The following is a 72,089-nucleotide window of genomic DNA, read 5'->3' as shown; positions in this document are numbered from 1 at the left end:
TTTTAATTGCAAAATGATCTTATATAGTTAGTTTCTAGCATTACATTTTAATATATTAATAAACAAATTACATGAACACTGTAATATTATTTATAATCCTACACTATAATTAATTAATACAACTCCAATATATAATAATTAAATACAGTTACTGAACACTAACATATTTTCATATACTATTCCAACACCAATATACATTAATTTGAGCAAATACAGCACAGTGAACATACTTAATTTACTATAACCACTCCAATCCACATTAAATAAATCAGGTGTTGGACACTAACATTAAATATTCTAGATTCCCACTCCAATCTAAATTAATTAGGGTAGGTGCTGGACTCTAACATAAATGATTTACTATTCCCACTCCAGTCTGTAATAAATTGGGGTTGATGCTGGACACTAAACATAAATAATTTACTATTCCCACTCCAGTCTATTTTAAATTGGGGTAGGTGCTGGACAGTAACATAAATAATTTACTATTCCCACTCCAGTCTATATTAAATAGGGGTAGGTGCTGGACACTAACATAAATAATGTACTATTCCCACTCCAGTCTATAATAAATTGGGGTAGGTGCTGGACAGTAACATAAATAATTTACTATTTCCACTCCAGTCTATATTAAATTGGAGTCCAGCTCGAACCGCACCCCGGTACGCGACATACACGCCATGAACCCCATCGTCTGTGTCATCCCAGTCCTGTACGTCTACGACCTGGTGCACAGAAACCGACGATGGCGCAGACGGTGAGTACAACGTACCTCAAGAACGGAAGTGTACATGTACGGTGCGTCACACGCTCACGTATATCACCATTGCAATATTGGTACGAGCCGAACGCACGCCATGAATGTTTTGGTACGGTGCGTCATACGCTCGCGTATATCACCATTGCAATAGTGATACGAGCCGCACACACGGCAGGAATGTTGGGGTAAGGTGCGTCACACGCACGCGTATATCACCATTGCAATAGTGATATGGACCGAACGCACGCCATAAATGTTGTGGTACGGTGCGTCATAAGCTCGCATATATCACCATTGCAATACTGATACGAGCCACACACACGGCAGGAATGTTGGGGTACGGTGCGTCACATATGAGTAGTGGTTGGATATGACTCCCAGCAGTGCCCAGACATATGAGGGGTGGGTGCATATGACTCCCAGCAGTGGACAGACATAATAGGGGTGGGTGCAGAGGACTCCCAGCAGTGCCCAACAGCATAGGGATGGGTGCAGAGGACTCCCAGCAGTGCCCAGACATAGGAGGGGTGGGTGCATATGACTACCAGCAGTGGCCAGACATATGAGGGGTGGGTGCAGAGGACTCCCAGCAGTGCCCAACAGTATAGGGGAGGGAGCAGAGGACTCCCAGCAGTGCCCAACAGCATAGGGGTGGTTGCATATGACTCCCAGCAGTGCCCAGACATATGAGGGGTGGGTGCCGAGGACTCCCAGCCAATGTTCCCTCTAATTTTTTTCCTCTGTGTGCCGCACTGGAGGGTCTCTGTGCGCAGCAACCATGGCTATGTGCGCCAGGAACCAAACCGCGCATGTCTGCGGCACCAAATGGCACTCAAAACGTTTACTTTAAAAAGTGAAAAGATGATGCATTTTCACACATACAGAGCCACAATAAGGGTCTTAAGGGCAGTTTGCAGATGTATTGTATTGCCTGTATTTTCATTGTTGTGTCCCTGACTGCTGTTGTCTGTCTTCCCCGCTGCCTGTACGTGGTCCATGCCCCGTTTTCTTCCCTGTGTTCCCCTCGCTATCCCCGTGCTCTCTCTGCACGGTCTTTCCTTCTGTACTCCTCGCTGCCCGTGTCTCTGCCCAGTTTTCCCTTCTGTTTCCCTCGCTGCACCCGGGCCTCTCTGCCCGTTTGGCCTTCTGTTCTTAGCTGCCCCTATATTTCTGTATTCTGCCTCTATGCCATTAGTTTTTTGTGCCCGTCTGCCCTCTGTGCCACTAGTTTTTGTGCCCTTCTGCCCTCTTTGCCACTCATTTTTTGTGCCTTTTAGCCCTCTTTTTCACTTCGTTTTCCCTTCGTTTTTTGTGCCCTTCTGCCCTCTGTTCCACTCGTTTTTTGTGCCTTTTTAGCCCTCTGTTCCAGTTCGTTTTCCCCTCGTTTTCTGTGCCCTTCTGCCATCTGTCCCACTCGGTTTTTTGTGCCTTTCTGCCCTCTGTCCCACTCGTTTTTGTGCCCTTCTGCCCTCTGTTTCACTCGTTTTTGTGCCCTTCTGCCCTCTGTGCCACTCATTTTTTGTGCCTTTTAGCCCTCTATCCCAGACTTTCAGCCCTCTGTCCCAATCATTTTTTGTGCCTTTTAGCCCTCTTTTTCACTTCGTTTTCCCTTCGTTTTTTGTGCCCTTCTGCCCTCTGTTCCACTCGTTTTTTGTGCCTTTTTAGCCCTCTGTTCCAGTTCGTTTTCCCCTCGTTTTCTGTGCCCTTCTGCCATCTGTCCCACTCGGTTTTTTGTGCCTTTCTGCCCTCTGTCCCACTCGTTTTTTGTGCCTTTATGTCCTCTGTCCCACTCGTTTTTGTGCCTTTCTGCCCTCTGTCCCACTCGTTTTTTTGTGCCTTTCTGTCCTCTGTCTGTGGCCCACTTGTTTTTTGTGCTTTTATGCTCTCTGTCCCACTCGTTTTTTGTGCCTTTCTGCCCTCTGTCCCAGTCTTTCTGCCCTCTGTCCCAATCGTTTTTTGTGCCTTTATGCTCTCTGTCCCACTAGTTTTTTGTGCCTTTCTGTCCTCTGTCTATGTCCCACTCGTTTTTTTGTGCCTTTCTGTCCTCTGTCTGTGTCCCACTCATTTTTTTGTGCCTTTATGTCCTCTGTCTGTGTCCCACTCGTTTTTTGTGCCATTATGTCCTCTGTCTGTGTCCCACTCGTTTTTTTGTGCCTTTATGTCCTCTGTCTGTGTCCCACTCGTTTTGGCCACGATGCCTTCATCTTTTGCAACACAGAGAAGGGTGATATACTTCATATGACTTGCCTCTGCCAAGAGCTACGGCCAGCACGCCAACAGCTCTTAAAGGACCAGCTCAAGCAGATAGGATCTCGCACTAGAAGGCAAGCGGTGCTGGCTTGCCTAAACCCTGCAAATACGAAACTGAACTCCAGGTATGTAAAGTTCCTTGCGATAATTGAGCAAAAACTGTCAAAAAAAACTCCGATCACTGACATAGGAAACATATAGACGTTAACTAGAACTCAATGATATATGTTTTCTGCCTCAAAAGTAACACACCTGGACATTAGATCGGACTTTTATTGTATGCTCTTTCTAATGATGTTTTAATGAATCAATTTTCTTATGATATTTTAATCTTCTTTGTAAAATGTTTGCACTGGTTTTAATTAACTATGCATAATAAAATGACCTTACCTTACCACTCGTGTTTTTGTGCCTTTCTGTCCTCTGTCTGTGTCCCACTCATTTTTTTGTGCCTTTCTGTCCTCTGTCTGTGTCCCACTCATGCCTTCATGCCCTCTTGCCTTCTGTTCCGCTCGTTCCCCAGTGGCTGTGGCCTTTTGTTTAAATATTGCTGTGAATCGGAGCCCCTTCATGGGCTCCGATTAACAGCAATATTTAAACAAAATGCCACAGTCTGCCCCGCGCTTTACTAACAAAAGGTAGACACTTACCAAAACACAGCGTGTGCTCGCGCTGTGTTTGGAAAGTGTCTACGCTTTTGTTAGTAAAGCGCGGGGCAGACTGTGGCATTTTGTTTAAGTATTGCTGTTAATCGGAGCCCGTGAAGGGGCTCCGATTCACAGCAATATTTAAACAAAAGGCCACAGTCTGCCCCGCTCGCACAGCCGCAAGCGCCATAATCCCCACCAGCCCCCCCCCCTCCTTACCTGCATTCCTCACGCCCGCTCCACTGCCACCACTGGAAAAGTGCTCATGTTCGCGCCGCTCACGTTTTAAAAGCGGCGAGTGATGCGACTCTGTAGCAACGTACTGTGTGCATGCTCCACGCTAGGTGGTGCGCGCTGACTTGGGGGGAGGTGCGCGCGCACGCGCGGCCTAGAGGGAACGGTGCTCCCAGCAGTGCCCAGACATAAGAGGGGTGGGTGCATATGACTCCCAGCAGTGGCCAGACATAAGAGGGGTGGGTGCATATGACTCCCAGCAGTGCCCAGACATATGAGGGGTGGGTGCATATGACTCCCAGCAGTGGCCAGACATAAGAGGGGTGGGTGCATATGACTCCCAGCAGTGGCCAGACATAAGAGGGGTGGGTGCAGAGGACTACCAGCAGTGCCCAACAGCATAGTGGTGGGTGCAGAGGACTCCCAGCAGTGCCCAGACATAGGAGGGGTGGGTGAATATGACTCCCAGCAGTGGCCAGACATATGAGGGGTGGGTGCAGAGGACTCCCAGCAGTGCCCAGACATAAGAGGGGTGGGTGCAGAGGACTCCCAGCAGTGCCCAGACATATGAGGGGTGGGTGCATATGACTCCCAGCAGTGGCCAGACATAAGAGGGGTGGGTGCAGAGGACTCCCAGCAGTGCCCAACAGCATAGGGGTGGGTGCAGAGGACTCCCAGCAGTGCCCAGACATAGGAGGGGTGGGTGCATATGACTCCCAGCAGTGGCCAGATATGAGGGGTGGGTGCAGAGGACTCCCAGCAGTGCCCATCAGTATAGGGGTGGGTGCTGAGGACTCCCAGCAGTGCCCAGCAGCGTAGGGGTAGGTGCAGAGGACTCCCAGCAGTGCCCAGACATAGGAGGGGTGGGTGCATATGACTCCCAGCAGTGCCCAGACATATGAGGGGTGGGTGCAGAGGACTCCCAGCAGTGCCCAGACATAAGAGGGGTGGGTACAGACGACTCCCAGCAGTGCCCAGACATATGAGGGGTGGGTGCATATGACTCCCAGCAGTGCCCAGACATGAGGGGGTGGGTGCAGAGGACTCCCAGCAGTGCCCAACATTATAGGGGTGGGTGCATATGACTCCCAGCAGTGCTCAGTTATAGGGTGGGGGCATTATCACCATCAATCCACAAATACATGGTGGTATGTTAACATCCCTAACTTGGGGTAGGTGCAGAGGACTCTTAGCAGTGCCCAGAAATAGGAGAGGTGGGTGCATATGATGCCCACCAGTGCCCAGACATATGAGGGGCGGGTGCAGAGGACTCCCAGCAGTGCCCAGACATAAGAGGGGTGGGTACAGAGGACTCCCAGCAGTGCCCAGACATATGAGGGGTGGGTGCAAATGACTCCCAGCAGTGCCCAGACATAAGAGGGTGGGTGCAGAGGACTACCAGCAGTGCCCAACAGCATAGGGGTGGGTGCCTATGACTCCCAGCAGTGCCCAAACATAAGAGGGGTGGGTGCATATGACTCCAAACAGTGCCCAGACATAAGAGGGGTGGGTGCAGAGGACTCCCAGCAGTGCCCAACAGCATTGGGGTGGGTGCATATGACTCCCAGCAGTGCCCAGACATAGGAGGGGTGGGTGCAGAGGACTCCCAGCAGTGCCCAGACATAAGAGGGGTGGGTGCAGAGGACTCCCAGCAGTGCCCAGTCATATGAGAGGTGGGTGCATATGACTCCCAGCAGTGCCCAGACATAAGAGGGGTGGGGCAGAGGACTCCAAGCAGTGCCTAACAGCATAGGGGTGGGTGAATATGACTCCCAGCAGTGGCCAGACATAAGAGGGGTGGGTGCATATGACTCCCAGCAGTGGCCAGACATAAGAGGGGTGGATGCAGAGGACTCCCAGCAGTGCCAACAGCATAGGGGTGGTGCAGATGACTTCTAGCAGTGCCCAGACATAGGAGGGGTGGGTGCATATGACTCCCAGCAGTGGCCAGACATATGAGGGGTGGGTTCAGAGGACTCCCAGCAGTGCCCAACAATATAGGGGTGGGTGCAGAGGACTCCCAGCAGGACCCAACAGCATAGTGGTGGGTGCAGAGGACTCCCAGCAGTGCCCAGACATAGGAGGGGTGGGTGCATATGGCTCCAAGCAGTTGCCAGACATATGACGGGTGGGAGCAGAGGACTACCAGCAGTGCCCAGACATAAGAGGGGTGGGTGAAGAGGACTCCCAGCAGTGCCCAGGCATATGAGGGGTGGGTGCATATGACTCCCAGCAGTGGCCAGACATAAGAGGGGTGGGTGCAGAGGACTCCCAGCAGTGCCCAACAGCATAGGGGTGGGTGCAGATGACTCCCAGCAGTGCCCAGACATAGGAGGGGTGGGTGCATATGATTCCCAGCAGTGGCCAGACATATGAGGGGTGGGTGCAGAGAACTCCCAGCAGTGCCCATCAGTATAGGGGTGGATGCTGAGGACTCCCAGCAGTGCCCAGCAGCTTAGGGATAGGTGCAGAGGACTCCCAGCAGTGCCCAGACATAGGAGGGGTGGGTGCATATGACTCCCAGCAGTGCCCAGACATGTGAGGGGCGGGTGCAGAGGACTCCCAGCAGTGCCCAGACATAAGAGGGGTGGGTACAGAGGACTCCCAGCAGTGCCCAGACATAAGAGGGGTAGGTACAGAGGACTCCCAGCAGTGCCCAGACATAAGAGGGGTGGGTACAGAGGACTCCCAGCAGTGCCCAGACAAAGAGGGGTGGGTGAAGAGGACTCCCAGCAGTGCCCAACATTATAGGGGTGGGTGCATATGTCTCCCAGCAGTGCTCAGTTATAGGGTGGGGGCATTATCACCATCAATCCACAAATACATGGTGGTATGTTAACATCCCTAACCTGGGGTAGGTGCAGAGGACTCTTAGCAGTGCCCAGAAATAGGAGAGGTGGGTGCATATGACTCCCAGCAGTGCCCAGACATATGAGGGGCGGGTGCAGAGGACTCCCAGCAGTGCCCAGACATAAGAGGGGTGGGTACAGAGGACTCCCAGCAATGACCAGACATATGAGGGGTGGGTGCAAATGACTCCCATCAGTGCCCAGACATAGGAGGGGTGGGTGCAGAGGACTCCCAGCAGTGCCCAACAGCATAGGGGTGGGTGCCTATGACTCCCAGTAGTGCCCAAACATAGGAGGGGTGGGTGCAGAGGACTCCCAGCAGTGCCCAGTCATATAAGAGGTGGGTGCATATGGCTCCCAGCAGTGCCCAGACATAAGAGGGGTGGGGGCAGAGGACTCCAAGCAGTGCCTAACAGCATAGGGGTGGGTGCAGAGGACTCCCAGCAGTGCCCAGACATAAGAGGAGTGGGTGCAGAGGACTCGCAGCAGTGCCCAGTCATATGAGGGGTGGGTGCATATGACTCCCAACAGTGCCCAGACATAAGATGGGTGGGTGCAGAGGACTCCCAGCAGTGCCCAACAGCATTGGGGTGGGTGCATATGACTCCCAGCAGTGCCCAGACATAGGAGGGGTGGGTGCAGAGGACTCCCAGCAGTGCCCAGACATAAGAGGGGTGGGTGCAGAGGACTCCCAGCAGTGCCCAGTCATATGAGGGGTGGGTGCATATGGCTCCCAGCAGTGCCCAGACATAAGAGGGGTGGGGGCAGAGGACTCCAAGCAGTGCCTAACAGCATAGGGGTGGGTGCATATGACTCCCAGCAGTGGCCAGACATAAGAGGGGTGGGTGCATATGACTCCCAGCAGTGGACAGACATAAGAGGGGTGGATGCAGAGGACTCCCAGCAGTGCCAACAGCATAGGGGTGGGGGCAGATGACTCCTAGTAGTGCCCAGACATAGGAGGGGTGGGTGCATATGACTCCCAGCAGTGGCCAGACATATGAGGGGTGGGTTCAGAGGACTCCCAGCAGTGCCCAACAATATAGGGGTGGGTGCAGAGGACTCCCAGCAGGACACAACAGCATAGTGGTGGGTGCAGAGGACTCCCAGCCGTGCCCAGACATAGGAGGGCTGGGTGCAGAGGACTCCCAGCAGTGCCCAGGCATAAGAGGGGTGGGTGCAGAGGACTCCCAGCAGTGCCCAGACATAAGAGGGGTGGGTGCAGAGGACTCCCAGCAGTGCCCAGGCATATGAGGGGTGGGTGCATATGACTCCCAGCAGTGGCCAGACATAAGAGGGGTGGGTGCAGAGGACTCCCAGCAGTGCCCAACAGCATAGGGGTGGGTGCAGAGGACTCCCAGCAGTGCCCAGACATAGGAGGGGTGGGTGCATATGACTCCCAGCAATGGCCAGACATATGAGGGGTGGGTGCAGAGAACTCCCAGCAGTGTCCATCAGTATAGGGATAGGTGCAGAGGACTCCCAGCAGTGCCCAGACATAGGAGGGGTGGGTGCATATGACTCCCAGCAGTGCCCAGACATATGAGGGGCGGGTGCAGAGGACTCCCAGCAGTGCCCAGACATAAGAGGGGTGGGTACAGAGGACTCCCAGAAGTGCCCAGACATATGAGGGGTGGGTGCATATGACTCCCAGCAGTGCCCAGACATAAGAGGGGTGGGTGCAGAGGACTCCCAGCAGTGCCCAACATTATAGGGGTGGGTGCATATGTCTCCCAGCAGTGCTCAGTTATAGGGTGGGGGCATTATCACCATCAATCCACAAATACATGGTGGTATGTTAACATCCCTAACCTGGGGTAGGTGCAGAGGACTCTTAGCAGTGCCCAGAAATAGGAGATGTGGGTGCATATGACTCCCAGCAGTGCCCAGACATATGAGGGGCGGGTGCAGAGGACTCCCAGCAGTGCCCAGACATAAGAGGGGTGGGTACAGAGGACTCCCAGCAGTGACCAGACATATGAGGGGTGGGTGCAAATGACTCCCAGCAGTGCCCAGACATAAGAGGGGTGGGTGCAGAGGACTCCCAGCAGTGCCCAACAGCATAGGGGTGGGTGCCTATGACTCCCAGCAGTGCCCAAACATAGGAGGGGTGGGTGCAGAGGACTCCCAGCAGTGCCCAGACATAAGAGGAGTGGGTGCAGAGGACTCGCAGCAGTGCCCAGTCATATGAGGGGTGGGTGCATATGACTCTCAGCAGTGCCCAGACATAAGAGGGGTGGGGGCAGAGGACTCCAAGCAGTGCCTAACAGCATAGGGGTGGGTGCATATGACTCCCAGCAGTGGCCAGACATAAGAGGGGTGGGTGCAGAGGACTCCCAGCAGTGCCCAACAGCATTGGGTTGGGTGCATATGACTCCCAGCAGTGCCCAGACATAGGAGGGGTGGGTGCAGAGGACTCCCAGCAGTGCCCGGACATAAGAGGGGTGGGTGCAGAGGACTCCCAGCAGTGCCCAGTCATATGAGTGGTGGGTGCATATGACTCCCAGCAGTGCCCAGACATAAGAGGGGTAGGGGCAGAGGACTCCAAGCAGTGCCTAACAGCATAGGGGTGGGTGCATATGACTCCCAGCAGTGCCCAGACATAAGAGGGGTGGGTGCATTTGACTCCCAGCAGTGCCAAGACATAGGAGGGGTGGGTGCAGAGGACTCCCAGCAGTGCCCAACAGCATAGGGATGGGTGCATATGACTCCCAGCAGTGCCCAGACATATGAGGGGTGGGTGCATATGACTCCCAGCAGTGCCCAGACATAAGAGGGGTGGGTGCAGAGGACTCCCAGCAGTGGCCAGACATATGAGGGGTGGGTGCAGAGGACTCCCAGCAGTGCTCAGACATAAGAGTGTTGGGTGCAGAGGACTCCCAGCAGTGTCCAACAGTATAGGGGTGGGTGCATATGACTCCCAGCAGTGGCCAGACATGATAGGGGTGGGTGCAGAGGACTCCCAGCAGTGCCCACCAGCTTATGGGTGGGTGCAGAGGCCTCCCAGCAGTGCCCAGACATATGAGGGGTGGGTGCATATGACTCCCAGCAGTGGCCAGGCATATGAGGGGTGGGTGCAGAGGACTCCCAGCAGTGCCCAGACATATGAGGGGTGAGTGCATATGACTCCCAACAGTGGCCAGACATAAGAGGGGTGGGGGCAGGGGACTCTCAGCAGTTCCCAACAGTATAGGGTGGGTGCATATGACTCCCAGCAGTGCTCAGTTATAGGGTGGGGGCATTATCACCATCAATCCACAAAAACATGGTGGTACGTTAACATCCCTAACTTGTGAGTTACTGATAGTGCCATAGCAACACATCACTAACAGCAGTGTCCCACTTCTCGGTGGATGGATTTCTGTCACACATTGCGTGACACACCACATCTGGGTGTGATTTCACATCCCACATGCATATCCACCCATGGAGCTTGCAGGCAACCTACACACCCTACCATCATGACACAATAGTGTATAGTCATGTAACAGCCCAACAAACTAAGAGAGCAAAAGGGAACACACACCGTCATGTACATCCTTGGGCTGCAGTGAATGTCCAGCTGGTGGTCACACCACCAACCTGTATTCTCTCATGGAAGGAATAGGCTAGAAACCCCTTAGATACAACGTACAACATTGTGAGTCATGTGCACAAATACCCTGCAGAACAATTTCCTACATAGGGATAGGCTGGGATTACACACCTGTATAGTGGGAAAAACAGTGAATGTGCCCATGAAGGCATTAGTACACACTCAAAACACAAGTACAGTGAGTTGCATGGATGGCACCGACGAATGAGCAGTAGTCATCTGTGAGCAGGCATGGCCATTGCTGAAGGGAACCATCAAGTAAATATGAAATCTGCACACATGTATGCACAACAATTGTGCAGATGTCTGTACTGAAGATCTCAGGTGTCATAGAGGAAGGAGCACTCACTCCGTGGAACAATGTCTGTAGCCAAACTGGAAACACACAGTCAATGATAACTTGCTGAGACATTGTGATGGCACAGACATACCATGGTCCACCTCCATAACATCATAAAATAGACATCTGTCTGAACCCCATAACATTAACATGACACCAACTCCTAGGCCCTCAGCACCTAAAGCAAGTACCTGAAATGCAATAGTTCAGCCACAAAGTAAACTTTTTTGAAAAATGAGTCCAGGCTCCAAGAAGGCCAATGGCCAGTCCACATAAAAGTTTGTGTTGGGGACGTTGAGGAGGTTGTCGCCCCCAAACTTGCCTGCACAGAATGGAGCTAAAGGGTTCTGGGCCCGTATGGGGCATCATCTTGCTTAGGGACCGGCAATGCAGGGACAAGAGAGGGAAGGGTAGGTGTTGTGGGTGCAGGGGGGGAGGAATCCACTTCAGTGGCTTGTGCAACACCAAAGCTGGAAAGAAATTCAGCGCTGGACACTTCTGCCAGTTCCACCAGACCACCACCTGCACCCGGGGACACAATGGGAGTGGAGGTAGAGGGCTCTGAGTCTTGTGGCTGGTGTCTGTGGCTGCGTGCCTGCCAACTGTCCCCAGTCCCTGTGGGTGTGCCGGTCTCCCCCTGAGATTGTGTGCCTGCAGATCTGCGCCAAGACATTTGTGGTGGTGTGGTGGTTGTGTCTGTTTGATGTTTGAGATCTTGTGCGTCTGCGTGTGCTCTGAACAGGCATGGGAGAGGGGGGTGTGGATGGGTCTGAAGGAGGGGCAGGCCAGACAGCTGCAGGGCAACTGCTGCCGTCAGTGATGAGTCCATGGACGCTAAAATCCGATGTTGGTCAGACATCAGAGCTGACATGCCCTCCATGAATGACAACAACTGTGTCAGGATACTAGTGTGGCCATAGAGGACAGTCAGCATTAATGTCTGACCAACATGAATCTGCCGGAGTAGGTCCACAGACTCGGCACAGAGGGCAGCAGGGGAGACAGGGGCTGCGGTGCCGGGGACGAAGGAGACATGGGGGGCAGCACGGACACTAGCAACTGGGAGGGTGGAGATGGGTCTGGAGGAGGCGGGGACTGACACAAAGATGGAAGTTGGTGTCGCCGCGTATTCCCCCTCCTCCTGGGAGTCAGAAGCCAATCCGTCCACATGGTAGGTGGTGGTGCCTTCCAAAGGTCCGGCCGGCTGACTCCCGTCACCCTCCGTGCCACTATCTTTCTCCAACTCCTCAGCTGTGGTGGCACTGCTGCTGGGTCCCTCCTCTTGGTCCATGCTCATGGCTCCTCCTGTGTCTGTTGATGATGCTGTGTGCAAGGAGAAAAAACAAAAATGCATCAGTCACCTGTACACATCTGACACATGAGCACAAAATCAGTAGGTTACACTGCAAATCATGGCAGGCATCTTGAGTAACAGCCAGATAGCTCTGCACGTATTTGAGAATAGTACTGACCAGTTGGTATAGACACAATGATACTTGGACAGAAGGATCCAAAGAATACACCATGCCACAACTTGAATGAGACTTACACGGAGAAGCTCCTGTTTTGTCACAGGAGAGCAGATCTATACCAAGAACTAATGCCACCTCAAGTCGAAAAAGAAATGAACAGTACTGTTGCTCCTCAAGGCAAAGTAACACACCATACTCCCCAAGAAGACACCACACTCAGAGCCCTGTCACTACTTCTGGGGGAAAATTAATGTCAAGAATAGTTGACTTCTTGGGACTCACCATACTTCACACGTTCAACTTGTATTTAATGGGTTCATTCTCCATCTTGTGAAGCAAACACGTATGTGCCTGCATGGAATCTGACTCACAAGGAAATGATCACAAAAACACATATACACATCCATTGAAACAGCTGGCCCACTTTAACATGAAATACTGTTACAATAAAATTGTGTAGCACATTGGCCATACACATGGTCTAACGGATGACTTGTTGGCTTGGCACACATTAGTTTGCACAATTGACAACAAAGGAGTCTCAAGATCTCAAGACCACAGTGGGGACATGTATATGGAGATCAAGGCACAACATTGATCACTAACACTGGCCTACTACAAAAGATGCCTGCTTCGTCAAAAAAATTGGAAATGTATTTTTGTCTGCACTTCCTTGTGAGACAACTATCATGCAGGCACATAAGTATTACCCACACAACTCGTCATATCAACACTTTCTAAACAGAAACACCATTTAACAAGTATTGTGAGTGCCAAGGTACTTCCATAAATGTAAGACAACTTGAAATATGTGAGTCCTCACAGGGACATCTAGTAGCTGAACCTGCAGTTGGTAGCACTTAAGACCCACTGGCTGTCATGTGAAGTGGCCCACATGTCCCAAATCAGGACAGTGCTCAAGCTAATGGGCCTGCAACTATGAAGAACAAAATCATTGCTGCATCGTGGACACACCCTTATCCCCAGGCAAAATGTCAACACAGTAGTGTGCACAATAAAACAAAACAGCCTTGCGCGAGATTTACATACATGTGGCAAAAATGAATTAGGCACAATGATGTCTTGAAACAAATGACATAGGCAGTCAAGCCCCAAATGAAAGCACTGGCCACCATCACAGGGGAAGGGCATGGTGAAACATCGACAAGCCAATTCTCACACACAGGTCACAACTGCCAGGGCCAAATCAGGTAGGCCCATTAGACCTCTCCTGCATCACACCCCCATCCCTCAGTCAATGTGATAGATACAGCTCAAGAAGTGAGAACTCAGAATCGTGGTAACAAAAACTGTTCAGCAACATTTGTAAAGGTAACCCAAGCTCACCTTGTGGGGCTGCCAATACATATTAGTCACAAACAACGAACAACAGATTGTTGAGAATAGGCACACAGGCACAGCCCAGTGTGAGTATGCACAAGCCACATTTGGTATCCATGTCCAGTGGGAACATGTAGCAGACACAGGATAAATGCAAACTATGGCAGGGACCAATGCCACTGAGGCAGATCCATGCTGAACCCACATAGAATGGGCACAGTGTTGGATAACACACATGAATAAGAGGCCAGGGTGTCGCAGGGGACTGTGGTGGGCACACTGATCCGTGGCTCTGGAATGAGCTGACTGTTACATTAATAACCTTCATGGCACAATGCATATCTCCCAAATAATGTACATCATGCCTGACTACACAACATGGGTCATGCATGCTGCAAGGGTGTTCAGTTGAAAGCTCACACTCTTATGTTGAGACTTGTCATCAGTGCTAACAAATGTGAAGGCCTAACACAGTGCACAGGTCATGGCACAGGCAAGGTCCCAAAAACATGTCACAGACCACCCTCCCACATGAAGCGCTAATCAATGTGCAGTCTAAATAACTTGCAGCCTCGGTGAGCTTGTGCAAATTTGAATACACACAAACCAGGGGACACGTGTGAAGGAGGAGAAGGGATGAAAAAAAGCACCCTCAGAATATGGGGACTAGAAAATACACTGCACATTGATCCTGTCTGACCAGACACCCCAACTGTGGGTGTGTTTGCATGCTTCAGAGCACCTTAAGTAGCAGCTGACACACAACACTACAAACAACCATGTACCTACCCCCTCCTTGCTGCTGTCTCTCCTGCAACTGCCTATGGAGGTCTGGAAAGACCACTTCGAGGACCCGGAGCATGTGGGGGGGTGAGGTGACGGTTTCCACCATGCCGGCGGGAAGGTGACAGCTGCAGCTGGACCCAGGCGTTACACCGTGTCCAGCACTGGATGTCCTGCTGCCTCTTCAGCATGTTGCGCAGCCACCGGCGATGGCCCCCCACTGACCTGACAGCCTGGACAACGTCCAGCCAGATGTCCCCTTTCTCGTAGGCAGTTACCTGTCAGGAAGACAAAGTGAAAGTACATCACTACACCGGCTACATGTCCCAGAGGCACACACTGGCACAAACATTGATGATGTGAACAGGGCATAGGATGGAGACAGGACTTGCACTACATGCCTTTGAAAGGCAACAGATGGCATAAGGGGTGCAACAAGTTTAGATAAAGAGAATATATAGCAAACCAGTTATAATTGTACCGCCCTTATAACACACATATTTCTGGTATTGTACGACATCAAATGATTGTTCGCTGAGACAAAATGATGTATCCAAATTTCAAAACCATTTTATTTCTATTGTTGCCTTTTCTTTTTGTATTATTTATCCTTTTTATCTCATTTTTTAGGTAAAAGACATATATTATTCACATAAGTTAACATTCAATTACATATATTACACATATTCAAAATAACAGTGCAAAAGGAAAAACATTAAACATGACAATACCTTAAAGTGCTATAGGATATAATCAGTCGATGGAAGATTGGAGGAAGGCAATGCGGTGGAATGGAACTACGCGCGTTTCGGCCCAAAGGCCTTCGTCAGGTGACCGTCATTCGTAAATTACAAACATAGTGATGTGCAACAAAGACATCCAAGGTGTCTGGTAGTACGTTTAGTTGATGTGTTCCCCGAAGAAAACTGATTCTTTCTTATGGCAACGACTCTTATAGACTGGTAGCATTCTTTTAAGGCTCCCTGTAGTTGGTGAATATCCGCGTTTTAAGGAGAATAGATTGTTCATCTAGGTAAATTCACTGAGGATTCTTCCTAGTTTAACCACTGTGTATTGGCCTTATATGTATTTCGTACAGCAATTTTCTATATCGGCGATCTGGTCAGGCGAATAATCTTCATTTTGATGTGGCTCTTTTTAATATGGGGGTTCTGGTGTCTGCTTGTCTTCACCTCCAAGTGTTCCGGACAAACAGTGTTCTTGTGAGCCCGGTATTTATAGGTCACCGTAATCCCACATATTGACGCTGATGTTTTTCAGCTGATCAATTATTGCCTAACGCATTAAGATGACGTTTAAAGGGTGCAACACCCTCACTGATCATGGCACACACTGTACAACACATGCAACTGCAGGGTGTGGGACAGCACGTGACAAGCAATCACATAACCCACTCCACGAAAGAACCCTCAGCAGACCACACATACACACCCTGGCATAGATCACTCGCCTGTCAGTGTCCACTGTGTATACAACCCTCACTTTGCACATGTGCCACTTCACAAAGAGGTGCCACAGGTGTTGGGCTAACTGTGCAAGTCAGGCACACAACACTGCATACTTGTCACATCAGATGGATGGAGCTGCTGCAAACGCCATGCTGCTGATGTGCAAAATATCACATACACATTCGCCCAGGTGACAAGGAACATGCACAGACTTCAATGTCCATCACTTTTATACACAGCATTTGTACAATATCAACACAGGTCCCCAAAAGTCATAAACATCAGTGAGTACATTTAGCTGTCACTTCGGGGGGAACACTGTTACACCTCAGTGAAATGGGGAAATAAAACAAGCAAGGTATGTCATTGTGTCATTGACTATGCATGTAATGCCACAGTTAGCATAATGCAAGTGAGGAGTGATCACACTTGAACTACATCATGCTCTGCTTGAGAGACACCACCATGTACACCACCTGGGACTCTCTCAAAACCACATTGCATGTCTGTCCCACAATACACAATGCCTGTTGTGAGACTCACACAAGTTCTGCACAGTCAAAGCTAAGTATGGGGGAAATTTGCGAATAAGCGTACCGCGAATTCATGCGAAAGCGAATTCGCGGTCCACGAAATCCGCGAATTTGTGCGAACTTGCGAATTTTTTTATTTTGGCATGTTCGCTGGGTTTTTTTTCAGCGTGGCTACCGCAAACTTACCCATGCGGTTGTTTTTGGACGCGACCATCTTGTTCGCGGGAGGAAAACAACTCGGCAAACTCAGAATCAAGGTAAGTCAAGGCAGCACGCGCGAGATTGTATTTTTGAAGCGCGAACAAGCAAAAAAAATTTGCGATTGTTTGGCAATTTCGCGTGATTTGTGGAATGCGAAATTGCCAAAAATCCGCAAATTTCACGAGCGGAATGAATTTTCAGCCCATGCTTAGTCAAAGCTACTGCAGTCGGCACTCACCTTCTCCCCTGGTCTCCCATACTGCTTGCTGTACTGTGGTAGTAGGGCATCCAGCAGGGCCTTGTTTTCCTCATCACTGAAGGATGGTGCCCTCTCTATGGTACGCGACATGAGAGTCCAGGGAATACAGAGACAGCAGCAGTGTGTTCCACCCCAATGTTGTGCAGGCAAGTGCTCTCTCACAGCCACATGCAGCCTTAAATCAGTGCTGCTGAGGGGCTTTCAGTCTCAGGAGTACAGTGTAATAGGCCAGATTCCTTCGCATCATACGTTTCCTCCAATCCCTTTAAACATAAGGCCCTGACACACATTGGCATGGTTCAAAATTTGAGCTTCAGCTCCACTCAAAGTTTGCAACATTGTGTATTTTTGGCCAACTGACTTTTGCAGGACACCGGTAGCACACACTCAAATCTCAGTATCCATGACAACCAGCCTGCATTCAGGGCCTACAAGTCGTCCCCTTTGTGTCCCATAAGTATTTTTTGAGCTCCACACAGTGTACGTAGCGTTTTACATCACGTATTGCACCATTTTAATAGTGATACGATGCATACACACGCGCGTAATGTCGGGGTACGCTTCGCTCGCGTATGGCACGATTACATTGGTGAAACAATGCACACACACGCATCTATTGTCGGGGTACGCTTCGCTCACATATGGCATGATTACTTTGGTGAAACGATGCGCACACACGCACCTATTGTCGGTGTACGCTTCACTCGCGTATGGCACGATTACATTGGTGAAACAATGCGCACACACGCATCTATTGTTGTGGTACGCTTTGCTCGCGTATGGCATGATTACATTGGTGAAACGATGCACACGCGCGCGCTGTAATGTCGGGGTACGCTTCGCTTGCGTATGGCACGATTACATTGGTGAAACGATGTGCACACATGCATCTATTGTCGTGGTACGCTGCGTTTCACAGGCTTGGTTTCTCAAGCATTTGTGAATGCAGGGTTATGGTGCATTTCACACGCTCACGTATGCCACCATTACAATAGTGATACGAGGCGCACACATGGCAGGGATGTAGGGGTACTGTTCTAACAAGGATGGGTAACACGTTATTATCATTCATACATGTACAGTCCCTAGGTGTGGCAGGCAGTGAAATAGCACAGGGCGTCCAATCCTGTTGCCCAATTGATGTGTGCAGATCTGTCTACACTTGTCATGTGTGATGGTGCACTATGTGCTAAACATGACCTTAACACTTGTCACAGGAGTAGCATCATGCAGATGTGCAGATGTAGCCAAGCATGTCAACACTGGGATGGCACAGTCATTACTACAGGCACCTGTCTCATGATGCCAGGAACAGGGGCAATTAGTCACTTGACATTTCACGCTCAGCATTACCCTATGTGACAATGTTTGGTGTGTGTCATGTCAAACATTGAGCCTGTTGTTTGTGTTACGTAAACTGCATGTGCTGTTAGTGCATCTAACCTGGGTCTGTGTTGAGATGGGCTATGGTTTCACATGTATGCTCACCATGGTACATGTACATTTATGGGGCTTATGTGTCTGATGACACCAGACATCATTTCTCCCAAGGCACACATGTGTGCATCCTGACAAGGGCAGAGTTGTTTTCTTCTCACATGCACAGCTTAATTTGTAAGTGTTTGTTATGTTCTTTTGCCATTCCATGTGTCCTGTGCATGTGCCTTGCAGTCAGCTGTCTGGATGGGTTGTCAATCCTTCAACGGCAGGTTTGGTGACGTGTGTCACTACAGTGATATCTTGGGTTGTTCACTCAGACCAGACCAGCAGCTTGTATTAGGAAATGTCTTGTTATTTGTGGCAAACAACAGGTGTATCTGGGCTTACGTTGGGGTGCCAGCAAAATACCATATGTGTACTGGATGTATGTCACACGCCTGACTCCATAGTGACATGATGTCTAGTAGCTGTTTTGCATGTGCTATGTACCTTGCCATTGATGTTGTTTGACGGTTATTCTCCATTCTTTACAATCATGTCCTGCAGGGCACCGCCTCTACCAAGGCCATTTCCAGACTTGGCTACCATGAGGGAACGTGACTGCATCCGACGTTACAGATTCACTCAACAGTTGATTCAGGAGTTGATGGACAAGCTGGCACCACATCTCGAACCGCTACACAGGTACCCAACTGCGTTGACCCCCAAGATAAAGGTGATGGCAGCCCTATATTGTTTTGCTACAGGTACGTTCCAATTGACCATAGCTGATGTTGGGGGCATGTCCCAAACGATGTTCAGCCGTGTCTTGCATGATGTGTTATCAGCAATGTTGCAGCATATAGATGAATTCATCAAATTTCCCACTCCTGAAGAGTTGAGAGATGTCAAGGGTGAATTATATGCCCTGGGGGGGATGCCACATGTCATTGGGTCCATTGAGGGGATACATGTGGCTTTGGTGCCACCACAGGCTCAGGAACAGGCTTACCGCAACAGAAAACATTACCACTCAATAAATGCCCTGGTGGAGTGTCTTGCTAACATGCTGATTTCCCATGTTTGTGCACGTTTTCCAGGGTCATGCCATGATGCATTCATCATGAGGCGTAGCAGGGTACCACAGATAATGCTGCAGCTGCGCAACAATCGGGCATGTCTTGTTGGTGGGTATACTCTGTATGTCCTGTGTGGTTCAGTATCTTTTGCTCTGTCTGCATCTCATGAACCACTTATTTACATGATGTATTTTTGCAGGTGACTCAGGATATCCCAACATGCCATGGCTGATTACTCCTCTGCGGAACCCAAAAACAGCTGCAGATCAGCGGTACAATAATGCGCACGGGCAGACCAGGCGAGTGATAGAGCGGAAGTTTAGACTCGATTCCTGTGCCTTGATAAGACCGGTGGATCCCTCCCATACACTCCACAAAAGGTGTGTAACATCTTCATCGTGTGCTACATGCTGCACAACATGGCAGTTGAGAAGGCTGTGCCACTCATCCTGGATCCTGAGGAGCAGGAACATCCACCCGTGGAGGATCAAGGGCTTGGTCACGATGCAAGTGATGAGGAGGGGGAGGTTGATATCCGGAGTCAGCTCATACGCAACTTCTTCTCATAATGGTGAGTCACAGCAAACGCGTGTGCAAGCTTGTAGCATTGAGTGGCATGTGTTGCAATGTGTGTGTCCAGCTGACTGTATGCAAAGTCACTTTGATGTGTGTCTTGAAGTGTAATGCAAGTGCTGATGTCATGCCACACTAAAATGCACATTTATGTAGCTGATAGTTTACATGTGTACTACATTGTTTGTGTTATGTACCAGCCCATGTGTTTGGCAAATAATTGTAATGGTGAGCCCTTGTGTGTCTCTCATTCCCAGGTAGCTGTACCTCTTGTTTGTTTGTGTCATCTCAGAAATCCTGCTATTCCTCATGATGTTTGCAACGTGGGCATAATGAGCGTTCCATGCATGGACATGTGTAAATGTCAGTTTAGGTAGGCGATACGCACATGCTTTGTTTGTGTTGTAATGGTTTGAGAAGGTGTGGGAACAATTTCTGTGCATGTTGAAGTACCATCCCTACATGTGTAGTCACCATGGATCACATTACATGTTGCACCACTCTGATGACGGGACAGTCACCATTCTTGACAGTCATCTGTTCTGGAGTGTGGACACTGGTGAAGGCATCCATGTGTTTCAACCTTGACCCTAACACATTGCGTATTCCACATGTTGTCATTGTGTAGGACATCACAACCACAGGCTCCATGGGCAATTGCAGCCTCACTGTGTGCAGCAGGATGTGTTTGGCTCATCCACTTCATCTTGTGTGCCACTACAGTTTGATTTCCAAACAACCATGTTGTGAAGGTGTGGGGCAGCATATGTGCCGCATGTACTGTCAAGTGTCCTGTGAGACTGTTCGTATGGATGCATTGCCCTTTGTGCCAGTATGTCATGTCACTGTCATGTTGCTTTCTCAGGGCCGGTGAAGGACACAGCTTAGCAAGCCTTCTTGGTCAGTTGGTGTTAACTTTCTATTACCATGATGCCTGGAACGTTGCGCTTATGACGTCACAACGTTGTGCTGTAGCTTTTGTAAACACATCCGTTGCACCAGTCGGGTGACGTCAATACCAGGAATCTCTTATGGCGTGCTGCACATCCTGGTCATGGTAGGGTTTGTTTTGTGACATTGCTCCTCATTACTCTCCGTTGATTTCCGGACCAGCAGCTTGTGATGTTAGGCATTTCATAACCCTGTTGGACGACACAATGACTGTCTCTTGTGGGGCTTCCTTGTGTTTACATTAATCCCTCCCTCATCGGATGTTCTTCTTGAGGCTCTTGCGGTAGATGTATCATTTCCCTTCTTGACCCTCACTGATTGCCAGGGTTAACTACGGAATGTTGCCTTTGTGTGATTACCACTGCATCGCCTTAGTTTTATTTTACATAGGAACCTTATACATACACTGTGAGTACCTTCTATCGTGCATGGCTCTAATTGAATTGAAGTAGCCTGCACAGTCTTGTACACCCTACATTTTGGGACTAAATATCTGCTACCTTTTATGTGTCGTTGTCAAAACATCGTAACTTGTGTGATTTTCATTAATGTGATGCCAAGTATGATACAGTGGCTGTTGTTTTCCTTTACAGGTGTAACAGTTACAGTATAGGTCCTAAGGTATTCTGTGAATCAGTGGCAAGATGTGTTGAATGCTTATACTTGTTTACCTTTGTTTCAGATCTCCCTCCCTCCTTTTCCCTTCCTTCCCTTCCCTCGCCTGATCACCCTTTGGAGTCAGTAATTTACACTCTGACCGAGGGGCTTTCGTGAAGTGGACCAGTATGATCATCGCAACTTTATGAGGAATCAAGGAACCTTCAGTCCCAGGCACTCGTGTGCACATTGTCTCTCCAGCATTACAGGTAAACACCTTGCATGACTGTTATTTCCTTCTGAGCAATGGGACTGGACATGGACATTGGCTGAAGCAGCATGGCCTCCACACATACGTTATCCATTGTGATGGAAATGTGTCCCGCACAGTACAACGTGCAGCATAACTGTTGCAGCAGATCTATTGCCAGTTTGCAAGTGTCATCTAGGACATAATTTACAAAGATTGTGCATATGGGAGTATGTGTACTGTGGCAACATGCATGGTGTTCATCATAGCTAATGATCCAAATTGTGCATGAAGTACATGGTTGTGTATGTATTGGTGTGGATTGATACACACAACGGGCAGCCCACACCTACTGACACTGTGTGTCCTGTGCGCAGTTTGGCCTTTTGGTGGCTGATCCTATGCCCGTTATTTAAGGTGATTGTTGTTCCATTTTAGTTCTGTGAGCCTTTAGTAACCAGACACTCCTTCCTTTCCATACACGGGTTACATTGTGCCTTTCATTCCTCCTTCTCTTTCTGTGCTACGTTTTGCATGGTGTCTCACCCCTTCCACCATCATGTGTTCACTCATTCCTGCTGCTGCCTCCCATGCAGCACAACCCCACCGAGTGCCCAGAATCTACAACACACAACTCCCAGGAGCTCCTCCCTCCATCCACCCATTGTTAATGCATGCGTCACCTTGTCAGTGACCCTTTAGCTCCACATCCATGCAAAAGGCAGGACCGTCTGCACATGCAACGTGCACAGTGCAAGACCCTCTGGTCCTTCCATTATGCAGGTAACACAACAGACTCATTGTCCAGCCACCCTCCAAACTGGGAACACAAGGAATTCATTCACCTGCTATCATGCAACCCCAGCAAAAACCTTACAGCTTTGCCGGCTGTGTGTGCAACTGCTCCTGCCAACAACGCACTGCCCCGCATGACAGACCATGTCCGTACTACCAGGTCATGTGCCTCCTAATGCACACCCGCTACTTCCACCAGAACGCCATTGGACTCTGTCACCTCAGCCAACACAACAGCCCCACACATTGCCTTCATTACAGTGCACTGTTTGTACGCATCCTCAGCACACCACAGCAACATTGCCATCACAGATGGATACGAGATCACACACAGGGCCCACACCAATACTCCGTGACAATGTATAGCAATGTATTCAGAAGTCACATACAACACCAAGGACACACTCAGCATTGTCGTACATCTGCACTCAGGTTTCACACCAACACCCAGCCCACCCTCAGTCCAACTATCATCTACAGATCTCCTTGACTAAACCCATAAGCCTGCTTAAGCCATCCACTAATATGTCAGCCAACGGGCTTGTCCCAGCGCTGTGGTGTCCCGAAAGTGAGGCAGCATACAGAATCACGCAGGGTACTTATCCAGGCTACTTATCCAGGTCTTAAGGGCTTAGCGCCAATCTCATTCATGCAGATTCAGACGCTGCGGTAGCGGTAGCTTTGTCCAACATTGGGTGGTTCCTACCTGAGAGTTTTCACATCTGGATTGAGTTTTCACTAAGCAAGGACTAATGAGCTAGTCCTTGTAATTGGAACGCAGAGATCGTGATTGACAATAGGGATGCAGTCTCATCCTAAATTAGACAAGACCACGGCCTTGTCCTGCCCTGATGGCGAGTGTAAGCACCTTTAAATCTATTTGTGTAGCCATGGCAGCCAATGGAGTAGGTTAAGATAGGGGCAGATATGTTGTGGAAGAGAGATGCCACATACAAGGCAGGCAGCAGCGTCTTTGCCCGTCTGCAGTTTACGGAGCATGCCTAATGTGAGACCTACGTATGAGGCTTTCGTATAGTGTTAATGGTAGGTAATCAGTGCGTGAAGCACTGTTTTGGGTGTGACAATGTGCAGATAGTGTATGATTCTCTAGAAGAATTTGTTCTTGCTAAAATAAGCGGAACTAGCCTCTTTCACCTGTGTGGCACGTGATAGCTGACTGTCCCATCTGAATCCCAGATTCCATGACAAGGCCTTGTGTGCCGGAGCAATGGCCAGTTGCTCTGGCCCCCACAGATCGTAAGAGAGGGTAGAAGGTTTGTTAATGAAATAAGATCTTGGTGTTCACTGTATTAAGCCCTCAAAAATAGTGGTACATCCAGGCCACTAGTATGTTTTGATTCTAATTTTATAATTCTAAAATAGCGGCACACTCATCATTCAAGGTGAATTGCAGCAGAAGCTCATCAGCATATGATATGATTTTGACTTCAGACATGGCATTCGATTCCGCCAGCATGGCTGAGTGAATATTACAAAACAGAGGGCTCAGAGCAGAGACCAGCGTCACACCGTACTTCAGTGAATTGACTGGAGGGATGGATGTATAGGTCCGAACCTGCTGTGTGCAGTCAGATAGTGAGTACGATGTCCAGTTCACCATGAAGCACACCACGCCTATGGTCTTAAGGAGGTTCAGAAAAATGGGATGGGCAACGGTGTCAAATGCATTAGTCAAATCTGACAGCCACAACACCGGCTTGGAACCTCCGTTGACCCACCAGCGTATAGATTCTGCCCTTTCAATGAGGGCCGACTCCCTACTATATCCATGTTTGACACAGGTAGTGGGTGATTGTTCACTTACATCTTGGGCAGAGCTGTTAGGAAAGAGTTAGGTGTATGATTGGAAGGAGATTCAGGATCTGCATTGGCTTTCCTGAAGATGGGCAGGAGTAACACGTGTCTCCGCACTTCCGGATAATAGCTTAAATTGAGGCAAAACTTCCTGTTGGAGCTTAAATGTTGTTTGGAGCTCTTACAAGGATGTTGTATAGCTTGGTGGGCAAGGGTTCAGTAGGTGAACTGGATTTACACATGTGCTACTACAGCATTGAGGCTTCATACGAAAAATTGTCTATGATGTGCAACCACAGAGATGGGAAACGGCTTTACAGATTGCTCCTCAGACATTGGAAGAGTGCATCAGCACGCAGGCCCTCACCTACACAGACTACATGGTTCAGGGAGAGAGCAACTCCTGGCAGGAGGGCAACCACTGCACCATCCTGCATTTGCACATCAACATTGGCATCCAGTTGCACAATTAACCAACACACTGCACCACACTCCACTACAGATCCACCTAAACTGATAGACCAAACTCAACACAAACAAGCTGTGTGGCACCCTCACATAGGAAACTCCTACCAACACCACCACCACCACAACCTGCAACCCCACAAACTGGATCAGCAGCTGATCCAACACTCTTGCCACATTTGCGGATTTTCCTGTGATGCACAATCACAGTCGCGCCACCCGGGACAGGGCAGATCGACAGGACTCATACAGATGTATGCAGAGTCTAGTGCAAACCTTGTATGAAAGTAAAAGACATCTGTTAACTTTCAGCCCTGAAAACCACTTAACACAGACATCACCATATCATCAGCACGGACAAGAGGACAAGCTACAGGAATGGCCTAGGCACCAACACACACAACATCATTGTGACAATTATCAGAGCTCAGCTCTCCATCCAAGAGACATCCAACCCTTGCAAGGCCAAGGGGATCCCTTGCCAGTTACTACCACTGGAAACTAGTGGACGTTCACAGCAGCCTCACCACACAGAGGCAGACAGCGCTATTTTCCACAGGACATACCCCCCCTCGGGACCAGGACTCCCGTCAGCATCAAAGACACCACCCGGCTCATGTACACCATCCACTCCGGCTCACCATCTGAACCCTTCCCACACAACATTTCCATCACAGCATACACCATCCTTCAGGCCCACCTCTGGGACGTCATGAATGTCTACTTTTAGTATGACACTTTCAATGTGAGCTGTAGGCATGCAGGCAGCCATTCCCTACTTTGAAGACGTACGTCATTGCCGCAGGATATCATGGGACATCACCCTGCTTCCCTACCCTGCAAGCGTCATCAAGAAGACAGTCAACATGCTACTGAGCTTCTCACTCCAAGCAAACATCTGCAGGTAATCCACACAAGACCGTCTTTAACAGAAATCACCTCACTGCAACAGCCCTCGTTGCCACCAGCACCAACATCTTGGACCCTGCTCAACAATGGTGAGTACATCACCCTCACCCCTTTGACCTCTCATCCAGCATTCAACAACATGTGTTAACACGGTGTCAGATCACACATCTCCAACACTCGGATCCAGAGTGTGGCCAGGATGAAAGCCCCAAGGGGCCCAGAGATTTGCCATCCCCCCTTTGGCACATAGTACACTGGGGTCATATGGCCCAGGCCTCATCTCTCAGTGTGACTATCTACATTGTCTCCTTGACCCCACTCACCAACATCACATGCGCAGACGACCTCATCATCATGTCCTCTGCCTTTGACAGCCAGTTGCTCCTCACCCTCACCAAGGACCCAGCCACTCCCAGATCCAGATTCTAGAGGGCATGAGGTGCATTGACATATGGAAGAACATAAGCCACATGGGGCTGGACTTGGACAAGACTAGGATCATCATCTGAGGAATGTGCCCTTACGGCTGGGACGAGTCCTTGTGTCACAGCGTCCTCAGCAGCGCACAGGCACACATTGGTCACACATGCACGCAGGTGATCATCGTATTCTCCTCGCGCACAATGGACATGCAACTCAACGCCATCTCTACATCATGCTGCAAGTCCCTCCGCATGCAGCAAATGTTCATCAGATAGATCCACTCCTAGTTAAGACAGACAGTCACCCAGGTACACGACACCAGGTAGCTCCACAACAGCAATGCCCTCTAGGCATAAACAACAGCCAGACTCCATGTGTACTTTTGCATATACAGGGTGCATCAGCACACCTCATCCTCAACATCCCCTGCCACAGGCACATGACCGTCCACCTGACATACCTACAATAGGCTCACTGTCAACAGCAGGGTCACCTTCATACTCCTCAGCCACACTCAGGAGGCACTCCACAACCCCTGCCCCAGAGACGAACATGAACGTCTCCCATCCAACACACCATTGAGCCAACTCCATCCAGCCAACCTTGCCCTGGTCACCATTCTTCGCATCCACAGTACAACTGCATACGGAAGATAGTTCGCCAACATCAACATACACACCTAGTACTCCCTCCCTGGGCACCTTCACATGACCCATGACCTCTACACCTTAATTACACTAATCTAAAACTGTCTGTCTGAGCAGTATGGCAAACCCCAACCCCCGGCAGATTGAGACCATCACAGGTGAGTATAGCGCTCCATGTATGTATTAGATAATACATTGTGACCTATATGTGTCCTCGACCGGATTCAGATCCCAGTGTATGGATGGGTTTCGTTTGTTCCACACTATGGCATACTTTCACATATCCCTACACGTATGTTGTAGAATGATGGTAAATGACTGCAACATCAATTTCAGTAGTGTTGTTTTCGTTGTTTTATGGTTCTTGTGGGGGAAACGTGAGTTAGTGATGGGTGCTGTACAAAAAGGGGGGAATCCAAAGTTCACAAAGGGAGATGTGATGCCTTGCAGTTGTAGTCACCAGAGTCCAGAGCACAGTGCTTGGCATCATTGGTCAGACAGGAACCAGCAAGTCCATGTGGTAGGGTAGGACAGTCAATGAGGTGATGCTGTTGCACACAGACTCCAGGGGCCACACCAGGTGTCCTGGGATATGCGCCTGGCCCGCTGCCTCTCAGTGTGTCTTCCGCGGACGATCCACCTTCCTTGGGGGACCCTCATATGCAGGCCTTGACGATGCACGGGACGCTCCGTCGGACGATTCCTCCTCCTCCTCCCTCCCTGTGCCTGGTGGCCGTCTTTGCCTTGATGTGTCTTGCCTGGTGACACAGGGAGGGTGCTGCATGTTGTCAGCAATCCGACACAGTGATTGGCTAATGTCCCTGTGCACCACCATGAGCTCAGCCAGTCTTACCTCCATCCGTCCTTGGTATTGTTGTTGACTGACGTGTTGCTCTGCCTGCATGTTTTTTTATCTCAGTGAGGGCCCCCACTACCTGGCTGAACTCCCTGGTGTCCTGCCGGTATACCTCCATGATGTCGCGGAGCTCAGACATACCGGGACCTTCAGCTGGCTGGTCAGGTTCTCACCTCCGCCTGCTGCCACTCCCGCCATCCCTGCCCACACGAGCCTGGCCTGCCGTTGTCGGCACATCAGCTCGACGGGACCCCTGAGTGATGGCAGTGGTGCTGATGTCTGCCACCTCCGGGGGGTGCCCATCAAACCTTGTTCCTCATTGTCAGACTGGCTCAGTTCTTGAGTGTGGGCAGGGCTTCGAGCTGTCTGCTGGGATGTGGCAGGAATGGTGGTGGCGGTTGGCACAGGTGTGCTTGATCCAGTTGCTGCACGGTTTGGGGCACCAGAGGTGCCAGGTTGGTGGGGGTCATCCATGGAGTGGTGAGATGCGTCGCTGTCGGTGGGATGAGGGTCCTGCAGAGCCTGGGACTCAGAATCATCATCCCCATCGTTGGGGTTGGATTCTGCACGTTGCCTTGTGGGTGTGAGAGACAGAGAATGTTAATGCCATTTAATGCTACATCCATTTCTCATACACATTGTAGTTGGGACAGTTTCAGCTGATAGTTGTCCATGCTTTGGATTGTACTCAATGCTCACTTGTGGATGGGTATTTTGTGGGGTCCGATTGATATGTGCTCCTGAGTCATTGAAATGGGGGGGCATATTTACTATATCGGGCACAGCCCTGCATATCAGCAGGGATTCACCAGTCATTGTGTGTTAGACCTGTCAGCCTTAGGGTGGTATTTCCCTATTTTTTTCGCCTTTGCCTCATTTTTCCCACCTTCATTTTGGTTGGCCTTAGGTCTCTGGGCACCTTCCCATTGCTAATCAATGCTATGGTGCAGGTGCTCTCTTCCCCCAACATGGCTGCCACTGACCCCTGCTACCGCAGCGTGGTCTTGTTAGACGCACTCTAGTAGCCAGGAGCTGGCTGGAACCCCTAAACATTGTAGCAATGCCAGCCTGCCTGCCTGCCCACAGCTAGAGTGAGGAAGCTCCTGGAACCTTCCGGAATAGGGGAGTGGTCACCAACTGCCAACTGCCACTGTAAAAGAAAAGGGAGGGAAACTTTCTAGTCAGTTAGGGCATCACTGACCTGGGGGACCCTACGCAGGAGACTTAGGCTGTAGGGCCTAGTCTGGAACCTATACCACTGGGGGTGACAGGGTTTAGGCGCTGCCCACCAAGCTGTGTGAGGAACACTGAACTACCCCACTGATATGGCCCGGCAGGAGGGGAGCCTGGGACCACCTGAAGAGATCTGCTGAAGAAACTTGACAAGCCTTCAACTCAAACCCCCCCCCCCTCTCTTCAAGTAACTTCAACCAAAGGGCTCCAGAACCAACAAGCGCCAAGAAGGAACTCCCCTGCGCTAACCAGGACTACTGGGGATCAGCCAGGTACTGTGCTGTACCAATTCTGCCCCTCTGTCTGCCCTGTGGCCCCAGCGCTGTCCTGCCCATCTCCTCTGCTGTCTTGCCTGGACTGTCTGCTATGCGCTCTCATTCTCTAGCGCTAGCATCCTGCTTGTCCTGCACAAATGAATTGTGCCCCCCTCCAGTGCTCCCCTCTGTGCCTTGGAGAAGCGCTGGATCCCTGCAGCCTGCTGCCTGCTGAAGCGCTATTGCCCATTGGAGCGCTGTGTCCCCCGAGCCGCTGTGAATTGGCCTCACGCGCTCACCTGCTGGGTCCTGTGGAGCGCTGCTAGGGACGAACCTATGAGGAACTTTCTAGCGCTCCTCTTTCCTGCGAGGCGCTGTAAAGATCGAGCGCTGTGGGCACTGTGAAACCCCCCTCCCGACTGGCATCTGCTCCGGCAGCCCCCGATGCCAGGAGAGGGCAGCCGCCGTGCTGTTGTGGGCCGTGCCCGGCCCGAGCATTAAGAGTGCCCGAGGCGGCCCCCGGTGCCTTGGGAAGGCCGCCGCGAACTGCAAGCCGGCCGCCGTGAATTCCAGTCAGGCCACCGCTACTCCAGAGCGGGCCGCGCTAGGCCTGACGAAGCCGACAACCAGCCCCAAGTGATGGGGGCTCAGACCACGCCCCTATCAGGGGCCGCGCAGCGATAGGCTAAAGCTGCCGTGCCCTCCAGTACTGCCTGCTGATTGGCCGCTGTGGCAGAGCTTCCTTTCGCGCTTCGCACCTGATTGGTTCCTGGGCCGCCCGCGTCATCACAGACTCGGGAACAGGTCACCACCTCACCAGAGGGCTCGGGGAAGACCGAGGGCCCTCCCCACTACGAGATACCGTCGCAAGGGGCCCGGAGAGGCTTGAAGACCAACGTAACTCCCCCGGGGAGGAGGGCGGAAGGCCGGAGGAGGCCTGAGTTCTCCCCTCCCCTGGGGAAGACTGTTGCTGGGCCCCGTTGGCCCTAATTGGCCTGTTAATGTACTGGACCCGGGCCAGAGCCCTGCAGAACTCCATTGAGGCCTATGTTGGCTGGAAATAGCCCCTGTTGGGGAACGGATTGTTCACGCTTGGCTTGTGCTGGCCCAGAGGGTTATGATTATTTCTGGCCTGATGAAATGTTCATTCCTGATTAATTTTACCTAAGGCAATGGTTCACTTCTACTTATTGGAAGGTTATTCATCCCTGATGCAATGTTTATAATTACTTGGTGAAATGTTTCCTCTTGTCTAACAAGATGTGGCCTGGTATGTAGAGATCCGACTATTCCTAATTCATGGAATGTTATTTAAATGTCTTTCAAAGGAAATTTCTTGCAGGTGCTGACTAGGAGCAGGGCTGTTGCCAGGCCTACCGTTATTTAATATTTAATATTTATTTATTTAAGTATTTATGGCTGGGTAATGTAAAACATGTGCTTCTAAGGGAAGGAAATAAGTCAGTACTGCTGTGATTTTTGATTGCCCTGATTTTGGTCTCAGATAAAATTTATTGATTTGAATCAAAACTTACCGGTGTGGTCTTTGCGTGCATTTATTGTCTCAGTGGACCCGTGTGCTGTGTAGTCACTTAATACCTGAGCTTTCGGGTGCCTACTTGCTCGTGCCAGGCTACCCCAGGGGGAACTGGTGACCCCAGTTCCTACATTGTGCACCACAGCTATGCCTGAACAGATGCTACGCATTCACATTGTGGAGCACCATGGTGGGAAAAATGGGACAGCTGTGTCACACATCTGTGCTGTATGAGTAGGCACATTGCTGGAGTAGCGTCACCAGCTCAAGTCAGCTCCAGCATTGGTCTGTGGGGCCCTATCTGCACAATGTTGCTTCATTCCTTCCGCCTGCATCAGCCATGCACAGGGTTTTGTTCCAGCATGTGCTTAAAAGTGACAGAGTGAAATCTTGTAGATTTCACATTGCCACTTTTGGGAGGCATGCCTGCGCCATAATGCAGCCCCCCTCCCCCCTGCACCCGTACACCTACTTGTGGCATGGGGTTTTGAAACCTGACACATCTCCCAGATGCGTCAGCTTGTAAATTACCAGCACCTTGGTGCATCTTTTGTGCCGCCAGTGTGTCACAGGGGTGACGCAACGGCAGAGTGAATGAAGCACAAGTGGCTTGTGAATGTGCACAACGCATTTGTTGCTTGGATGCTTAATCTGATCAGGATTGGTTTAGTTGTGTTACATGAGCATTGTGACAGCGGGGAACTGAATTGCCTGTCCCAGATGGGTATGTTTGTGTGAGGGGTGGGTGTGACAGCCTGTGGTGGTAGTTGGAGTCTGATTTGGCACTGTGCCTCCCTTGTGGTGTGGCTGTCCACCCATGGAGCATGCTACCATGACAGTGGCTGTGAGTTCCTGCCCAAGTTTTCTGACCTTGTTGTCCTGGTGTTTGTGTTTGCACTGGTAACTGGAGGGCCTTGTGCTGCCTACACCAGGACCCTGTGTCAGCTAACTTGTCAGTACATTCACACTCCATGTGCATTGAGCATGGGGCATGGGTGTGTACCTGGGCCATATGGGATGTGTGCTATGAGACATGGACATCCACAGAGATGTTTGTAGGGATGGGCAGATTGTTTTCGTGATCACCATCTCCCTTGCACCCTTCTGGGCCTCTGCCTTGCACGCTCCTCCCTCAGCCTTGCACCCTTCTCACCCTCCCCCTTGCACCCTCCTCCCCTCTGCCTTGCACCCTCCTCCCCTCCGCCTTGCACCCTTCCGGCCCTCTGCCTTGCACCCTCCTCCCCTCCGCCTTGCACAATCCTCAGCAACCCCCTTGCACCCTTCACACCCAAAGGAGGGTGGTGCTACCTTGGACAATGGGACCATTTGTAATGCATGATGTACTACGGCTGGCCCAGATTGTGCCACACCAGAAACAAAGGCAATGCAGTGGGGGCCAAGAGCCCCCACTTGCCCCCCCTGCAGACGCACAGGGATTTGGGTCTGATTTGGGATCCCACAAAGCATTTAATGACACCCACCCTCCCAGAATACTGTAAGTCTATTCTGGGGTCTGGGCTTCCTGTAGCATGGGACATGGCATGGGCTTGGTTAGTCAATGGGGCATACACATGTTAGTGGCATTAGCGTTGTTTTTGCCTGTAGTTATGGCCAGCTGGCGCTTGGCTCTTATTGTTTGTACTTGGAGTGTAGATGCCATTACAGCCATGTTACATGAGTTGTTTGCATACTCACAAGGCTCTATGACTCCTTCAATGCCATGTACTCCCACCGGCGGTAGCAGGGCCATGACCTTCTCCTCCCAGGGATGGTACTGTACTGGTCTGCGGGGACCACTACCTCCGGTGTACTGGCTCTGTTGGTAGTCGGCGTCCATCTTCCTCTTGACCATCCTCCGCAGATCGTACTACCTGGCCTGGCATTCTGTCCTGGTGCGGCTGATGGGTGCAACAACATTCACCTTATTAACGATCATCTGCCACAGCCGTGTTTTGTCGGCTATGCTGTTCTGTCTGACCAATGCAACAAACAGCTGTGGCTCGACTCTGATTACTTCATCTGCGAGATCGCCATCTCCTCCTTTGTGAACTTTGGATTCTTGTGTGTGGACATGGTGTGGGGTGAAAGTGATGGGGGGTTAAGTGTGTGTATGGATGTGGGTAGGAGGGTATGAAGGTGAATGGGGGGTGTGGGTCTGAATGTGATTGGGGTATGTGTGAAGGTGGATGTGTGCAGTTGTTGGTGTGTTGTCTGTGTGTCTGTAGCAAAATGTCTATGTTGCTAAGGATGATGGTTTGTGTGTGTGGCTTAGTTTGAATTTTTGGAGGGTGTGTTATAAGGGGTGGATCTGAGTTAGGCCCTCTTTTTGCCTTTGTGGATCTGGCCAGGACATTATTTTCCAATGGTATGTACATAGGAGATATGTTTTGTGTTGTTGTGCGAGTCGTTTGCACCCTCCTTGTGCTATTTTCATGGGTTTGCATGCGCTTCGTTGAGGGGGGGGTTTGAATCTTATTTGCTTGTGTGGCTCGCTCATACGTGATGTGTATACGGTGTTCGCGTGCGCTTCGTTGAGGGGGGTTTGAATTGTATTTGCTTGTGTGGCACACTCATAGGCGACGTTTATACGAGGTTCACGTATGCTTCGTTAAGGGGGCTTCGAATCGTATTTGCTTGTGTGGTGCGCTCATAGGCAACGTTTATACGGGGTTCACATACGCTTCGTTAAGGGGGGCTTCGAATCGTATTTGCTTGTGTGGCGCGCTCATAGGCGACGTTTATACGGGGTTCACGTACGCTTCGTTGAGGGGGGTTCGAATCGTATTTGCTTTATGTGGCGGGCTCATACGTGATGTTTTCCATACGAATCGCGGGTCATGCACGAAGACGTTTTGCCGTACGAATCGCGATCTCGGTCCCACGGCTCGATCGTACTTGTCGGGTCGTACAGCATGAATATGATTTGTACTGTTAATTTCCCGAGTCAGTCTCGTATGGATTCACACTTGATATTCGTACGGTTCGCACGGATTCGGACACATTTTCTCACAACGGATCGTACTACACGATTCGTCCGGATTTCTACGATTCGTACGGAAAGGGCTACGAATTCAAATCGTCGGGCGGTTTTCTTTCCTGAATCGGAATCAGCCCCCTGATGTTCTAACATTGCATGCAAATCTCCTAAACAGAGCCTGAACAAGGTGAAAAGCTGCCTCTCCTAAGTATGTGTGAAGTGCTAACAAGGTGCAAGCGTTTGTTTCCCCTCTGCGGCATTTGCATCAGGTGTGAGGCTCCTGACTGCTGCAAGCCTGGAAACTCCAACAACACCGGGCGGAAAAGCGGCAGACGGTCTTTGTGTCTGCCGAGGTTCCCCCCGCCATAGTAATATGGTGGGGAATTAGGTGGCAGGCAGGGTCGGATCACGGGCAGATCGCCACCGCCTAAATGTAATAAAAAATTTCATAATATTCCATTTTAAATATATATTTTTTAAAACACTCCCCACCCTTATCCCCTATGAAACCAACATCCTGCTCCTAAAAATATTTTAACATTTAGATTTCAATATATTATTTTTTTGGGAATTAATTCTAAATTTATTGAAAATGTTCATAATATTTAATTTTAAATATATATCTTTAAAACACTCTCCACCCTTATCCCCTATAAACCCAACATCCCGCACCTAAAATTAATTTTCAAATTGAAATTCAAATATAACTTTTCTTTTCTTTAGAAATATATTCAAAATTTTAAAATTGTTTTAAAAATATTTAATTTAAAATATATATTTTTTAAAACACTCCCCACCCTTATCTCCTATAAACCCAACATCCCACTCCTAAAATGATATGTGATTTTTTTAATGTAATTATTTAAAATATAAAAAACATAACTTTAATACATTCAAATAACAAATTAAAACACATATGCCAAATATTACAAAATATACAGAAAATCACACAATACACACTTTATCGATATTTTCACACTACAATATTATGACATTCGATATATTGTACTTCGATATTTTACTACACATACCAATATCGATTTTTTTGACATCGATATACAAAATATTGATATTTTGTACCATCGATATTTTACATTCGATATTTTGGTATATCGATATGAAAATTTCAATATTTTGACTGCTCACCTGGGAAAACACATCTAATGTTCTAACAGTGCATGCAAATCTCCTAAACAGAGCCTGAACAAAGTGAAAAGCTGCCTCTCCTAAGTATGTGTGAAGTGCTAACCCTCTGCTGCAATGCATCAGGTGTGAGGCTCCTGACTGCTGCAAGCCAGGAAACTCCAACAAAAAGAGGCTTGATGACCCCTGAGACTCGGCCTTTGTTATGGCCGAGTATCCCAGCAGGAGTCATAAATAAGAGAGCCCCGTCCCCGCCTGCACGTTGTTGTGATCGAAAGCAGACAACAACGTGCAGGGGCACGTAAGACCCTTAAAACCTGGTTGTTTCCTGTGAAACGAATCTGAGTATGTATGCTGGCTAGGCCTGTAGGCTCGTCTATACAGAGCGCCTTAATTAACCCTGGGCGGGCGGCTACGTTCCGTGCACGGAGTGTGCGTAGTGCCGGCTTCTACGCATTTTGCGTAGCAGGCGTAGAATCCGGCACTATGCACGCTCCGCAGACGGAGCGTAGCTGGCCGCCACCCGCCTCCCTCCCGCCCTCCCTAAATACTTTAAATGAATAGTGTAACAGAATTAAAAGGCACTTACCTTGCCCGCCGCTGCCTGCCGCGTCCCCGGGGCTCGCTATCTTCATTGCTTCCGTCTTGTGTATCTAATGCGCATGCGTGAGCGGCCGCGCATGCGCATTTCTCAAGAGAAATGCGCATGCGCGGTCGCCCGCGCATGCGCATTAGTACACAAGACGGCAGCCATGAAGATAGCGAGCCCCGGGGACGCGGCGGGCAGCGGCGGGCAAGGTAAGTGCGTTTTAATTCTTTTCCACTTTTAATTTAAAGTATTTAGGGAGGGCGGGAGGGAGGCCTGCGGTGCGTAGTGGGGCTACGCGGAGTGCGGAGGTGGGCGTAGTTTCTCGCCCACTTCACGTAGCTCCGCGAAGCCCCACTACGCCCACTACGCCCAGGGTTAGCCTTAATGCCCTTGGGCTTAGTCCGCGCTTTACAAATTCCCTTTCATTCATTCAGGCGCTGTTGAATGTGTCCCGGTGTTTGTAAATTACACCGGGAAAAATTCAACATCTTTTGTAGTGGGGCCCCGGCCCAGCTTTCACTACACGCATATGCTGCTTCCTTTCAGCCCTTCTACCGCTTCCATTGCGGCCCTTGCCTTATAACTCAAATTGCACATTGCAGCTCCCAGAAGCCTCGTGTGGTAATGGGACTAAGACATTGGAGATAATTGAACGCAGTTGACTGGATACGCTAAATGAGGCTGAGATCATCTATTAACACTTTTCAATTTTTGGACTGATGAAGTGACCGTTTGATCTCCATCTGACCCCAAGAGATAGTTTTCTATTTGTGAATAAATTATTCTGCCTGTTTTTAGTCACAGTTCCATGTTCTTGTTGTATATCTCAGCCTACCTTTTTTCTGGTCCACTCCCACTCACAGTGCATTGTACCTTAGTTGAAATATTTGGACAGTCATTGTGCACATGCATGTGATTTGTAGATCGTTACTAACATCGTACAATATATTTCAAAATGTGGAGTATTTTTTCGTGTTCCTGGACAAATCTGTTATTGCTTTCACTCCTCTGCACGAGTTCTTCTTGATGAAAATGTCTAACACGTAAATATTTTGCTTACCAGCGTATACGTGCCTCCCTCTAAGTCTAAGTCATGATATTACCACCTAGTGACAACGGTCACGTGACACGATGCCGGCTGCTTCTCAGACCCTTCCCGACCTAGAGATTAGTAAGTAAACTACTGCGTCGACCTCACGCAAGCCTGTATTCAAAGCTCTACTTTTGAAAACACAATTAGCCTTTTTAATCTAAAGCAGAACATTGACTCATATACTGCCTGTAATTACAATGAAACCGTGATTCTCTTTTAATATGGTGCTATGTTCGCCCGTAATTGAGTAGGGATCGATGCCAGATTGGTGATGGACATTCTGCTGATCCAACATGACGGAGACAGATTTCGGGGACGAGCAGCGCTGCTGTTTCCGTGTGCTTGTGAGACAAGCGGTCCATATCAGCAACATTTAATTACTTTGTATGCAATTATTCATTTTAGAGTCGCGCAATTCCGAGCAATATCAGGAAGGAGACTAATACAATTACCGCTTATCTAAATATTCTCTTTTGCGCTATTTGGTGGAAATCCATAATTAGTTTTTCATTTAATTTGTAGGAAAGACATATTGTTTGCACAACAATGCAGGCTGGTTTAGACCTCAACCGATGTAGACGACTTCAGATTAATTCTAACAAAACAGCACTCGAGATAACAAAGTCAGAAATAACTGATAATGTGAGGGAATTAGAAGAAATGATTATTCATTGTTTTTTGATGCGGGTGAACAATCATGTGCGATATAGCATTTAGATCAGGAAAGTCATGCAGCATCTTACTTCACAAACACATTGAACAACTGATGTTCACCTGAGCAGAGTCAGGTGACAATTCATCCCACAGAACTGACGCAATTATCTACATGTGACCACATCACACATTTTACTAGCGTCGGTCCTTCGGTGCTTCGATAAGCAGGGAGCCACATGTAAGTGTTTTACTACCGTCTAGCCCCAGGCTTGAAACCCACAGTGGAGGCCATCACACTTGGATTTCAATGGCGTTCCATTCTATTCCTAACGCTGCACCATCACACTATGGGCAAAATCACTCTGCTTGGTATTTGTCACGTCTTGCAGTCACTGCATCCTTGGAAATACTTAGGGGGATATTCACAAGGTCTTATCTCTGATTTAGCTCCACCTTAACTCATCAAAAGTGTGATAGATTTAACACCCCATTCACAAGCTGGTGCAAACTGCAGACATCGCCAGTATTTCCGCGATAACTGTCCCAAAATTCATCTCCACGGTGGACACCACCAATAAGCCCTAATGAGATGCAGAGTAGGCATTCCCGTGCAAAAACACATATCTACAACCCACTTTCACAATGAACTGCCAGATCTGCGAAGCGCATCAAAAAAACAGGCGATAAGCTGCAATAGCATCAGGGAGTTAACACTTGCCTATTGCTGGTGCTAAGTAGGACGATTACCCACAGCATGAAAGGGAGCCCAGCCAAAAGCCACACCTGAAGACCCACAGATGCCATGGAGACATTAATCATGCAGCTCCGATACCCATGAGAGCCACAACATCCCTGCCACTACCCCCCGTCCCCCGGGCCCCACATACACATACCCTGCACGACACAAGAGCCCCAAAAAGCGCATGATGATGGACATTGCCAAAATAAATACACATGTGTGGCCAGAGAGCTAGAAACAGTCACACAGCACTGAAGTAACAACCAAAGACGTAATTGAAATACAACACAAAACTCCAATGCCGAAGACTCCAGTCGGGTCCGTCAGGGACAATCTTGACGTCATAGCCTGGAAAATAAAGTAGAAAATCAGGACGTGTGTCATGCGCACATCAAAGGAGCGAGACACAGAGAAATAGAGAAGGAAAGTAAGCCAGAGAGAGAAAGAAAGGGAAGGAAAGGAAGGCAGAGAGAGAGAGAGAGAGAAGGAAGGGAGCGAGAGTGAGAGAGAGAGAAGGAAAGGAAGGGAGAGAGAGAGACACCGCCACCCCTGTGCACACAGGCCCCACTGTTCACCTGCTGCCACCGGTGTGTTCACCATTGGGCACACCACGTGCCCGTGCATGCTCCAGGCCCTGGTCCTGCCACCATGGCATGGTCCACATCTTGCGGGCCTGCCTCGCGGCCCAGCAGATCCCACACATGATGCTGAGTCCTGAGTCATCAATTTCCGGAGACCACATCAGTGGACACGTCATCAACGCAGGCTGCACACTTGCTCAGCTATTTCGGTACCCACTAAACCTGTGCAACGCCAGTTAGCGCCACGTGGTGGTAGGTCTGTGACGGCTGCAAGGCTTCGGGTGCCACTAGCCCTGTGCAACGCCAGTCAGCCCCACGTGGTGGTAGGCCGTGACGGCCGCAAGGCTTCGGGTGCCACTAACCCTGTGCGCAACAACTCCTGGGCCCTTTATGATTGAGAAATGTGGAGCGTCCGTCATCCAGTCACCACCGGCAGAGGAGAGTGTGACCTTGTCGGTCCCTTATATTTGAAGGCTCACATGGCCTGTGACGCCTGTGCCGGACAGGTGTGGTGTGTGTGCAAACCTGCCTTCAGGGAGTGGCTGTGACATGCTGACAACAAGACCAGTGACCTGCACACCACCAGCGAGTACTCCTGTGGCAGGTAGTTATGTGGGCACCCCTCGGAGTGTGAGCAGAATGGTCTGGTCTGGCATAAGCCAGACCAGCACAGGGCTTGCAACAATGACTCGGGCGCTCTGGGCGTGGTTCAGTCCATGTCCGGACAAGGAAGTGACTTATGCATGTGTCCCTGTTGTAGTGTCCACAACACCCAGAACAGAATAGACAATGTAGCACACTGTGACTGGCATTCCACCAGATGAGCGTCATTGACGTAAGGGAAATCACTGTCCCTACATTCATCCACACATTCATACATGAATGATTGAAATACATGACACAGCAGTGTGTTACTGGATGTTTATTACACATCCAGTGGAGATCTGCAGCTGGAGCGGTACAGGGCCATGCAAAGCACACTACACAATATGGGCCCGTGGAGGGCCAGCCAGAGTCCATCTGGGGATGGCAAGTACTGCAGAAGAGGAAGGTACAGTCCGCAGTCTGGTTGCAGTGTCATTGGTCATCAAACATGATATGGCAGTCCATGTCGCGGTCCAAGGTGTGAGGTTCTTTAATTTTGACTCCATCTTACATTTGTTGTCGGTTTGCGTTGCCTTTACACAGGCTGCTCTATTCATGAAGTGTCTCTGCCCTTTGGACAGCACCGTGTTGAAAACCCCCCCTCTGTCCTTGCTTTGAAATCAATCTCAGACACCAGCTGGCCTAACTGCATACAGACATGTCCTGCCATTACTGATTGACCTATAGGTGCTGTAATTGATTGACTTATGGGTTGGGCAGAAACACGACGTAAGGGGGACGTTCTGGTTACATGATGCCTTGTTCTGAATGTTTTCCTATTGGCTAATATTTTGCAGATCTTGTATGTCCATATTAGGTATTTTGCATGCTTGCAAAAGCTAGGACTGCCCCTTACTTTTGTGCTGAGTTTGTAACCCTAAGCATATAAAAGGCCTCTGTGTTCTGTAGTCTTGAGACTGCCTCAATCAGTTGCTAAGGCTCCTGTGTAACGTAGTCTTACTTAATTAAGTTTAATAAAGATGTCTTTTCATATTTCAGCTTCTGTGCCAAGTTCTTTGTATTAGTGAGACCCCTGAGAATGAAGACTTGAGTTTCTTCAGGTGAGTGCAGCGGAGTGTATTGGGGTCAGTGGAAGGTTATGGGGCCATGTGCGGCAGCAAGCAGAAACAGGCCAGGTGGTGGAAATGGATGCTAGTGCCTCCTTCTGAACACAATTCCATCTACGTCCTTGTCCTCAGATGTGTGCTCTGCCCCACCTGTGGGTGTTGCAGTACCGGCTGCGGCACTGTGTGCCACTGACTCATCAGGGGCCGGAGGAGGCTTGTCGACTGCACCGTGTGGCAGTGACGCATCAGGTGCTAGAGTGGATACTCCTGCCGCACTGTGACGCACAGACACACAAGGGGACGTAGATGTTGATGGTGTGGGGGCCACAGCATTCATCAGCGCCACACCTTGTGGAGGCAATGACATGATGAGTATCCGCAGGGCATGGTAGATCCCAGCTACATTTCACTGATGTGCAGAGGTGGCTGCTATCTTTTCTGCCTCCATCCGCACCATGTCCTCCATGAGCCTCCGCATGTGTGCCAGCTCACCGCTGGGATCCCTGGAGCCAGTCTGGGCAGACAGGTGTTCTTCTCTCCGCTTCATGACTCCAGTGATGTCAGTCATGGCTCATTGGAGACCATGGAGCAGGCCGTGGGTGTCCGTTAGGGACTGCAGCTGGACCCTGATACGACCTAGACACCCATGGATGACGTCCAGTTTGGTAGCCATGAGGCCAGACCCCACCCGCACCTGCTCAGCCATCTCCCTCTGGCCCTCTAGCACATGGCGTTGGAAGGCCATGTGTTGTTCCTGGGGGTCTTGGGAGACTGCCGGGGCTGTGGGTGCCTCCTGCTGGGTGGTTTGGGTAGTGGGTGGGGTCTCCTTGATGCAGCTGGGCTGCCCTGATCCTGGAGGTGAGTTGCGGATGATGTCAATGATGTCTTGGAGGGCTTGGGTGTCGATGCTAGGGGTGTCCTCCTCATCATCAGTGAAGAGTGGCTGGGACTGCTGTGCAGGAGGTGTTGACGGTGCCTCTGCAATGTCAAGGGGAGATGGTGTATTACAATGTGTTCACATGTATGTTGCCGCATGGTACATGTTGGCATTCAGACAGCATGGCAATGTACATTGTGAAAGTCTGTAGATTAGGTCCATGACCCAGAGTCATTCTGGGTGTGCACTGTACTCTGCTTGATTGTGCATGTGTGACATTGTGGCCATCTCCACCCGTCCCCCAGTACCTGGTGGTCACTCACCCTGTTGCAGTTTGGTTGTGTCCTGTCGAGCAGTGTCCGGTCCCCAGACTCCGGCCACAGTCTCCACCCTGATGACTCTCGACACCAGTTCCTCATTGTCATCCAGCATGAGCTGTGGTGCTGGGCTCCCACCTCCAGTCTTCATTGCTCCCTTCTGGTTGGCTGCAAGCTTCTCCTTGGTCTTGCGCTTGATGTCAATCCATCGCCTTTTGGCCTCGTCCATTGTACTCTTGTGCACTCCGCCGGCATTCATCTTGTCCACGATGTCCCGCCATATCCCATTTTTGGTGCCCAATGACACGTTGGAAGTGACGAACAGTTGTTGATGGTGTTCCCTCACCTCCGTGGCCAGGATCCTGTTTTCCTGCAGACTGAACTTCGTCTTCCTCTTCTTCTTGTCCTTGCCCTTCCCTGTCCCCGAGGTCCCAGGCTGGTCGTCCGGGGTGCTTGTGGGGTTGTGCTCGTCCTTTGTGCCTGCCTTCATTGTGCTTGGGTGTTGGTCAGTTTGTGTTTGAGTGTTTTTCTACTTTTATAGTAATTTTTCCTGCCTGCCATGTGTTTATTGCACCCCTGGTGCTGCTTATTGCTGATTTCCTCATCGCGCTTTGGCCCATTGCATGTGTTTTCGAGTTGAGGTTTGTGTTTTTATCTTCATCGAGGTGGTTGTATCACAGACATTGGCCGCGGTTTCGGGAGACTATTGCCTGGTACCGCCTTGTTGTTAATCCACGTTGACACAGGGTTATCTTCCCGCGACAGGTTGAGATGTGTAAAGTTGCATTAGCATTTTTTGGTTGTGTTTAGCACACGTTCTTGAGAATATACCCATATGACATGTAAATATGTGTTAACTTTCTAGCAGTCGGCTGCTTATGTCATCCATCAACACTGAGGATTATCAGACCTGCATAGTCACTTTACCATTCAAAGTAGGAGCTGAAAGGCAGAGGAATAACTTAGTCAGTGAGATTAGTTGTTTGTGAACCTCAGATTTCCCAACTAAGAAAGTGGTGGGCTGGAGGGTTGAAGGGTGAGATGAACAAGGTTCGGGGTGGACTGTTTATTTGAGGAACAGGGTCAGTACTTATCTGCATCTGTCTAGAGTGGCACATTGGGTGAAAAACTAACAGTTAGAATGCTACCTGAGTGTTTGCCACTGGTTAATCTATTTGAATGTATTCATTCCATCACCTATGGGTGTTTGATTGCTAGTAGTATGTCTAGAAACATAAGACAGTGCAGCTTTCTAAGGTTTGTGAGTTTTATAAAGTTGTAGATTTGCACCCATTGAAGAAGTAGTAATATGAGTGCACATTAAATATGTTTTTAGTATGCCAGTCACTATATATATTAAAGTTTCCACTACAAACATGAATAGATTAAAAGCTCTTAGTGAACTGAAAATGATGAGATAAACCAAAGCAGACATAGTATTGAATAACAAAATAAACTGTAATTTTTAACAAAGTGTTTTAAGCACCACAAAGGCACCTATGTGATAGAACACCAAAATATTTGATCAGCAAATTATGAAATAATAAATAGTGTCTGATTTCATAATCCATTAGAAAATATACGATGGGAAACAATACACTATACACAAAAAACAATTGTTGGAATCATGTTTGGCCACCCCACTGACCCTTTGAGCACTGTCTAACTGACTTGGGAGCCCAAATACAAGCCAGTGGTCCACCCAGATACAGTCTTTGAAAGGCAAGCTCCCCTGCAAGGAGATGAGCCAAGACCAGAATGTCAGCCGAGCCCATAAACATCCATAACTGAGCCAACTCAAGGAGGTATCCTCCTTACAGTCTTTGAGAGATGGGCAGCCAGGTAGGGTCTTGGTATCCCACACGTTTCAATTTCCATAATCCCATGGCGTTGTCATAGAGAATTTGGAGGGCCAAGGATTATCACTGTAGTGCACATTCCTGGCTCTGCTTTATAGTCCGTAGTAAGTCTGCTGCAACTTTCTCAAAGGTTTAAAGTTGAATGTTGTTCTTGGGAACTCATGACTATGGTTATGTACAACACAACGTACCTGCCACTGCATCCCTTATTAAATGTCTTTTCATTGCACGCACTCTTCTTCCTCTCTGCTAAGAGAAACACCGATGGTAGAGTTGTGAAACTAGTGCATGCATACAGGGCACCATGGTTTCATCATCACCGTATACAAATCGTTTCAACAAGTGACTGATGGCCCTACACACCAAGCTTAGTTGCAAATAGAGGTGGGTGCACCGGCAAATTATTGGGGCAAGCCAAGTCAGAGCTTAGCCAAGAGTCTGGCTTGGCTCTATGAGTACATGAGTAAGCCCTGAAAATTTTGACAAGTATATTGTGCAACAAATATAATGTAAAAAATAAGATCGATTCTCTGCAGCACATCAGATTATATCACAGCATAGGCAGAAATGTATTCAACCTGATCATTTCTAAATATCAACTTAGAAACATTAATTTCCTGCCCCTAATAACAATGCCTTTAGAAAACTAGGGGGCAAGTCAGTAAACTGTAAACATAGACTAGATGATTATTATAGATGGAGCAACATCACAGTCGATTAAATCACCATAAGAGGTGTGTTTACAGCGCAAATCCTGATATTAAGTGTTCAAAAGTGCTCTTATGTGTGATAATAAACAAAATGGGCGTTCTGTGAAATTAAATGTTGTCTAGGATCAGACATTTTGGACAAGCAGTAAGGCCACTACGGATTCCAGATTATCTGGTTTCATATTTTGAAATTTAAGCACCAGATATATATCTCTGTCTATCTCTCCTCTGCTTTAAATCAAACATCATTGTATTGTCTTTTATTCTTGGCAGAAAACGGACTCAGACAAGCAGCCCTGACTAAGGACCCCAATCCATGGACAAAGCCAAGAATAACTTTATTTGGGGGTTTCATAACCTACCCCTGAAACACCCTGCCCCTGAAGTTACGTTTCTTAATTGATGCGAGCAACCTGTGATTTCAAAAAAGTGTGCTGAGGTGCAAAGTAAACACAAGGATATGATGGGCGGAGTGCTGAAACTTTTCAGACACACACCCCCAGTCACAGATCTGGGTTGAATCCATCATCATTCTTTAGCTCAGTTCAGACCCAGCTATATGCAAATCAGTCTTGACCCTGTACCTCATGAGAAAAGTCCAGCCCAAACTGCCAAGCCATTTCTTCCCTGGACCGTAAACAAGCATCCTGGGACAGGTTTACACTTTTCGCCCTAAGTAGGATGGGTATGCCCAGACATGGGTCCCTTGCTCACTGTGCTTCTGGATTCAAGCTAGCCTGGCTGATGAAGAGTGACATACCCTGAAACTGGTCCCAGGTTGCTTGTTTTGGGTCCAGGGAGGACCTGGCTTGGTAGTTCGTTCTGGACTGTTGCCATGAGGCACAGGGTCAAGACTGATTTGCATATGGCTGGGTCAAACTGGGGTGGAGTAGTGGGCAAAAAAAATGATGGATTATACCCAGATCTCTTGACTGGGGGAGAATGTTTGAATCATTCAGCATTCTGTCCATCATCTGTTGCAGTTACACTTTGCGCCCTAAGTGGGTTTGGTATGCCCAGACGTGGGTCCCTTGCTCCCTGTGCCTCTGGTTTCAAGCTAGTCTGGCTGATGAAGGGTGGCATATGCTGAAACCGGTCTCAGGTTGCTTGTTTCCGTTGCAGAGAGGACCTGGCTTTGCAGTTCAGTTTGGACTGTTCCCATGAGGCACAGGGTCAAGACTGATTTGCAGATGGGCGGGTCCCAACCGGGGTGGCATGGTGGGCAAAAGCAACCGATGGCTTCAACCCAGATCTCTTGACCGGGGGAGAATGTTTGAATCATTCAGCATTCCATCCATCATTTGTTGCGTTACACTTGTTGCCCTAAGTGGGATGGGTATACCCAGACCTAGGTCCCTTACTCCCTGTGCCTCTGGATTCAAGATAGCCTGGCTGATGAACGGTGACATACCCTGAAACTGATCCCAGGTTGCTTGTTTCCGGCTTGGCAGTTCTGTCTGGACTGTTCCCATGAGGCACAGGGTCAAGGCGGATTTGCATATGGCCGAGTGCAAACTGGGGTTGCATAGTGGGCAATAAAATTGATGGATTTAACCCAGATCTCTTGACTGGGGGAGATTGTTTTAATCATTCAGCATTCCGTCCATCATTTGTTGCAGTTACAGTTTTTGCCCTAAGTGGGATGGGTATGCAAAGATGTGGGTCTCTTGCTCACTGTGCCTCTGGATTCAAGCTAGCCTGGCTGATGAAGGGTGACATACCCTGAAACTGGTCCCAGGTTGCTTGTTTCCAGGCTAGGGAGGACCTGGCTTGGCAGTTCAGTCTGGATTGTTCCCATGATGTACAGGGTCAAGACTGATTTGCATATGGCGGGGTCCAAACTGGGATGGCGGAGTGGGCAAAACATGATTTAACCCAGATCTCTTGACTAGGAAGACCGGTGGAGAAATTTGAATCATTCAGCATTCCGTCCATCATTTGTTGCAGTTACACTTTCCACCCTAAGTGGGATGGGTATGCCAGAGAATCTATGACAAAATATCGACCACAAAAATATCTACCTACAAAAATATCGCAACAAAAATATCGAGGACAATAATATCGAGATCCTATCTCTAACAAGGTAAGTACAAAAATATCGAAAAAAATATATCGATATCAAAAATATAGTTTTTTAGAAAAGATCGTTTTATTTTAATAAAAAAACAATGTAATATTAACAAAATAATACTTATAAATGTAATAAACATAGTTAAAAATATATTATAATATTTAAAATTAATAAATAATGTAATAAAAACTAATACTAATAAAGATATAATACATAGTTTATACTTCATTAATAATAACTCTAAAATTATTATTTTAATAACTTATAAATAAATAAAAATGTAATAAATTACAAATACATTTATATACATAAAATAATAATATAAATAACAATGTAAAACTAATAAAAAAATTAAATACATTTTGGATAGCGTACGGGTAAAAATTATTATTCCCACTCCAGAGAGTGCAACAGTAGGGAAAGTGTTGGATAGCGTAGGGGTAAAAATTACTATTCCCACTCCAGAGAGTGCAACAGTAGGGAAAGTGTTGGATAACGTAGGGGTAAAAATTACTATTCCCACTCCAGAGAGTGCAACAGTAGGGAAAGTGTTGGATAGCGTAGGGGTAAACATTACTATTCCCACTCCAGAGAGTGCAACAGTAGGGAAAGTGTTGGATAGCGTAGGGGTAACAATTACTATTCCAACTCCAGAGAGTGCAACAGTAGGGAAAGTTTATATTTAAACTTCGATATAATTGTATATCGATATTTAAATATCGATATTTTGTCTGCATACCATGCCCAGACATGGGTCCCTTGCTCACTGTGCCTTTGGATTCAAGCTAGCTTGGCTGATGAAGGGTGACATACCCTGAAACCTGTCCCAGGTTGCTTGTTTCCAGTCTAGAGAGGACCTGGCTTGGCAGTTCAATCTGGACTTTTCCCACGAGGCACAGGGTCAAGTTTGATTTGCATATGGCCACGTCCAAACTCGGGTGGCATAGTGGGCAAAAAGAAAACCAATGGATTTAACCCAGATCTCTTGACTGGGGAGAACGTTTGAATCATTCAGCATTCCGTCCATCATTTGCTGCAGTTACACTTTTTGCCCTAAGTGGGATGGGTATGCCCAGACATGGGTCCCTTGCTCACTGTGCCACTTGATTCAAGCTAGCCTGGCTGATGAAAGGTGACATACCCTGAAACCAGTCCGAGGTTGCATGGTTCCGGTCCAGGGAGGACCTGGCTTGGCAGTTCGGTCTGGACTGTTCCCATGAGGCACAGGGTCAAGACTGATTTGCATATGGCCGGGTCCAAACTGGGGTGGTGTAGTGGGCAAAAAAAATTGATTCAACCCACATCTCTTGACTGGGGGGAAATGTTTCAATCATTCAGCATTCCATCCATCTTTTGTTGCAGTTACACTTAGGTGCAAAGTGACAGACTTGGCAGCTATTCACACCTACTCTCTGGCAGATTTGATTATTCACCCTACCAAAACAGTATTTTTGTAAGAAAGTAAAATGTCTCAACTTTTTATAGATGTAAATAAAGACCAAGAAGCTGATCTGCACGTCTGGTTCTTTCTCTCTTGCTTCTGCCCTTATGCTCTAAAGCTTTGGGAAAGAGGTGAATGCTGAAATGCACTTTAGAAGAATATACAGGGCTGGACTGCCCGTTTTTTCCATTGGATATTTCCTAGTTGGGATGGAGCTTTGGAGGCAGGTTTTGAAGGCAGGTAACACACCAGCTGTACAATCAGCAATTGTTCCGGCAAAATGCAGTGTAGTGGTCCTGCACAACCCTTCTCTTTCTACCATTCAGATACAGGTGTTATGGGAAGTTTTAGCCAACAATTAAGGCTTCCTGAATATCATTTACTGCTACAGACTCTGTGGCCAATTATGAAGGTAAAATTAAGAAAGGTGAAGAGAGGGTGGTATAAATCAGTCATATCATATTCTTACGGAACACTTGGTCTCTTAATGTCCTCATTAAGGGAGACGCTTCGACCACCAGCGGGGGCATTTTTGTTGGACAGCGGGGCAGCTAGCCTGTCACACCGCCCCTCCCTCACCACCGGCAGGATTTAAATACTTCTTGCGCCCCCCCGTTTCGGGGAATAAACAAAAAAAACTGACTGGGTACGGCCACCAAAGCCCTATTCGGACATACACGGCTATTTAATGGGCAAGAGGAAGGCAATGGAGGGTGGGGGGGGGGCTGCGGGAAAAAAAAAGACGAAAAGGTCAAAAAAGTTAGTCACACGGCCAGCAATTGTATTTTAGATAGAATTGAGAGCATAGTAAACGAGTGTGAAGAAATCCTAGGAGGTAACAATGCAGCAGTTAATGTGAGTGGTGAACAGCAGGGGGTGGGGCTGGGTATTAATCCACAAAGGTCAATCCCATCCATGTTAAAAAAAGTCGACCGCACAGCTTAACCCTATTTGTCACAGCCCATTGTCAGAGGGTATCAGGGTGTCCACATCTATTCCCCCAGTGCCACCTTTAAATCTAACCGACATAGGGGGTTTAAGTGACAAGAGAATCGCTGATGAGCCCTCTACACCAATCCCTTGTTCTAACCGATTCACAGTGCTTTGCTTGCATGGAAGAGGGAATTGTAACTCCAGCTGGGAGGGATCGCAGTGTTACTAGTGCAGTGGCCCCAGTGAGTTCATGTACATGTAGAGACTCCCATGAGGGGCTACTGCACAAAGTGGAAGCTCTCCAAAGAGAGGTAGACTCCCTGAGGAAAATTTTTGATGCCCTAAATCCTAGGGCTAACTGTTCCCTTCCTACTCACGCTTTGCTGCCTAAACTTCCCTTTACCACAGCTGTCCCGTATAGGTTTAGGCCTCCGACCGGTTCTCCCCCGAAGGGGGATAGTGGGGGCCCTCCCGGGTTGCGAGATCGAGGAATTCTTTCTACCTGCATGGCCCCTTCCTTTAGCTCTAATAAAGACCTTTGATGAGTCGCTGAAAGCCCCTGGGGTTCGTGGCACCATTCCTAACATCAGGGGGCCACAGGGTCATCACCCTGGGGTTTGTAATGATACTTTCAACATCAGGGGGCTTCAGGGACATCACCCGGTAGGCACAACAACAAACACTCAGGGCACAGTCTATATGGTGAAAGTCCCAAAATGTTCTCCTAGCCAGGGGTATGAAAGTGGTGAATCCCTTCGTAACAAGGCCATACACTGGCTGCGCAATGTGAGGGGATGCAGATCTATAAGTCGGGAAGACATTGTGAGAGCAAGGAGGATTGTATCATATAATTCTGAGCTAGACTGCATCGAGTTACAGCTAGCCGATGCCGTTCTCGCAGAGAATTTATTGGCCCTGGAATTTCGCACCTCTTCCCCGGAGCATTCTGCTATCCAGATTAGGCGTTCACCCCTTTGGTCTACAACGGGGGTGAGAGGTCATGAAATGCCGGGGAGAGTTGGAGGGGGGTCGGGCCTGGATAGGGTAGATTGACTAAACCCAGGTTTTATTGAAAATTGTAATATCTCTACACCAGCACCCAGTTGCAGTGAGACAAACGTCCCATTTGATCCTTGTTCTCTAGGACCTTCAAATGCCCAGGGTTAGGAGGTTGAAGGAGGGCGGGCATCTTGTGATGGCTTAGTTGACACAGTTGAAGAGGCCACTATTAATGCGAACACACTCAACCTCCTTTCCTGGAATGTAGCGGGGTTAGAGAAGAAACTACTGCTCCCTGAATGGAATAGATGTGTCCAAAAGTTTGAGATATGTCTATTCCAGGAGACGTGGAGTCTAACCCCCATTCACAAATCAGGCCACATTACCTACTTCATTCCGGCAACTAGTTCAGGCAAGGGCCGCCCCTCCGGGGGGCTAAAAATTTGGGGCAGCATTATCCTGAACTGAACAATTATTGCCCATAATTGCATCACACGGGACATCCTGCATCTAACTGTTAGAGGTGCACCCAACAGCACAGCATTAGAACTTTTTAACATCTATGCAAGAGGTTCTACAGTCGCCCACCTATCCCCAACTGTAACAACTTTGGAAAGTATGCTATCCTGCACCCCGCCACATTCTCACATCATTGTAGCGGGGGACCATAATTGTGCGTTCGAACCGCTGATTGCTGAGGATTTCCTGGGTATTGCTGACGAGGATTCAAAATGGGACATTCCTACTCTTAACCTACACCCTATCAAGAAAAGGTCTCAGAGGGCTATTCAAATCAATGCCCTCACTCTGGAATTTAATTTAAGAGCTGCAAATGGGAGGACAAGCTCCGATTTACATGGAGCAAATACCTTTAATAGGATAAGCTCCCCGTCCAGAATAGACTACATTCTTGTTGATGTCCGATTATGGAGAGACCTTCAGGACATGGTAGTTAAACCCTCCATAGATAGTGATCATAATCCCCTCTGTTTACAAATTAATAACGTCTGGCGATTACTTGGTACAGAGGCTTACAGCCCCCCTGTCCTGTCCACTAGAGAGGTAACCCCTACTAACTGCAATAGATGCCTTAAATGGCTTAAAGTTTGCCAGCAGGAACACAAACTGGAAAGCATCAAGAAAGTTCTAGAGGCTAAGAACAAGGAACTTGCAGTGCTCTCTAGTGAAACGGGGGTCCAATCCAACCTCCATTTGTTTTATCAAGAATCAATCGACAAATTGAGCTCATTCTTTATTGTTGAGGGTAAACCTGGCTCAAGACGAGACCAGGCAAGACCTTCTAAGCCTTGGTACTCCCGGGGCTGCAGGGAAAAGAGGGTGGCTCTATCTCTTGCAGTTAGGAAAAAAGATCTCTCAGCAATTAGAATAGCAAGAAAGGAGTACTCTAGGGCATAGGTGGAAGCTAAATGAATTTGGGAAGAGAACCATTGGCAGGAATTAAAGCATGCCTCCATGCAGAAGGACTCAAAATATTTTTGGTACTTAATCTATAGTAGGACTAAAAGTAGTTCTGTCCCAATCCCTAATCATATTACGTGCCAGCAATGGCAGGAGCACTTCTCCATTCTTTATTCGGGAGAAGAATGCTCATTGCCTCTAGTATTTGAGTCCCTCCAAATCCCATCGGTCCCCACCTTAACTCAGATTGCTTTTAGCTCCAAGAGGTGGAGCTAGCAATAAATAGCATTGCTCCCGGTAAGGCGGTGGGACCTGACGATCTACCGGGATACCTGCTTTTGTACGATCCTAAGCCTTGGGCCCTCTTCATCTTATTGATAATGAAATTAATAGCGAGGGGATCACCAGTCCCTGACTATTGGAAAGGAGCAGAGGTTGTTCCAATTTTCAAAAGGGGAATAGGGAGGACCCTGCCAACTACCGTCTGATTAGTTTAATCAATGTGATCCAGAAGGTGGTTGACAGGGTCCTCCTTATGAGGATTGGAACATAGATGGAGGGCGACAATATTCTGTCCCATTATCAAGCGGGGTTTAGGCAAAAGGTGGGAACAATGGACCAGGTGTTCAGATTATTCATGATCTTTTGAAAAACAGTGATCTAAGGGAAAGGCAGTTTGTACTTGGCCTTCATAGATCTGAAGACTGCGTTGGACCTGGTGCCCTGGGAAAAACTCTGGCAGGTCCTCCAACAACTAGGTATCTCCCCCCAGGTCCTTGATATTATACAACGCTTGCATATCGACAACTATGCAAAGATTTGGTGGGGATCACAGGGGCAATTGACAGAGAGGATCGTGGTGAACATGGGGGTCCGCCAGGGATGCGTGCTGGCCCCCACCCTGTTTTCTTTATACAACAACGGGGTGGTTGATCATCTAAGGCAAGAACCAGCAGACGCTCCCACTTTGGCGGAGGAGAAGACACCTACCCTCCTGTTCGCCGATGATACCCTTTTGATCTCTAAATCACCGGGTGGTCTCCAGAAACTTTTGAACAGGTTTAGCTACTTCTGTAATTCTCGGGGGTTGATAATTAATATGACCAAAACAAAACTTATGACTATCAACCCATCTAAACGTTTTAGAAATGGCATTACCCTGAACGACTCCCCCTTGGACACTGTTGAGTCTTTTGACTACTTGGGAATCTGCGTCTCTAAGAATATGAGGTGGGGTTCCCATCTAGCCAAGATGCTATTAAGCCATAAGCGGGTGTCTGGGGATATCGTTAGAGAACAACATCTATCTATATTTCCCAATCCACCTCAGGGGGGGCCTGAGGTGTGGATTTCGGGATTAAGGGGAACTAATTCCTTGGTCTCTTTCCCATCTCTAACGGAGCCCGAGTTCGAGGCACTGTGTTCTAAAATCAAATCTGGCTCTCCAGCCGACCCCTTGACGCCTAAACACTTTCGCCAATTCCACTCATGCCTTGCTCCGCTGAATTTTAACTTGGTCAATCTTTCTTTGACTTCAGCATCCGTTCCTAGGGCCTGGAAACACGCCAAGGTTATTCCTTTGCTAAAGAAGCCCACGCTGAACCCCCACCAAGCCAGCCAATTTCTGCCCAATTTCCCAACTGCCCTTTCTGGCCAAGGTCACAGAATCACATGTGAATGCCATACTCTCCAGGTTTGTGGAGCAGAATGATATCTTTGACGCGTCCCAACATGGCTCTAGGGCTCGGCACAGCACGGAGTCGGCGCTACTGGTGGTCACAGAGACCATCCGGGCGACCTTGGATGTGGGAGACTCAGCGGCCTTGGTCCTGTTGGACCTAAGCGCCGCCTTCGATACGGTCTCTCATGCAATTCTCCTGCGACGCCTCCTGGATATTGGCATTCGAGATCTGGCCTTGGAGTGACTCAGGTCATTTTTGGCAGAAAGGTCTTTCCAAGTGCATGTTCCGCCTTTCCAGTCACAGGAATTTGCCTTACGCCAAGGTGTACCGCAGGGATCAGTGCTAAGTCCTCTATTGTTCAACATCTACGTTCAGCCTTTGGCTGTATTGGCAAGGGATAGGGGCTTGGCACTGGTATCATACGCTGATGACACCCAGTTGGTGATCGCTTTCTCCCAAAAAAACGACACAAAGCTGGTAAAGTTCAAGGAGGATCCTGGATGGCAGCAAACTGCCTGCAGTTGAATGCAGGCAAGTCCGAAATCCTGCTGTTCGGAAGAGACCGACGGATGTGGTCCGAGAGTTATTGGCCGGACCAGCTGAATCCTGCTCCGGCTCCCAAGGAGACCGTGAAAAATCTCGGTATTTGGTTCGATAGCGAACTAACTTTCGACGCCCAATCGAAAGCTGTGGCCGGATCAGGCTTTGGTGCTCTGAGGGGCTTGAAACCTCTACTGGGCTTTTTCCCCCCGAAAGTTTCCCAACTCATCCTACAGGCGACCATTTTGTCGCGATTAGACTATGGGAACTGTCTTTATCTAGGCGCAAACCAAGCCAGTGTTAAGCGCCTGCAGAGGGCACAGAACGCTGCTGCTCGCATGTTGCTGGCTCTCCCCTCTATCTGCCCAGTTTCCCATGTCTTGCAGAGGCTTCATTGGTTGCCAATAGCAAAGCGCATCTAATTTAAGAAGCTTTGCTTAGCGCATAAGATCTTATCACCACAGGCTCCGGTGGGCTTGAGGGGATTGCTGCAGTCTTACACCCCCAGTCGCCCTTTAAGATCTGCCACCGCAGCACTTGTATGCACTCCGCGTGTCCAGAGAGCAAGAGCACATGGTCGTTCCTTCCGCTGTCTGGCTGCGCAACTTTGGAACTCGCTCCCCATGTCAATTAGAACAATTCAGAACCATCTTGCGTCCTGGAAAGCCATTAAGACCTGGCTTTTTCCGGCTTAAGGCTGGTTGTCGCGGTTAATGTCCAGGAGTTGTTGGTCTGCGCTGGGACGCTCCGTTGCTGGGACAGCCATGCGCGTTATAAATCTAACAAATAAATAAATAAAAATAAATCTGGGACTAGGCCAGTAGCCCCTGCGCTTGTAGTCTACGATGCAATTCTCCTGCGACGCCTCCTGGATATTGGCATTCGAGATCTGGCCTTGGAGTGACTCAGGTCATTTTTGGCAGAAAGGTCTTTCCAAGTGCATGTTCCGCCTTTCCAGTCACAGGAGTTTGCCTTACGCCAAGGTGTACCGCAGGGATCAGTGCTAAGTCCTCTATTGTTCAACATCTACGTTCAGCCTTTGGCTGTATTGGCAAGGGATAGGGGCTTGGCACTGGTATCATACGCTGATGACACCCAGTTGGTGATCGCTTTCTCCAAAAAAAAACGACACAAAGCTGGTGAAGTTCAAGGAGGATCCTGGATGGCAGCAAACTGCCAGCAGTTGAATGCAGGCAAGTCCGAAATCCTGCTGTTCGGAAGAGACCGACGGATGTGGTCCGAGAGTTATGGGCCGGACCAGCTGAATCCTGCTCCGGCTCCCAAGGAGACCGTGAAAAATCTCGGTATTTTGTTCGATAGCGAACTAACTTTCGACGCCCAATCGAAAGCTGTGGCCGGATCATGCTTTGCCGCTCTGAGGGGCTTGAAACCTCTACTGAGCTTTTTCCCCCCGAAAGTTTGCCAACTCATCCTACAGGCGACCATTTTGTCGCGATTAGACTATGGGAACTGTCTTTATCTAGGCGCAAACCAAGCCAGCGTTAAGCGCCTGCAGAGGGCACAGAACGCTGCTGCTGGCTCTCCCCTCTATCTGCCCAGTTTCCCATGTCTTGCAGAGGCTTCATTGGTTGCCAATAGCAAAGCGCACCTAATTTAAGACGCTTTGCTCAGCGCATAAGATCTTATCACCACAGGCTCCGGTGGGCTTGAGGGGATTGCTGCAGTCTTACACCCCCAGTCGCCCTTTAAGATCTGCCACCGCAGCACTTGTATGCACTCCGCGTGTCCAGAGAGCAAGAGTGGGTGGTCGTTCCTTCCGCTGTCTGGCTGCGCAACTTTGGAACTCGCTCCCCGGGTCAATTAGAACAATTCAGAACCATCTTGCGTTCCGGAAAGCCATTAAGACCTGGCTTTTCCCAGCTTAAGGCTGGTTGTCGCGGTTAATGTCCAGGAGTTGTTGGTCTGCGCTGGGACGCTCCGTTGCTGGGGCAGCCATGCGCGTTATAAATCTAACAAATAAATAAATAAAAATAAATCTGGGAGTAGGCCAGTAGCCCCTGTGCTTGCAGTCTACGATGGTAAAGCACTTCCTTCGGCCCTATATGGGTCTGAACTTTGGGGCTTCGAGAACGTCAGTGAGCTCGCCAAATCTGAAAATAAGTTTATGAGAGATCTCATTTCCCTCCCTGTCTCGACCCCCTTGAAACCTTTATTTTATGACATGGAAAGGCGCTCCATTCAGGATATTGTACGATTGTGTCCCCTTCTCCTCTGCGCACGCATAAGGAGGACTGTTGAATTGTCCAACTATGCGGTTGCCCTTGATGAATTGATATTAGCCGATAGAGGGAGTGTGGTGTCCTGGTCAAGGCCTAATTACGGAGGACACAGGACACGTGGGTTGTAGTTGGTGGCACTAACTAACCTGGCCACGCCCAGCTCCCTGGGCCTTTTATTGATCACCTTGCGTGTCCACGCTTACGCTTGGACTAAACCAAAGACCCCTTACGCTCTAGGGTTAGATTATGCAACAACAGTGGGGAGGGGGCGTGTGCTGCAGTGGTACACCCCACTGGCAGCAACACTGCATTCCTCCTTTACCTAGGAATAAAACAAATTGGAAAAATACAATGGCACACAAAAGTCTCTCTGGTCAGCGGAAGCGCTGTGACCGTTGACTCTGCTATATTTGACAAAGTCCGCTGAATAGTCTCTGGTGCAGTCTCTGAATCTTTCTAACAACTACAACATATCAGGTACAAAACTGGAACAGTCTTACTTGTACTCTCGGCGGGGTCAGCCATCTGGATTATTTCACCGCCAGCACTGGGCCACGAAGTCTCGGTACCTCTGGGAAGGTCTGGGGCACGGGCGTAAGCTGTACCTTGCTTGGCTGCGACCCTCTGCCGTGGCTGGTGGGGGTTCTTCTGCTTCTCCAGTCTCATCGGCGCTGGGGACTTCAGTTGGTCTCTCTGGTCCATTGTTGCTCGGGTTGCGGTCACTTGTTGAGTGTGTTGTGGTGCTTGTTTCGGTTGGTCCTGACGGTCTGCGCGGTGGGCACAGGTGCCTGTCATCCGGTTCCGGATCTTCGCTTCTCTCGGGTACTTGCTTGAAAAACGAAATGTTTCTTGTGACTACTTCTCCATTCCTGACGGCTGTGATCATTGTTCCGTTTACCTCGGTGACCTTCCAGGGGTCTAGCTCGAATGGCAGGCGGAACTTCCCGCCGGGATGGCGGTCTTTCACAAGAACTGCATCTCCGGCTTGAATGGGCCTGTCTGCGGCCCTCCGCTTTCGGGATGCTTCCTGGTTGTTCTTGGTGCGCTGTTCATGGATCGGTTGCTGGGGTTAGGGGCTAACTCCCACATGGGGTGGTGTGGGATGGTGTCAGCAATAGCCCGGTTGAATGAGAGCCTGTTCGGGGCGACTCCAGTAGTGCAGTGCGGGGTCTGGCGATATTCTCGGAGGAATTGGTAGATGGCCAGCTCCAGATAGTGACCGTCAGCGACTGCAATTTGGATTGTTTTGTTCAGAGTTCTCATTAGCCTTTCGACCTCTCCGTTGGCTTGCGGCCATCTTGGAGTTATCCGTTTGTGTTTGACGCCGTGGCTCTGCAGGTACTCTGTAAACTCGCTGCCATTGAACGGGGGTCCATTGTCTGTGCGGACTTCTTTCATGATCTCGTGGGTGGCAATGATCTTTTCGAACTTTGGGATCACCTCCGACGCTGCAGTCGATGTCACAATTTCTACTTCGGGGTAGCGGGAGAAGTCATCCACCACAACAAGCATGTACTTGCCTCCGGGGAGGCTGCCGAAGTCTGCACTCACCCGCACCCACAGGGATGTTGGCCCTTCTTCGGTGATTATCGGTGCTGGAGGGTTCGGTAGGCTCGTCGCTAGGCACACCGGACAGCTATGAACTACTTCCTCGACGGCTCTGTCGAGTCCAGGGAACCACAACTTGCTTCGGAGTCTGTTTTTGGACTTGACGATCCCTTGGTGCGATCCGTGAGCCAGCAAAGCAGCATGCTGGGCGAGGCTGCTGGGCAGTACAAGGCGCGGGCCTCTCAGGAGACATCCTTCGGCTGAGACGGACAGTTCATGCTTGACTTGATACAGGGCTTTCAGAACAGCTTGGGCGTCCTGAGTGCGAAAGGATGCTGGGCTTTGCAGCGGCTTCCAGTCGCCGGATTCTATGGCATGGATCGCGATCTGGAGGCAGTCATCGTCCTTAGTGGCTCTCGCTACTTCCTCCAGGGACATTGGACGTGGCTTTGACCGTTCGACGATTAGCCGGACGTACTCTTCCGTGGCTGCTGCTTCAGCTGCTTCAGCGTCGGTGACTGGACGGGCGTGTCTTGACAGATAATCCGCGGGGTTCCACGTGCCGGGTCGGTATTCTACGGTGAAGTGGAACTCCTGCAGTTGCAGCACCCAATTCTCGATTCTCGGTGGTGGGCGAGAGGATGAACCTTGGAAAAGTGGTATGAGGGGTTTATGATCAGTGATCACTGAGAAGGGATGTCCATAGAGGTAGATATGGAAATGGCGGCACCCCTATAGGATGGCAATCGCTTCATGTTCAATTTGTGAGTACCGTTGTTCGGTCGTGGTCAGCGTGCGGCTGGCGTACGCTACGGGGGCCCACTCTCCGCATGCCTGACGCTGCGACAGGACTGCTCCCAGGCCAGTGGGGCTGGCATCCACCAGTAGTTGTGATTCGTGTTGCGGGTTGAAGTAGGCCAGGGTCGTATCAGCCGACAGGGCTGCTTTGGTGTTCGTGAACGACTGTTGCTGTTCCGGGCCCCACGTCCAGGCGGCGTTTGACTTCGTAAGATCGCGGAGGGGCCCCGTCAGATCCGACAGATCCTTGATGAAACGCCCGCAGTATGTCACCATACCTAGGAAGCTGCGGACGGCTGTCACAGATGTGGGGGCTGGCGCGTCGTTGATGTCTTTGACCTTGTCCGGGTCGGGGCCAACTCCTTGGTCGGAGAACCTGTATCCAAAGAAACTGATGTCTTTGCGTAGGAACTCGCATTTGTCCTTGTGGAGGGTTAGTCCTCTCTCCTTTAGCCGGTTGAACACTGCTTGGAGGCGTGCGATGTGTTCTTCCAAGGTTGGGGCATGTACTAGGATGTCGTCGCTCACATTGAGCACACCGTCGAGGCCTTGGAGGACATTGTGAATGATGTTCTGAAACACCTCCGCCGCACTCGAGATGCCGAAGTTGAGCCTTGTATATCTCCACAGGCCTGCGTGGGTGGAGAAGGTTGTTATTGGGCGTGAGTCAGGGTGAAGAGGGATCTGATGGTACCCTGACCGCAGGTCCATCTTGGAGAACCATTTTGACCCTGCAAGCTCCCGATGATGTCGTCAATGGTCCGTATCAAGTGACGTTCCCTCTTAATTGCTAGGTTGGGGAGGCGCATGTCCACGCATATCCTCACTGCCTCGGGTTGCTTCGGTTTCTTGGCTACAACAATGGGGGACACCCACGGCGTGGGTCCAGTCACTCGTTCGATGATGCCGGCGTGTTCAAGCATCCTCAGCTCAGCTTCGACTTTTGGCCGGAGGTGAAAAGCGATCCGTCTGTGCCGGAGGGCTACTGGGGCTACTGACTGGTCAATGTGGAGTCGGACAGGGGGGCCTCGTAGGCATCCGATGCCCTCAAACAGCGAGGAATGCTCTGTGACTAGATGGTCCAAACCTTGGGCTTGCACTGTTAGTGTATGAGCCCGAGCTCCCGTGCTGTCTTGCAACCCAGAAGGAATCCTGATCCTTCCTGGGATACATAGATCTTTGTTTGTAGCTGCGTCGAGTCGTGGGCCACAGTCGTCTGGAATACTCCGCACAGGCGCAGCGGGCGCCGGGTTGCGTAAGCAAACACTTGCAGTCTTGTGGGGTGAAGCGTGGGGGAGTCTTCGAGGCATTGGTACACGCTGGCAGCCATGAGATTTATCGTGGCGCCAGTGTCGATGAGGGCTCTGACCGCTTGGCCATGCACTTGGACGGTGCACATCGGTTCGGTCGACGACGCGGCAGCTAGGGCGTTGAGCATGCGCACTACGTGGACTGTCCTGGCGTCTTCTTCGTCGTCGTCCATGTCGCTGCTGTTCGACGTGTTCTGCAGTGGCGCCACTTGTCGCACCCTTCTGGGTGGGCCACTCTGTTTCTTCCGTTGGGACGACAAACAGACACTTGCAAAATGATTTGCTTTGCCACACGCGCTGCAGATTTTGCCCTGGGCCGGGCAGGCGCCCTTGTGGGGGGTGGCACCTCCGCACCACATGCAGGCTTGGTCGTGGGTGGATTGGCTTGGTTTCGGTCGCCCTTTCCTGGGGAATCTCATCCGGCCGTCTGTAGGTTGCGACCTGACAGCACACACGGGCTCCGTCTTGATGGTTACTGCTGGAGTCGGTTCCATGTGGGCGGCACGTGCTTTGGAGAGCTCTTTGGACCGCCCCAAGGCCAGGATGTTGCGCATGGGCATCGCGTCCGTTTCTAGCACCCTCTCTCGCAGCTTCAGGGAGGCGCATCCCTGTATGAATTTGGCGCGAATTTCATCTTCCGCATCCGGGAGAGTGCATGTGCTGGCCAATTTCTTGAGCCGAGCGTAGAACACATCTACGGACTCTTCTGGGAGCTGGCGCGCTTGGCGTAGCAGGAAACATTCATAGTCCGCACTAGCAAATGGCTCAAAATACCTTGTGATGGCGTCTCGCAGGGTCGCATACGTGTGGGGCGGGGCACCCTCAGTAATGTCCTTGGAGATGTCGTGGATGGCTTCACCCCCTAGGTGTAACAGCATAGCGCGTTGATGCCCCACCGCAATATTCGCTGCGATGAAGTAATTTTCAAGCCGCTCTACCCACTTCTTCCACCGGGCAGCCTGAGAGGGGGGGCTTCCTGTGACAGCAAAAGGCTCTAGTTGCGGCACGGTGGCCATGATGGCTGAAGCACTGCTGATAGGGTGATAGGAGGGGCTTCAGGAGGCACTGTAGATCGCTGCAGCTACTCGGGAATGGAAACCAGCAGAGCGGAGGGTTCCGGGGCCTCGTTCCGCGAGATGCGTGAGGGTTAGCAGGGTCCGTGCTCACGCGAGAAGCGTGAGAAAAGGCTGAGCGGCCGCGTCGCACGTCAGGAGTGTGGTGCGAGCACTCACTGCGCATGCACGGGAAGGCCGAAAAGCCAACCGGGGCTGGGGGGCCAAGCAGAGCGGTGCAGCCAGGGGCTGGGGACAGCGTGGAGCAGCGGGGGCACTCGGGGGTACCTGGTGATAGCGACCAGGTCCGCGGAGCAGCGGGCGATGCAGGACGGCACAGGAGGCGGGCCGGATAACTCAGCCGGCACCGGTGAGTGGAGCGCCGGGGTGCCGGGCGGTGCGCCGCGTGCAGGCTTGCACGGCGCTAGGCAGCGGGGCACGCCTGGGTCGCGGTGGTGCAGCAGGGCACGCTACGGATTGTAGACCACCGTCGTCGCCAGTGTGGTGTCCTGGTCAAGGCCTAATTACGGAGGACACAGGACACGTCGGTTGTAGTTGGTGGCACTAACTAACCTGGCCACGCCCAGCTCCCTGGGCCTTTTATTGATCACCTTGCGTGTCCACGCTTACGCTTGGACTAAACCAAAGACCCCTTACGCTCTAGGGGTAGATTATGCAACAACAGTGGGGAGGGGGCGTGTGCTGCAGTGGTACACCCCACTGGCAGCAACACTACAGGGAGCAGGATCAAATGGAAAACTGCTCTCCGACAGCTACTAACAGACATAGGTTTTAAGGAGGCCTGGGTTAGCCAGGTCCCTCCCACAAAGCAGGATCTGAAGCGCGCCTATTGGGATTGGGTACAGTCACATGAGATTTTGAACCCCAAAATAGGGAAACTTACTGAGGGGTTCTTTGAACATAAATCTATCTGTAGACTGGAACCCTACCTGGATTTCATACAGGTCCCTAGGGATAGGGCCCTGTATGTGAAGCTGAGATTAGGGACTCTTCCCATCAACAGTGTGACAGTTTCCTGGAAAGGGCCAAATTCGATACCTATGCCCTGTCCAGGCTGCTCCAACCAAAATGAGTATATTGCACACCTTTTATTCGCCTGTCCAGCCTACAGATTGGCCAGAGCCAAGTGGCTCAAGCCAGTCTTTCAATTGATTGGCTCAATGAACCATTGTGCCGCACTCCGCATCTTGTGCACAGATACATCATCATTGACATTGATCTGTGGAGTAGCTAAATTTTTAGGTTGTGCATGGCTGATACGAAACAAGATCTTGGCAAAAAAGGTGACATGTTCCTCCAGCTTCAATACGCCTGGCCAATAGTGACAACAGGGTTGTAGCTCAGAGTGTCCTATGTTTAGCTTAACAGCCATCATGTTTCTGCTATAATATTTGTAGCTTGAGAAATGGATTACCTTTTTATTTCTTGTTGTATTTCTTAAATGAATGGATTTTAACATGTAAATTACAGTGTAAAGTATAGTAGGAAGCATGTTGTATTTTAATTGTTGTAAACTTTTTTAATATTCGAATTCTTTAAATTGTATATGCTTTTATGATATTTTTATTTATCGAATAAAGCTCATACTAACTAATAAACCAAGCACGACACATCCAATCTATTAATGCATTTTTCTTTGTACTGCTAGCCGAATATATTGAAAGTCAAAAGTGCATCAATAAATAGTAAGATGCTCTTGTGCCTTGGAATAATCTCCATTAGTGCAGCCAAATTCATGAAATTAATCAATTTCATGCTACATGAAATTCATGAACAATTCTTCGAGGAACATTATCTGTTATAATTTATCTCTATCCAGTTTCTCATAGGACAAGTCTTTAGGGAAAGTGCATTCTCACTTGAAAACATCACAAGTGATACTGCCAAACCACACTCTGAAAGCATGGTTTTGCATCATTTAATGAAATTATCATGAGACTTCACAAAACTACACAAATGTTAGAAATGGGTGTCTCTAATTGGCAGAGGTATGCACCTTTGTCCAAGTAAGGATCCTTCCTTCTAGTCAGTGTAAGGGGATTACACACTTTAGATAACCCCTGCTCACCCCCCTAGGAAGCTTGGCACGAGCAGACAGGCTTATCCCAAAGACAATGTGTAAAGTATTTTTATTCAAAACACACCGTAACGCAGTCAAAACACCATAGATGGACACCACACCAGTTTAGACATATAAAGCATCTTTATTTAAAGAAAATAAAGCATCTTTATCTAAAGCAAACAGTTACAAGACCAAAACAACAAAAATCCAACATACATGTATCAATATTACTACATTAGAACAGTACATTGGAAACCAAGTCAATGGATGACGGTTGGCTTCGTGGAGGCGAGCCGTCAATGCCGAGGTCCAGGCTGGTTCCCTGGTTACCACGGGGAAGGTGAAGCATCATGTCCATGAGGAGGCGATGTGTCGAGTCCTGGAGAGGGGACGTGGGTGGTGTCAGCTGTGAGGCAAGGGTTCTGGTGAGGCTATGCAAAGTCAAAGAGTTCATGAAGCCACCGTCATCGGTTATCTGCTGGCGGTGACGGCATCAGTGAGAATGCTGGCATCGGGAAGGATGATAACTGCAGGCATCAGCAGCCGTCAAAGGTCGCCAAAGCTGCAGTGTCGGTGGGAATGTGCGCCTTGTACTTCACAAGCGGTTCCTGATGCCTCTGTGCAGGTCGCGGTGTCACTGGCGGCATCACTGCTTTGCAGAACCAACCACCCAATTCTCAAGGCCCAGCAACTGGAATTGGTGCCTTTTTGAATACGGAGTCCACAGAGCAGTCCAGTTGCTGGCCAGTGGGTGCAGGTGAAGTCTTAGTTACCCGGCGACTTCGGAACGGGAGGCCAGCACACACAAGCCCTTGGAGATTCTTCTCCAAGCATGTTCACAGCAAAGTTCCAGTCTTTGCACTCTCCTTGCCCAAAGCAGTTACTGCAGGCAAACCCAGCAAAGCACCTCCTTACACCTCTCCTTGGCAAATGTTCCCCTTAAAGTCAGAAGTGATCAAATTAACTGGGGTTTAAGGTCCAATACTTATACCTCATTTTCTCTTTGTTCTCTTTGTGGCAAGGGTCTCTTAACCCAGTCCAAACCAGTTCTGTCCAGTCTTGTGCAGCATCACTACAGGAAGTGTAGACACCATTGTGCAGAGGAGACACTGCCTATTCAGGTGTTAGTGAAATTCCTGTCACCAGTCTAACTGCAGCCAAGTTCTATTCAGCTCAGGTGTGAGTCACCCAGGAGAGTCAGGACACACCTCAATCACCTTTTGGCTGTTTACTGTGAATGCATAATACCAGCCCATGTCACTCCAAAACCTGACAGTCAATTCACAAAACAGGAGAGGCACACAGAATGGTTAAATACAAAAATGCCGTCTTTCTAAAAGTGCTAGAGCAAAAGGAGTTAGGTCCTGGGTCGTGCAGGGGGCTGGACCATCTATTACAATATAAACATACAATTTGACCCCCACACCTGTACTTAGAACTTGTTGTTTAGAGAAAAACAATAATCAGGACAATTTCTGATTACGTAGGCTTATTTATTTTAGCCCTTGCTTTTTTTAGGTATTTCAAATCAAGAGTTTGGATATGTACGAGAAAAACACTACACAAATAATCATTAAACGAAATTTGACAATTCTACATTATTTACAAATACATTAAGTCATACAATACAAAACATTTTTTTGCACATTGTTTACAGTGATGATATATCTTAAGATAGTGAAAAACAGAAAAGATTATTTATGGTGATAACACGTATCAAATAGTGAAACAAGATAGTGATTCTTCTGAGAAAAACTTTTTTTTACAAGAAGGCGAGTGGATATAAATAAATTAATATTATATCACAATCATTTTTGACGCGTTTCAACCGGTTAAATGAATCAACGCGGTCTCATCAGGGCGTTTTCACTTTGTTCCTTGATCCGCGTCAAAAATGATTGTGATATAATATTAATTTATTTATATCCACTCGCCTTCTTGTAAAAAAAAAAAATTCTCAGAAGAATCACTATCTTGTTTCACTATTTGATACGTGTTATCACCATAAATAATCTTTTCTGTTTTTCACTATCTTAAGATATATCATCACTGTAAATAATGTGCAAAAAAATGTTTTGTATTGTATGACTTAATGTATTTGTAAATAATGTAGAATTGTCAAATTTCGTTTAATGATTATTTGTGTAGTGTTTTTCTCGTACATATCCAAACTCTTGATTTGAAATACCTAAAAAAAGCAAGGGCTAAAATAAATAAGCCTACGTAATCAGACATTGTCCTGATTATTGTTTTTCTCTAAACAACAAGTTCTAAGTACAGGTGTGGGGGTCAAATTGTATGTTTATATTGTCTTTCTAAAAGTGTCATTTTCAATCAACAATTTAAAAGCCATTTTCTTAAAAGATGTGTTATTAAATGCTGAGTTCAGAGAGCCTAAGCTCCACTTCTCTATGCTGTCACAATGGGATGTTATACTTGTAAGATGTTACAAAGCAACTACCATGTTAGGCTATGGGACAGACAGCCATTCAATAGTGAATAACGAAATTGACAGCATGTCACTAACGGGATATATAAAACACACCAGCACATGTCCTACCTTTTACCTACACTACCCCCTGCCCATGGAGGTACGTTGGGCCTACTTGAGGGGTTTCTCACCTGTAACAAAAGGAAAAGTAGAGCATTAGCAAATGGGTGCACTTGCCAGGTTCACATGGCAGTTACAAGCTGCACGCGCAGACACTGCAGTGGCAGGTCGGAGTCACATTTGAAAAGGCTACTTGGGTAGATGGCACAATCAGTGTTGCAAACCCACTAGTAGCATGTGATTTACAGGTCCTAGACACATACAGCGCACTGTACTAGAAAATCAAATATGCCAATCATGGATAACCAATCACAATAACACTTGATACAGGGAGAACTTGCACTTTGACACTGGTCAGCAGTGGCAAAGTGCCCACAGCATCTAAGCCAGCAAAAATGAAATCCAACATTCCATCAAAAAAACTGTTTGTATAGGTAAAAAGTCAGCGGAAACCACACTAAGGATGCCAAGTCTAACACATGGCCTCCAGCTCAAAAGTGGGGAGAACTATTCACCCCCTTGGGAGTTCTCATCACTAAGGCGGAAGAATCTAGACAAACCATCAGCATTGGTGTGTTCTGGTCCAGGGTGGTATTCCACCAGAAAGACAATTTTCAGTAGGGAGATAGACTACCTCAACAGTTTTGGGTTCTCACTCCTTATTTGCCTCAACGATCTGAGGAGTATGTGGTCTGTCTGTACCCGAAAGTGAGTGCCAAACAAGTAGGGCCTTAGCCTCTTCAGCACCCAGACCACAGCAAAAGTGTCTTGCTTAATTGCACTCCACCTCTGTTCTCTGTGGAGAAGCCTCCTACTAATGAAAGGTACAGGTTAGTCCAAGCCCTCGTAATTAAATTGGGAAAGAACTGCATTTACACCATGCTCTAAATCATCTGTCTGCACAGCAAATTCTTTGGAGAAATTGGGTGCCTTGCCAGATTTCAGGGCATTAGAAGCGGTCTGACAGGCATCAGTCCAGATCACTTTCCTCGGCTGCTTCCTTGAAGTCAGCTCTGTCAAGGGGGCAACAATGGTGCCATACCCCTTGACAAACTGTCTGTAGTAGCTGGTGAGACCTAAGAAGTCTCTCACCTCTATCTGGTTATTGTTGGACTCCCAAGCAAGAGTGGTGTCAATCTTAGGTTGTAGGGGTGCCACCTGGCCGCTTCCTACCTGGTGCCCTAATTACACCACAGACCCCTGCCCTATCTGGCACTTATTGGCCTTGATAGTGAGGCCTGCCTTCTTCAGAGCCTTCAACACTTCACAAACGTGTTGCAAGTGTTACTCCCAGCTGGAGCTGAACACTGCAATGTCATCCAGGCAGGGGCGTTCTTCAACCCAAAGTGCATGACACAGAACTGGTATTGCCCTTCTGGCATTGAGAATGCAGACCTCTCGTTAGCCCCATCAGTTAAGGTAATCTGGCAGTACCCAGGTGGAAGATCAAATGTGCTAAGGTACCGGGAAGCTCCCAACCAATCAATGAGCTCATCAGCTCTGCGGATGGGGTGCGCGTCAGTCATGGTGTCGGCATTGAGTCCACGGTAGTCCGCACACAACTGCAGTTCAAGAGTGGTACCGGGTGCAGCAGCTTTCGGACCCAAGACCATGGGGCTTGTCCAGTGTCTGCTGGGTGGCTCAATCACCCCTGACACTAACATCTTGGAAACTTCTTCCTTGATGCTAGCCCTGACTTTGTCAGTCAACCTGTACATTTTGTTTTTTACAGACAAACTAGCCTCAGTATCTACATTATGGACACACCAATTGGTGATTTCTGGAGTCAGGGAGACAAGGGAGGTGAACTGTCCCAGCACCTGGCGACAGTCCATCTGCTGCACTGGAGTCAGGGTGGAAGAGAGGTTCACACCATCCACTGACCCATCGTGTTCCTTGGCAGTCAGGAGGTCAGGAAGAGGCTCGCCCTCCTCTTTCATTTGATCATTTGTGGCCTGAATCATAGTCACTTCAGACCTCTCCAAGGGAGGTTTGAGGCAGATCACGTGCAGGACCCGCAAAGGGTTCCTAGCAATTTGCAAGTTCACCAAGTTAGTTTCTTCACTCTTGTGCTCTACCACCGCAAATGACCCAATCCACTTGTCTTGATTCCCAAAAGGCCCCACTGCTGCCATCAACCACACTTTTTGACGAGGCTGAAACTCTAACAGAGTGGCATTCTTGTCGGACCAGCATTTCATCTCCTCCTGGCTGGCTTCTAGGTTCACTTGGGTAATTTTCTAGAAGTGCTGAGTCTAGTTTCCGAAGGCCAGTATGTAACAAAATACATTCTGGGGGGATCTTACCGGGAGCTGCTCCCAGCCCTCCATCACCAACTGAGAGGTCCCCTCACTGGGTGCCCATTTAGCAATTCAAAGGGACTGAACCTTAAAGATTTCTATGGTACTTCCCTGTATGCAAACCACATGCATGGTAAGAAGACACCCCACTTACGCTTTATGGGGTCTGTAAGACCCTTTATCTTGCCTTTCAGGGTTCTGTTGAATTTCTCGGCCAACCCATTTCCTTGAGGATGGTAAGGAGTGGTGAATTTGTACATTACACCGCACTCCTCCCACAAAGATGTCATATACCTAGATAGTTAGATGGTAGCCTGGTCCAAAAGCACCCCCCTGGGGAACCGCACACTGGAAAATATCTCATCAATGCATGGCTCACCACAGGGGACATGGTTGTCCTGAGAGGGACACCTTCTGGGTTCAAGGTGGCATGGTACCAGCCTAGGGCTGTCTTGGATTCCACTGGCCCCACAATGCTAATGCCCACCTTCTCAAAAGTGGTGCTCACTACAGGGAAAGGTTGGAGGGAAGCCTTACACTTCCTCCCACTCTTACTGCATGCCTGGCAAGTCTGACAAGACCTATAACGAATATCAGTGTGCCTTTGCATCTGGTCCCAAAAGAAGTGGGTGAGATGCCTGTGAAATGTCTTGTCATGCCCCAAAAGTCCTGCCAAAGGCACATCATGAGCCAGACACATTAGGAAGGTCCTGAAGCACTAGGGTACCACCAGCACACAGGCTGACCCAGGCTCAGCGACCTTAGACTCGCTATAGAGGAGACCATTCTCCCAATAAATCCAATGTGATCCAGTCTGATCACCTGCTGCCTGGTCTGCAGCCTGTTGTCGCAAAGCAAAAAGAGTAGAGCACTCCATCTGCGCCTTGCCAAAATTCTCCCTTTTGGGACCCTCTTCCTGCTGCCAATGGGTTAGCTCAGGCAGGTCTCCCAGTTCAGCCACTTCCTCCCCTGTAGGTTCCAGGGCATTCCCCTCAAGGTCTGCCTCCTTCTGAACCGTGGGAACTACTGGGGTGGGTTTCATATGCCCCTGCCCCTTCTCTTTCTGCCCACACCTGGTCCACTTTTTCAGGCTCCAGGTCCTCGTGATTATCCCCACTGGCTGCCATTGACAGAGTGGTCACACATGCCCACTCAGGCAGTCCAAGCATCTCCAAAGGAGGCCCGCGTTTCACCTCCTTCCGGTGGGAACTCTCCAGGTCATTGCCAAGCAGACAGTCAACAGGCATGTATTGGACTCACAACAAACTTCAAGGGAACTCAGAACCCTCCCACTCAAAGGGAACCTGTTCCACCATACACTGGCGCTCAGAGTTGTCTGCAGCAACTAAAGGGCGAAGTACATTGGAGATTATCTGCCCTTCAGACGTCACACTGGCTACAGTGTCTCACAGAGCTTTTACCTTCCTTCCATTGATGGTCACCCACTGCAGGTACTTCTTTGTGTTATCCGGCAGACAGTTTCCTGGACCATCTCTCTTTGTCCTAGTAAGATGAGGTTCATCAGAGCTGTCTCCTCTTCACTAGGAACCAGCTCCTCCCCCAGCACTACATTAACTAACCCCAGCGACAGTATACCAGTGGGTACCGGTGTGGCTTTGGGACACTTGAGATGACCCTCATGATCACTTACATAACACATGCAGGATCCTCTATTGGCTTACCTCTATGGGGCCATGGCTTCTTGACACGTGGGGGCTGGGAATCCTTACCCTGGGAACTATTTTGGGGGCCTTTAAAGAAATCCTCTGAGTTACCCTTGTCCCCCCCCCCCACTATTCTGCTGAGGACCCTGCCCAGCTCTGGCTGGGTTTTCCAGATACCCCTTGTGGACCCTGGTACTCGTCCAGTGGTCTGCCTACTGAGCAACCTTCCTGGGGTCAGTTAGCTATCCATCAGATGCTGGCGGAGTTCTGGAACACAAAAACTATTCAAGTGCTCCCATGCAAATTAAGTCCTACAGCCTCTTGTAGTTAGTTACATTGCAGTCCTTTATCCAACCATCCAGCACTCTGCAAAACAAATTAACACATTCCACCCAAGTGTTACACTCAAGCTTTTTAAAAGATCAAAACTTTTCCCTGTACTCCTCAGGTGTGAACCCATACCTGAGGCATAAAGCAACCTTAATATTGGGATAGGTAAGAGTGCCCACCTCCTCCAAAGGTGTCAGGGGTTTCCTCCCAATGGCCTCAAAGTGTTTCATTCATCTGGAATGCTGCCTCATAAGATGCAATATCCTTCCCCTTCCCTGAAAATCTGTAATAGATCTTTAAGAATATAGACCTATCCCACAGAATGCACTGGCTTTACACTGCAACCATTGGAACTCAACTCTGACTGCTTGGCCCAGATGTACAGCTCCGTCATGCTCATCTCATGTGCCAAAAGTAATTGCTTCTCCTCCAAGGTACGAGCATTCTCCTCTGCACATTTTTTGTTTTACATGTCACACTGAGCTTCCCAAGCTCTGTCATGCTTTACTCCTGATACCTGTCCTCCAGCTCCTCTGGGGACAGCCCTCTAGGAGACTTGCTGCTTTCAGGCCGAGGGGCCCTCCCCGCAGAGGCAGATCTTGACCTCCAAACTCCCATTGCTGGCTCCGTACATTCAGATCCACATCCTCATTTCCATTCTCCCTAGCCTCTCTGGCTTCCGACCAGTCCCCTAAGGAAATCTGCTGCTCCTGCTTCCTAGCAGAGCTCCTCATGAAACATTCAAAGTACTTGCAGAATTGCTTGAGTTTATCTACTTTGTAACTACTCAAAATGTCAATGTCAAACTTTAATTCTGCAACCACACTTGCTAGTTTATCACTTAAAGACAGGGTATGTGGATACTTCAGTGTCAGATAAAGAAATAGAACGAAAAACACAGTATGTGGTTGCGTAGTGGTCTGCTCCAGATTAATGATGTACACCAATGACTGTGGGTCAAGTGAAAATACAAGTTCAATCCTCACCGCTGAACATCAATGTTAGAAATGGGGTCTCTAATTGGCAGAGGTATGCATCTTTGTCAAAGTAGCAACACTTCCTTCTCCGCAGGGAAAGGGGATTACACACTTAGGATAATCCCTGCTCACCCCCTTGGTCGCTTGGCACGAGCAGACAGGTATCTCCCGAAGGCAATGTGTAGAGTATTTGTATTCAAAACACAAAGTAACACAGTGAAAACACCACAAATGGACACCACACAAGTTTAGAAAAATAAAGTATCTTTATCAAAACTAAACAAGACAAGAACGACAAAAATCCAACAGACATGTAGCAATGTTACGACTTTAGAACAGGTATTTCAAAAATAGCACTTGTAGAAACAAAAGCTCCTCCTGTGGCTCTTATGACATCATGACAGGGCTAAATCCAAAGTACAGTGCCGACAATGAGGTGCTCAGTGTCGGGCACGGAGTCAAACAGACCCCCAAACAACAGTACCTGGGAAGCAAAGTCTGTGGATGAAGCACAGCGTCGTGGAGGTGAGGCTTCAGTGCTAAGGTCCGGGTTTCCACTGGGAGGTGAGGCATCATGTCTGTGAGGAGTTGATGCGTCGAGTCCTGGACAGGGGAAGTATGTGGTGTTCGCAGTAAGACATCGGTTCCAGTGAGGTGATGCAAAGTCAAAGAGTTTGTGAAGCCACCCTTTTAGGTTATCAGCTCTGTGATAACGGGAGACTGGCGCTGAAGGTGACAGCATCAGTGAGTGCCCTGGCGTCAGGAAGTCCGATAACTACAAGTGTCGAAGGGCAATCGAGCTGTGGTACTGGCGGGGCGGTGCGTCGTACACTTGACGAGCAGTGACCCCGACCTCAGTGAAGGTCGCAGCATCACTGATGTTATCAAAGTTGTTTTCCTTGCTTTGCAGCACCAACCACACAGTCCTATGGGCCCAGGAGCTGCAACGTGCGCCCTTTTGAATACAGGAGTCCACAGAGGAGTCCAGATGAAGGACAGTGGGTTGCAGGTGAAGTCTGTGTGTACCTGCGACTTCATAGCAGGATGCCAGCCCTGGGAGATTATTCTTCCAGCAGGTTCAAAGCAAAGTTCCAGTCTTTGTCCTCTCCTTGGCAAAAGCAGCAACTGCAGCAAAGCACACACCAAAGGGGCAATACTCCTACTTACACCTCTCCAGCTCTTCTTCTTGGCAAAGGTTACTTTTGAGTCCAGAATTGATCTAATTCTCTGGGTTTAAGGTACAATACTTGTACCCCATTTTCTCTTTGTAGCAAGGGTCTCTGAGCCCAGTTCAAACCAGTTTTGTCCTCTCTGGTGCTGCATCACTACAGGCGGTGGAACCAGCATTGTGCAGAGACAAAGCCTATTCAGGTGTTAGTGAATCTCTTCCCACCACTCTAAATACAGCCAATTTCTAATCAGCTCGGCTGCGAGTCACTTAGCAAAGGCAGGACACACCTCAACCCCCTTTGTGGCTGCCTACAGTGAATTCACATCTGTCACTCCAATACCAGACAGTCAATTCACAAAACAGCAGTGGCAACCAGAGTGGTTAGGTAAGTAAATGCCTCTTTCGAAAAGTAGCACAATTTGAAAACCATATTCTTAAAAAGATGTGTTATTAAATTCTGAGTTCAGAGAGCCTTAACCCCACTTCACTATCTTGTCCTAATGGAAAGTTATACTTGTGAGATGTTACAAAGCAACTCCAATGTTAGCCTAAGGGGTGGATTGCCTTTCAATATTGAAAAACAAAATTGGCAGTATTTCATAATCAGGACATGTACAACACATCAGCACATGTTCTACCTTTTACCTACACTGCTCCCTGCCCAAAGATGGTACCTTTGGCCTACTTGAGGGGTGCCTTACATGTGAGAAAAGGGAAGGTGGGCCTGGAAAGTGGGTGTACTTGCCAGGTCGGCATGGCAGATAAAAACTGCATGCACAGACACTGCAGTGGCAGGTCTGAGTCACGTTTGAAAAGGCTTCTTGGGTGAGTGGCACAATCAGTGCTGTATTCCCACTAGTAGCATTTGATTTACAGACCCTGGGCACACATAGTGCATTTTACTAGGGACTTACCTGAAAAATTAAGTATGCTAATCATGGATAGCCGATTACAAATACAGGGAGCAGTTGCACTTTACACTGGTCAGCAGTGGCAAAGTGCCCAAAGCAGCTAAGCCAGCAAAAACAAAACCCAGCATACTATCAATAAAACACAGGAGGTAGAGGCAAAAAGGTATGGGAAACCACACCAAGGATGCCAAGTCTTAACAACAAACAATTCACAATTTTACACAACCCTGAAAATGCGAGTTACTACAAGGTAACTATGACATTAGCGTTGAACTTCCATGC

This window comes from Lissotriton helveticus, chromosome 7 (genome assembly GCF_964261635.1).
Source record: "Lissotriton helveticus chromosome 7, aLisHel1.1, whole genome shotgun sequence".
NCBI classification, from domain to species: Eukaryota; Metazoa; Chordata; class Amphibia; order Caudata; family Salamandridae; genus Lissotriton; species Lissotriton helveticus.
Note: the sequence above shows the minus strand (reverse complement) of the source record.